The 66,793-nt window shown below is 34.4% G+C and overlaps 1 protein-coding gene and 1 non-coding gene across 3 annotated transcripts; one reads left to right on the top strand and one right to left on the bottom strand.

The window, feature by feature from the left end:
• Positions 1 to 2,328: 2,328 nt before the first annotated feature.
• Positions 2,329 to 58,966, bottom strand: LOC119639752 (protein goliath). 2 transcript variants are annotated; one of them, XM_038037387.1, is made up of 9 exons: positions 58,171 to 58,966; positions 34,542 to 34,597; positions 11,376 to 12,076; positions 10,155 to 10,287; positions 7,832 to 7,961; positions 6,640 to 6,791; positions 6,465 to 6,561; positions 2,919 to 3,278; positions 2,329 to 2,851 (listed from the first exon to the last, which is right to left on the bottom strand). In XM_038037387.1, exons 3-9 carry the CDS (start codon positions 11,917 to 11,919, stop codon positions 2,462 to 2,464), a joined length of 1,806 nt encoding a protein of 601 aa, XP_037893315.1. In that variant the 5' UTR covers positions 11,920 to 12,076; positions 34,542 to 34,597; positions 58,171 to 58,966; the 3' UTR covers positions 2,329 to 2,461. The 2 variants fall into 2 exon arrangements, with proteins under 2 accessions (XP_037893315.1, XP_037893316.1); XM_038037388.1 differs by lacking the exons at positions 34,542 to 34,597; positions 58,171 to 58,966 and having other exon boundaries at positions 7,832 to 7,949.
• Positions 8,516 to 8,587, top strand: Trnaa-cgc. Its single transcript has one exon. It is a non-coding gene; the product is annotated as a tRNA-Ala (tRNA).
• Positions 58,967 to 66,793: the final 7,827 nt, after the last annotated feature.

The raw sequence follows: 66,793 nt of genomic DNA on the forward strand, positions 1-66,793 counted from the left end.
AATCGTAATATACTGACGGTTTTCTTATTTCAACACCAGCACCTGACGGATATACAGAGTGTCGATTCAAGGCGAACATACTTCTTTTTTCTCTCTTTCTTTACCGTTTGCTATGCATCTGTTGTTTTTTTTAAATCGAAGTTGGGCTACGTACTGCAGGACTACATTTAACTGGTACGTGATTTTAAGACACCACGTACTTAACTACGGAGAGGGAGAAAGAGATTGTAATATGCATTTAAACACTTGTATCATGTATTATGTATATTATGGTTTAAAGTTGTAAATATATTTTTATTTTTTTTTTATTTTTTTTTTTTTGTGTAAAAAGTAAATAAATAATTTTCTCTTTTTCTTTTCTTAAAATTCATTTCTTTAACCTAACGCATTCACTTTCTGCTTACGAATGAAAGCATTTTTTCCCCGATTTCGTGGCCATTCTGCACTTGGTAAAGGAAAAATGTCCCATGTTTTGTTGTCTCGAGTAGTAATAAAAATTCAATTTTTTTTTTCGACTTGGAGAGGTCACCTAGACGTAATATGTATTACGAGTTCTTTCAATCCGAAAAAATATTGACTAGAAAATAACGGCAATAGGTAATAAGGTATTTTAGCCGATCATTAAAAAAAAAACATGCGGTTGAAAGAATATTCAATGGGAACGTACTGCAGTCCACGATTTGTACGCCACACATTGCTAGTTTTGTTTAATGATTTTTTCAAACTGCTGACCAAGGGATGCTTTTGTGTGGCGGAATTCATATTCTACCGGAAAGATGGGCAAAATAGTGGTTAACAAGGGTTAGCCATGCCTTAGAAACATTCATTCAAAACATTTTACTTTTTTTGTCTTGTTTTCTTACCTATCCATTACTGGATATAGGTGGTGTACATAGTTTTATATTATTAATTAAAGCTTAAATGTCTTCTCGACTCCTTGCTATGTGTAAAATTTCGCCGATTGTTCTTAGCCCTGTCGCAGCCATTTGTTTTCTGCTCTCAGGCCTCTACACTTTTCCATATGTCTCTCAACTATTAAGTGTAGCAGTTCACATTTTTCCCTACGTACCATGTGCCCGAAACATGCAGTTTTTCGTTTCTTAAAAGACTTTCATAGCTAACGTTCAGAGTTTATTGTTCTCAAGTATTGTTCCACGATATTTTTAGAATTCTACGGCAACACCACACTTTAAAGGCTCTCAGTCTGTTCGCTGCACAGAGTTTTAATGTCCATGATTCTAGACTATACGACGAAGCATTCCACGAAACGAAGGCGAAGGAATATGTTCATTTCTCGGCTTGCTATTCTTCTAATATGGATCCAAGGCATACAAACTTGTCAACCCCTTCCGTATTCTGATTATCAATTGATAGAGTGGCATTTGCGTATAAAGTTTAAGCTCGTCTTACGATCATGTATCTGGTCTTGTGAACATTTAGCTTCAACACAAAGCTGTCACTTTGACCATTGAACCATTGTCTACATATTACTTGTTAAGATATATGCATCGTCCGCAAATCGGATGTTATTGATGAGTGATGAAACAGTTTTACAAACGTTTATATATACGAAAATAGGTAAAAACGCTATAGTGACACAAAGGCCTTCGTTAAATATTCTACACTACTGTGTTTAATAGAGTTATGCATATAACGCCTTTTCAAAAGTAGGTTTGTGGAGAGTAATTGGGTTCGAAGCAAACTCAATAAAGTTCGTCCTTGATCGTCCCAAAATATCTCAAAAATTGGGCCCTATAGGATGAAAGCAAGCAACAAGAGGGACAGACGAAAATATAAGCTTAGACCGATTAGGATTCATTTTCTGGTCGATTTACGCTTGTCTGCCGTCTTGTTTTTTATACATTCATGTTTGTACGGTTGTTGATTCAGAATCATTTTCTGATCGATATAAGTCTGTTTGTCTATTTGTGCGTCCCACTCTTTTCACGATTTTCTGAATCGATCGGTATAACAAAGGATGAGTCTATTGGAATTACTTCTGGCTTTCGCATACATGCGTTTAAACTTAATATACCCTTGTGGCACTAGTGGTGTAGCGTATGAAACGTGTTTTTAAAACACATCCATATGCCTGATACGTATTATAGTTCTCTCAAAGCATCTATTCCGCAAACATATCTACGATCACTTGAAATATTAGGAAAAATATTAAAATATTTCCTCAATAATTATTTGAAAAATTTCAATGGAATTGTGGGAATTTTTTCTTTATTTTCGATAGAAATTTTATTTTGAATATCTGTTTAGTTCGGACGCCAACCCTCCACACTTGGAATGATCATTCGCAATAGAAGCAAAGACAACGAGTAGATTATAATTTGTCTTTACTAATTTATATTCTTCAGCAATATTTTATATATATTAAGTGTTAAATAAAGTGACATTAAATAAATATTCATTTAAATTAAATAAAATTAAAGGAACAAACAATAGTAACAAATTAATCCAAGTCTTCGCCATTAATTTGTATAGTAACGTAGGAAGCATCTCTTGAGTTGCCACATGCTCCTTCATTGTCTGCGATGTCTTCAGCAACCAAGGTCGCCTCAGAATCGACCGAATTTCTACGTTTATTGATAGCATGTTCGTTTGAGAGACTCAAGCTAATTCCCGATGGACATCTTTTTACGTGTTCGTATGTTGTCGAGTTGTTTAAGGAAGCTATCTCACATTCGTTTGTTGCGATTTTTTCTTTTTCGTTTTCCATACTCGGATTATCTTTTGAAATTGGATTCGATTTTCTAACATTGTAAGTAACGCTGGCATATCGCCCATCAGCTGAGCGAGTGCGTCGTCTTCGCACTGACTCAGGCTTAATCGTAAGAAAATTCTACAAATTATTAAAAATTTTTTTTTGCAATTATATCAAGTTTTCTTATTTGATATGTTCTTAGTACCTCTTGCAGTTCCATTTTATTATCGGTTTTGTATACTTTTGTCAAACCGTGCTGTTCTTCTAATTTATTCGTTACCACCGGCATCAAATCTCGCCCATTAGAAAACGACATCGATGATTGCGATCTTTCGGGTAAATCGCCGGGAAATCGATTATCGCGGTGCCTGCGATTAATAGCTGAGCTAGTATTATAAACGAAAACTCGCGGGAAATCCATAACAAATTCGCGGCTGCGTATTAAATCGGCCAAAACGGATGATTGTCTTTGTGTTGCGGCTTGCTGATTGGCCACGTTCGTAACAGAATTGTTACGTGGTCTATCGGGCTCATATTCCAAAATACTTTCTTCGCTACCTAAAAACTGTAAATGTTCGATATATTGTTGAAATTTTCGCCAATGAAATTCTCATCTGGTTGAAGCAAGCAAGACGATATCGTAAATTACAAAGCGATTCTTGCCAAGCTGAACTACTTTACATTATTTACTTGCCGTATTGGTAAGCTTGATGCGAAAGCTTTTAAAACAACAAAAATTGATCCGCATTTCTATACAAGTTCAATTATATGTTCTATAAGATATTAGTTAGTTATTGATCATAAGATTTGCATAAAATTCATCTCAAGTTCAGTTTTAGCGATTTGGTTGAGATTTGATAAAAACTTCTTATGATAGAGAAAGCGGATTCCGTCAGTTGAACTCGGCTTACAAATACTCTCTTGCCAAAATCATCCCAAGGCGAATGTGTAGTTTTGCCACTGAAATTTGTGGCGAACATAAAATAGAGATATTAAAAACAAACCCTAATGCCTAACCAACGTCGATGTAATCATATCTCTCTGTCCGACCATCTCCGACCGTTAGCCGTCTATTGTTGGAATGCCCACAATACCAAGAAAGAAGACAAGACTTTGAAGCTTGACATATATCCTTTAATTGGACGTTCAGATTTAAAAATGTATCTGACTTGTTGCATAAGCGTCCATCAAAGACATTAAAATTAAGCTAGAAACCAGAAATGCGACGATATAAGTCTACTTGATTTTCTAGGAAACGAAATTCTTGAAATGATAAAACCATAATGCTTCACCTGCCGATGTCATAAAGTAGAATATGCTCAAGCAGTGGGCGCTTAGCGAAGAAAATGTAATTAAGTATTGGCAACTTACTTGCGAAGCGGGTATCTAGGGAGACTAGGCAAGGTTAGTCAAATCAAGAGTATTGAATCGTAATGTTCGAATGGAGAAGAGACGAGCATTAAAACATTGAAGCGCCTAAATAATTTGTAAATAGATCTCCTAAGAATTGTAAATAAGCTTTAACCTAAAAATCACAGTTCAATGCTAAGAACTTAGTCTTAAAACGAGTCGCATAAAAGCGTAAAATAAGAAAGGACTTTAGGTTACAGTATCTCAATCTCTATCTCGGCGCAAGTATTGCCTAAAGATCAGTGCAAAAAGCATTCCAATTAACCAACTGACACACCCACATGTAATAGAATGTGTGCGTGTTTATGACTCGAAATCAATCAATTTCCCTGCGGGCGCTACGTCGTGTGAGTTTTTTTCATTGATTCGCTGCTCTGCTTATTTAGCATTGACATATTTAAGTTAAAAAAGATGTGAATTCCCACACAACGCTTATTAGCTGTTGGTTTAAGTTAGGTATCACAACTTCGCCGTAAAGTGACCGCAGGTTAGTATAGTTTTCTTATTTGTTTTTCTTTTCACTTTCTCTACCCATCTAAGCCTAAATGGACGAAAATATGAGAACATGCGATAGACTTTCTTAGCCATGTAAAAAGGAGAACAACAAAATTATTCATCTGTTCCCAGCTCCGTTTCCGTTAAAAGCCTAGAGTTTCCCGTCAAAATGCAGAGATTTGCAGGGTTCTCCGTTAATAATACTGGGTTCTCAGTTAAAACGCAAAAAAATACTATGTGTTGATAATAGAATCGAATATCATATTACTGTGTTAGTATGTATTTTATGTGTGTTTTTTGTATGCTAACTGTAATATACTGTGGCCTACGTATTGTTGGTGTATTTACTTTTAAGCAGTGCAACTGCGTAATATATTGTTAAGCTGTCGAAATGCAATGCAAGCGATGGGAATCAAAAGATTACTTAGACTTAGACGCATATCTGTACACTTTTGTTAATGATATGTTTTTCGATACTTTTGTATGAGAAATTCCTAGCAGTGGGGCTTTTAAGCGGTTTGCGTACATTCTACAAGCATGGGATTAAGAAGATTAAAGCGCAACGCAACGATATGTTTTGCAAACATTTACGTATATTTTTTCTTTTTTCACAATGAAATTTAAATTTTCCAGATATATTAGCATTCGGCTTTGATTGATATAATTTATACAATTACATAATACTTGTTTATTTGTGTGGGTGTATTTATGTTTGAATGAATTTATCTTAAATATACGCTTAACACTCATAATTAAATATTTATTTTATATAATAAAAAATTGTTTTTACTTTCATACAAAGGGTTGTCGGATGCGTCCATATGTATGGATGATGACTAGGCTTTCTCTTAGTCACTGACTTATTTTTTTAATCAGTTATTACTTTTTGCCTTTCTTTCTCAATTAATGTTTTTTTATTTTTCATTTTTTTTTTTTTTAATATTTTATAATTGCATAGAAAATTGTCATTAAAAACTAAAAATAATTAAAGTGTTTTTACGGTCAGGTTATGTTTTTCTTTCAAGTCTTAGAACTCTTAAGTGTAAATCTCATGGGTCTTAACAGGGAGCTTGAAAAGGGATAAAAATATAAAATTACTGAATAGCTCTGCGCGTATATACATTTAAACTAAACATATTAAAACAAATTACATCACTAAGCAGTCGTGGCATCCTTTATTCATGAATGTCACGACTTTCTGTTTAAAGCCAAAATAAGTGCGCTTACGGGGAAGGAAATGGTGGGGGGAGAGAAGGGCGGGGAAAGAGGAAACTTTAAGATTGTGTCGATTGTGTGTTTATACATCGGTCACTTGACGACTACTAGTACAATGTTGTGTTCTACTGTCATTGGTAATGGAATTGCTAGTGTTAGTGCTAGTGCTGCTATTATCATTTGTCGTTGATTCGACCATAAAGGGCCGATTGCTATTTATCGTCCGATTCAGGCCAGGCACTGATATATGCCAGGAGCACAAATCATTAGCAGTATTAGTGGTAGCGGAAATGCCGTGCATGGGACACCCATCCGCTGATAATGAGGGACTATTGCAACTCGACACAGATATTGTTTCTACTGGTACATTAAATACTGAATTGGATTCTGTGATTCCAAGGGAATTCGTATTACTCTGAACTACTTGGTCGCTACTATCATTGCTACTAATTTGATTATTGTGATTGATTTGTGTTTGATGATGATATTGTTGATGATATTGTTGTTGTTGTTGTTGTTGTTGTTGTTGCATAACACCAACTACTACAACTGGCACATCTGTATCATTTAATGACGGTACTGTTGCAATATACTGAGGCGGTGCAGGAATTGTGTTCACTTCATCACCCACCACATAACCATAAAATTTCAATACATCCAGTTTGCACATAGGGCATGTTCTGTGTTCTAGAAGCCACGGATCTATGCAGCTCTTATGAAATTCATGCCTAAAATAAGTAAACGCAAACAAAAACATATCATAGCATCTGTAAATATTAATTAATTAATAGTATGCCAGCACTCACTTGCAGGGTAAAACACGTATTAAATCTGATATCTTATATGCTTCTATGCAGATGGCACAACAATCAGAATCAGCATCTTTTTCATCAGTACTTTTACCCGTTTTGGTGGGAATCTTCATTATGGCTTTTTTCGTTACTGAACATAGGTGGCGCTGCAATATAATATCAAGAAAAGCATTTAATATCAGAGGCTTTTTTTTGCATAAAAAGAAGCTTAACAACAAACATAACCCAACAAACAATTGAATACTGAATTACTAAGAAAATTCTATTCGACCGCTGCCGAATTTAATTTTTTACACCCATCATCGCTATAACAAAAAAATGAAAAGAGGGAAAACATTAAATTTTCATATTTAATATAATGTGACAGGCGTGGGTGGAGTGTTTATGTTTTTGTAGAATAAAAGTGGAAGTTAATATCGTGTATCTGTTGTAGCCAATAAGTCATGAGCAAAACCTACAAAAAAGACAGACTTTTGTTTTACTGTTGGCGTGTCGTTTGACCGGTTTGGGTCATTTTCAAATTCCTTTGCATGTTTACAAGCGATATCTGCATTGTTGCCCAAGGGAGAATATACACTACAAACATAACATAATTGGGCAGACGGACAGACGAGCAAACTTGGATGCATTCCGAATTTGACGCTGATTAAAAATGTATATACTTTGCGGTTCTTTCCTTTTGACATCTCCTTCTAACTAATATAACATATATTACTTTCATCGTGCAAGATCCCTATCTTGAAGGTGATCAGCTCACAATCAAAAACTAAAATTAACGAAAATAGATGAAATGGTCTTGAAAAAGTAGGGTTTGCAGATTATTCCTTGAAATAGAGCAGCCAATGACATTTCCGAGGTCTTGCTGAAATATTCAACAGATGATAGAGGTTTGCGGTTCTACGCTTTTACTTAAGAATAACATCGAAAGTTTCAAAATAAAATTAAAGATGGAAATTTAGATATATATATGTATATATATTTTTTTTAAATTATATTTTTGTTTTGTCGGCTGCATTTCAGTATATCATTTTATGCTTAAATGTTTTATTTTTGCTCTTTAAAGACATAGTTCTTTTTTTCACATTTCAACTGCCTTAAGCAGTAACACGTTAGAGTTCTAGAGTTTTTCATTTACTTTTTTATTCATTTTGCTAACTTGGATATTTAATAATTTAATTTTACTCACCGATTGTTGATCCTTAGTTTGCATATAGCGGAATTTTTGTATATAATAGAAAATCAGCCATACCAGGGAAATAACCATTAATATAATGAAGGAAATGGCCACGAATAGAATTGACGTTCTAGAAGAGAAACTTCTTATTTAAATTAATTTGAATATGTATATAAATATATATAAATTCTTATGAAAAACTTTTAAAAACACCAACACTTAACAAACGAGATTTAAAAATACTATCAGAAGTTTCGTTTACCCAAAATTATTATTTTGCAAAATGAAAATTTCTATAACATAATATATTCATCGAGAAAAGAACTCATATATAATCTCTAAAGAAGTTTTTTAAAAAAAAAAATGAAAGTGCAAAAAAGGAAAATGATTTAAAAGAAATTATCTAACACTTACTTTTTAAAAACCTCTAAAACATGTAAATTTCATCCAAAACGGAAACGTGATGTTGTAAAAATTTTTGTATATAATCTAGAATTGGTTTTTTTAGTTAGCTTTTAGTATCAATTTTGGATGATTATGTAGAAGAGTAGGAAATTTTGTAATAATTTATTGCAATATGTAACACATTTTAATTGTAAAATTTAAAAAACAAACACAAGTCTAAGAAACGTTTGGTTTGTTGGGTGTAAATTCAAGGGTAATATCTATACATTAATTGTTGAGCAGTTCGATCGTGGGGATGTAGCTCAGTGGTAGAGCGCTCGCTTCGCATGTGAGAAGTCCCGGGTTCAAACCCCGGCATCTCCATTAGGCAGCGTTCTTATAATCTTTTTTTTTTCACTATTTACTTTTAGACGTTTCCCAAAAATAAAAAACCACTTGTTCTTTCTGCCTTTCAAACGTGTGGCATATTTTACCCACAGATCTGAAAACATGATTTATTATTATTTTTCTCTGCAGATAATTCTAATCTAAATGATCATTAAACCACCTATCACTGAAGGGTAGGAGGTATATTGTTTTTATTAAAAAGTTTGCATCTCCCAGAAGGATGCTTCAGAGATCCCACAAAGTGTATATGTATTTGACAAGCATTAAATTTTTGTCCGTCAGTCCGGTTGTCTACCTGTCCGTCTGTATAGTGTCTGTATAGATATTGAAAATGGACCAAATCAGTCGAAGGACACTCAATGCTATAGCACAAAGGGTACAAAAGGGAGAAATTTGATCACACCGTCCCAATGTTATAGTGCACTAATATATATATATTTTTTTTCAATACCTTAATAGCGCGCGCCGTCAAATTTCAAAAAACCCATAAGGCCTTTACACTTTGGGCGAATTTCATATTCGCAATGCACCTAAGCAACTGCGTCTATCAATTTGTCTGTCTAACCTACTGTGCATTATCTGCGGTCCAAAGCCCGCATGTTTATACAACGAAAGCTGTGAATACCCTTCATTTCCGTGTTGTTTGGTTCCTACTCATAAAATACAACACGTACTCTATTTAAATTATCACTTTTATCCTGAAAATAGAAAATTTCGGCCGCAGCTACTCCCTATATAAATTAGAGAAAAGTTAGTTCGTCGTCTTTTTTTAAGTCTTATTTACGATAATGTGGTGAGTGGAAAAGAGTCGGTCACGGTTGAGCACAGTTTTTTTATTTGTTTGTTCGTCCATTGGTTTATCCATCCTCTCTATTTAAATTTCTATCTAAGCGAATTGGGATTTTACCATTATTTTGAAAATAACAAAACTAGTGACATTAAAGTTATTGTAATTCATGAAACAATAGGGACATTTTATTAGAGGACCCTTGTCTCCGTAGTGAAAATTATTAATCGAAGTACGTCTTCTGTTTCCGTTATGCAGACGAAGAGATCTTACGTCTCCTATTCATCAACGAAAAGATATAAGTAATTTGATCATTTCGTCATCATAAAATGAACGGCAAAGATCTCGTCTCTCTCTCTCTCTCTCTCTTTCCCTCTGATGTAGCTCAGCTTTTCAAGTAATAACTTTACTCAATACAAAAGCGAGATTCGCTCGCTTAAAAAAAAAATAAAATTTTAAATATTTTTGTTAACATAAGAAATTTTATTGCAAAATCGACGTGAACTTTTCACAAAGCATTTACCCTTAACTGGCATTTTTAATAAACTCGATGTGAAAAAGGCTCCAATAAATCGACTATTACATCAACAACGCACAAGAAGGGTACACGGATTTCGCCTTAAATCATAAGTAATTTCCTTACAATGTAATGTTGATAGGGTCTCTTGTTTGCGGAAGGTTCCTAAGCTAACTTTTAATTTTTTTTTTATTTTCTTTCAGCTCTTTCTCATACATGCACTTCATTTCTGCACTTACCGAGTAAAAGTGTTAATGGGCCGCATGCCACTGCGACCCTCTATTATATCGGCAATCACTTCAATATCACGATCTAGGAGCATAGCCATTTCCGAACCAATTTCCAGGTATGTTATCACAGCTGTTATGTTACCTGTTGTGGACGAAAGAAGGATCAATAGAAAGATTTACTTCTGTTTATTACTATCAAAAGCGCATTAGGAAAAACGGTGACGGCTTGAATGCCTTAAATGGAATACCGCAGTAGAAAGTTGAAGGAGGTTTTCATTTCAACATTAAAAGAAAAACATGCACTTGTCATGTAAACGCTTATGAACTTAAAGTAACGAACGGAGTAACTAATACGATCAGAAATGATGCTGAAGAAGTATTTTAAATGCACGCACTTGTGCCCCGAACAAATGAAGAATCGGCAGAGAACGTTAACAGCCTCTCTTTAAAGACGATAAAAACTGTAAGTAACGAATAGTTTAGTTGAAAAAGTATTTTGTTTAAGAAATATAAGCAGTGAGTTTTTCACTTATGAAATGACTTAACATCTTCATAACAGTATTTCAGCAGTAATCCCTAACCTAAGCTTAAAAGAAGGACTTTATTTATTCCATTCGTTTGTGTAGGGCGAGCATAAGGAGAGTTTACCATTAAGCTTCAACGAATAGGTATCTTTGAAGTTGATGTTTGGAGAGCTTGCATATGGTACACATTTAACACAGACGAAAACATTTTGTCAAAATCAATTATCAATTATTTTGATACTTGGAAAATGATATGAAACTTTGGAGGGAAGAGGAAGAGAAACAATTATTGCCAAATGGAAAAAGCTTACGGAAGAAGATTTATTGGAGAAAAGTGAAGGCCTTAAATATCCATTTGACTCTGCCATGCATGCATCAAAGCATCAAATTAATCTTACAAAATTACTCGATTACTGAGCATGAGTTAATTAAAAAAACGAGGCATTAATATCCATGATTTGTTAAAAAGCTTGCACCCTTTTAAAATTGAGTGAAACTGGAATGTAGACAATTGGCAACATTATGCATCTAAGAATCAATGGGAAGAGATGTTTGCATGTAGATTGAAAAAAGCAACTGCAATGCGTATGATTGTTTTTCTTGGAACTTTTGCTTAACAAATTTTCAATTCTACAAATTTTTGCCAATAATTTCCGATACCTTCAAATTGTAATTATTTTTATGTAATATATTTTCCTCGACTTACGTGATTTGCCTTTTATTTGCATTTTCTCCAAATTTACTACTGGCTTATCATTATAGATGATTACGCCTGCTGCTCCCTTGGCGTAGACATTTTTCACTTTCTCCTCGAAAGTGCAATGACCGCGTCGCACTAATGCTATCCATGCACCATAAGGTATTGGCTGTCCTTTGGTTCCTAGTATACTACTTGTGCAGGCTGTATCATCGTTAACATCGTTACTGGCACTAACATGTATCAATCGGCCCTGTACAGTAAGTATTTTCCCTTCGCCATAACGTGCCTTCTCCTCGTTGAAGTTCACCTGTTGTATGATGTTATTTTCTTTATAAGAATAATTTAGAAATGCATAGGTGTACACATCCATCGTAATGCGTTCTTCATTTGGAAATGTTTGGCTGGTATTGGCATTGGCAGCAGCTGAACGAAAATAACGTTCTATATCCTGATTGGCTATTGACATGGCAGCCTCAACGTCATCGGGGAAATAACCCAATGAAATGAAATATATTATTGCTACGTTTACGAGGAAATGGTGTAAATCCATAGTTCCGTTCGCGACACTTATAGGAGAAAATTGGCACTTTTTACTGTTAAAGCTTAAAAGAATCGTATTTGTGTTGATCTGTTTTGGTCGCTATGCAGTTAGATTTCATTTGGAATAATTTGCTTAAAAAATTCCAAGACTTCCTTTATGCGTTATGCTATAAAGAAAGAAATAGAATTTCAAAAAGATCAGAAGAATTCATTTGATTTTTATAACATTTATCCCATACTCGATTCATTAAGCTCTCCATTTGCTTTGCAAGTAAAGTGAAATATTTGAGTTTTTCCCTTCATGTTTAATAACAATGACATGACAAGATTATGACGTTTCTTTTATTTTTGTATATGAAATTTTAATGAATATTGCATCATATCATTTTCGGAGATAATTCTTACGCACATCATCCGAAACATATGTGTGGGTACATGACGACGCTAACGCAGCTACTTGTTTGGAAGTTCTTGATATTCTGAAAAAACCCATATTTGTTTCGGACCCTTTCATTTCGTTTCGTGTAATAATTAAACATGAGAAAGTCGCCAAAGCTACTTTGCAGTCTCCTCAGTGTCTGCGTTATAAACTTATTAAAATAATATAAAATGAAATCGCTTACAAGAGATCTTTTCAAGTATTGATTGAATGAAAGCCAGAGTTTTGCAATACTTTCCCTTCTATAAATTTCTTCTTCTTAATCATCCATCCCTTCTTCAAATTTGACTTATGAACCGCATCTCCACAAGTCAGTTTGAAAAACCTCCTACCACAACTTTTAATATGCTATCGGAGGATAGTTTCATTCATTTTTCTTTCTTTTTTGAAATTTAGAAAAATTTTCGAAGATCCCAACAAAGGAAGACCGAGCAATATAATATAACAATATAATCTGTACGCTTATCTAACTGATGACCTGATGACCAAACTACTTCAAAAGTGATCTTTAGAAAAGAAATTTCTGATAATAGACCCATAATTAGGTTTTATTAAGCAGATGATGCAAGTTACTTTATTTAAAGTACTCTTCATAGTTTGCCATCACATTTTTCCCTTCTGTTTCGTAGAATATGAATTCCGTACTAAAGATCAGCTTGTTTTTTGAGGCTTCCTTAACAACAACATTCCATTTTTTTAGTATTCTTGTAAGAAAGGAAAGTATATTTCTTCGTAATTAGCAATCAGAATAGCGTTTCAGGGCAGTCTTTCCTAATGGATATTGCAATAAACGACCAAGGGCTATTATGCTGAAGCATCAATCGATATATCGCAACTACCTTCGTTACAAATAAATTGCCCACAAATCCAGGAGTATTGCAAACCTCTGCTCCTTCTCTTACTCTCGTTCTTTCTTCCTAGGGTCTATTAATGCCTTTTTTTGTATGGAACAAAAGCCTCTTTATTCAATTGCAGACGGGAGAATCTTTATGCTTAATAATATGCTGGCTCTTATCGACCAACGCCGCCTTTCCTTTGGATTTATCAATGTAGAACTAGAATACTGCAAAATAAAGTTCTTTACAAAGAAGATGTGTTCGAAGTGTGAACGGAAGTAATGAGCAGAAGACCCTCGATTTTTTAAAACGGTACCAAAAATACTTCACTCCAAAAAGCGATACAAAAATGATTGAACTTATCCCCCCCCCCCCTATAATATGCAAGTAGGAACAAGTGCTTCCAGATCTTGACTGGGTATGCTTGACCGATGGAACTGCCCCTATGCGTGTGCGAGCCAATATTCACCACGCTTTAATATGCTTATGCACGTAGTGAGTGCATGGCAAGTGTTCTACGGGGAGTTCCCCCCACGCTCGTCTAGAAGTTGCCTAGTAAAGCGGCACGTAATTTTTTAACCGCGTTGCAACAATCCACCAAGAGTGATTTTTCTTGCGGTACTTGAAAACCTTACACAAGAACTGTTCCAATCGATCAGCTATAACACGCCCTCATTTAACAAAGTGTGTTCTAGCCTTAGACTATTGAGCGTTTTTTGTAATGCTACCTCCCGTTTTAGCCCCACCGAATACAGAGCACAGACTCCGAGCCTTATCTTTGGTGCTTGCGTGGATTTTGTTCATTTTTTCTATTGAAAAAGGCATGTATTGAGAAAATTGATACAATATATATTAATCAAAATATTTTCCACCATTTTCTACAACCTTTTCTCATCTTTCTGGGAACACGGCGATGTCGTGGCAAAAGAACGAGATTGGTTTTGCAGCGATCGGACCATTTTCGCACTTCTTCCGCATTTCCAAACCACGTGCCAGCCAAGCTTTGCTGTATCGATCTGAACAAGTGATAATCAGAAGGCTCTTTGTGTCGTGAGTACGGTGCGTGCGGCAGGGCTACCCATTCGAATTGCAATAGTATGTCCTTGACATCTCTTTCAACGTTGTCATGCAGAGGATGATTTTGTCTCTCTTAGCTACTATTGCTGATCTCGTTTGCAACAACACAAATCTTCAATTTCTTCAATTGACGTCAGCAGACATCTATAGTAACAGTTTCAATCTGTTTTAGCAGCTTGAAATACACTACAGCTTACTGATGTCCACCATATGCACAGCAAAATCCCATGGTAATGAATATTCCGCGTCAACGGGATGGGTCTCTTGGATTTGGATTGTTGTAAAAGATCCACTTTTCATCGCCAGTCGCAACCCTTTTTTGCCAGACAAGCTATGAAACCGCAATGTTCAAACCGTTCGAAATGGCTTTTTTTAGTCGATTCGTAAGATAATTTTTAATACATGTCGCTGACCAATATACATGCAAGCACCTTTCATACTTGACCGTCAATACTAAGATAAGAGTTGGCCGCGTTACATAAACACAATTTTTTGATTGTTTCTTTCATTACAACCCATCCAATGGTCATCGACAAGAGAATGACCGATGACTTTCTTTAGAATAAATCGCGTAAGGAATGCTTGAAAAAATATTTTGTTTACACTTTGACGAGATCACGCATACCGTGGCATTAAGTCTAAAGATAGCATTTTGACATGAAGCAGTCGAAAATACGTATTGAATAAGTACCGAATGCACAACGGCATGTTTTAGGAATGAATTCAAGTTTAAGTTCAAACAAAATACATTACATGTGTTCTTTGTTACTTTAAAAAGTAAATAACGTTAGGTATCTGTTTACTACAATCATGAAAAGTTATTAAAAGAATTTTTATTTTTATTATCGCACGTAAGTTGTCTTTCGAGCGGTATCGATTAGAAGGAGGTGCAAACTTTACGACACAATTGCCGATAATTGGTTTTAATGTGTGTTGTTTTATCAAACCTTGAATATATGGAAAAATACATTTATATTTAACCTGAACTCGTATATCTCTCTGAAACTTTCTTTAGCTAACTTTGGTAAAAAACATAAAATATGGATTATTTGTGAATAAACAAACATTGACTGTAATGTAATCAATGAAAGTAAAAAATAATAACAAAACAAAAAAAAAGCGAAAACGAAAACACATAAACTGGTTTGTAGCAAAAGTTACAATTTTTTTTTTTTTTTTTGTTTCGCGTAAACCGTTCTCCGCGTACGCATTCAGACCTCCGCACTTATGTAAATGCTCATAAGAACGCATAAAATAAATTGTGACGCATCTCACTTGCATATTATATGCACACATACGTATACATAATGCACTTCTGCAGTTTGCTGGATTCGTTTAGGGATACGTATTGTGTGTAAGGCCGTAAGACTGTTTGCCGTCTTCTCAACCAACACCAGCGTCGAAGGATGAGTACATAAAAATTATTTCATATCATTGGTAACATGCGGCTACGGACGAATCGTTGATCTTATAATATGAATGCAATCATGGATTACAGTGAGATTCATGTGCGTCTGTCCACTAACTCGTTCGTTTACTTTCAACGTCTCAGAAATTGAAAGAGAAAGCCAAAGGTAATTAAGTTTCCAAATATTTTTGATTCAAACGACTAACAGATAGGTTGACCCCAATAACTAATGTAACTTAGAAATATATCTTAACAACACCTTCACAAGCATAGTAGTTTACAAGCACTAGCTTAGGTATTTAACTTAGCCATTATAAGAATTATGTTCTGCTTCATACAAATGCAGACAACCAAGAACATCATATGTGTTTTAAGGCGAACCATTGACACTCATGGGTTTCGCAGGCGTGTCAATTGATCGAAAGTAACGGGGTAAGAACTTTTTGCAAAAAAAAAAAAACAGAGGCAATGAAAGTAGGATCCCTTTTTCGGAGTCAGGCACCTGCCCGAAATAATAGAACAAGTCTTTTTTTTAAAACCAATCATCTCCGCTTTCTTCTATTCATGACAAAGGAGTATAAAACAGCAAAAAACCGTTACACTTTTAAAAAGAAGTGCAAAGGCCTCTAAAGAGAGCTAAACCTTGGCATCTTATCCAGGTCGAACCCTTTTTTTGGCTCCATCAAAATTTACTATGCTTTTTACTTTAGCTTATTAATTATTACTAACGATATTCATGAATTTTCGTTCGTGTTAGTTAAGTCTTTTACATACCAAAGACGGATTGATGGTGGATCATGTCCCATCATAAATGACTATCAGTTCGATAGTCGCCGATCAAGAGCCTATTTTCTGTCTTCTATCGCTAAAAGCTTCATATTTCGTTATGGCGACGTGAGAGAAAGTTTTCTAAGCACTACTACTAGAGAAATTCGTTCCACCATCCACCGTATATCGTATCCCTCTCTTAGGTGATGGTATTTAAGATTCGTTGCAAGGCGTATATGGTTTTCTTAGTTGGCTTTTTGTCATTGCTTTATTTTCTTATTTTTATTTTAATTTGTTGCGTTTAAAATCCCGTATTACATTCGTTCATTTATTAAATGTGTAGGTTTTACATTTCGCATATTTAGCACAATGACCACTGAAAACAATATTTTATACATACTTACAAGAAGCACATGTAAGCAAGCGTTCATGTTCATAAGTACATTATAAGGTCTTTTCTTTCTTTTAGGCATTGATATGTCAAAGAAGTTTTTTATTCTGCCATTGTTTTTTTTTTTTTTTGTTTTTTTTTATTATTATTATTATATTTATTTTAACCTCCACACATATCGCATCGTCGAAGTACTTATAATAAATTTACTGCAAGGCTGACTTTAAAGGAGAAATAAAACTCTTTTGCTTGCTATCAAGAATGAAAAAATAAACCTTAAAAAATCCTTGAATTTAAGTTGAAAGCTTCATGCCGGTGATATATAACGCTGCAACTGTAACTACATTTGAATCTCGAAAGCTATCGAACGTTGCATGAACGATAGATAATTAAAAGAGTGGATGAGCACAAAGCGCGGCGCCACAGAATGCAGTGATGGAAGGCACTCTTCTGTGTTTAATGATTACATTCGTTTACGTCTTTCATCGACTGATGAAACTGTACTAGGTAAGTAAGACCCAGAAATTTATTTTTGATTAACTTGTTATTACATTAATTCTAAATCAATCGACCAAGTTAAGGTTTTAGTCGTTGGGCCAAGTTCTGTGAAACGCTCTTACTAAAGTTGGTAAAAATAACTGTAAGACAATTTTGTTAGCAAAGGCCTGAGAACGGCTCGTCATATTCATTTCTTACCAGTAGTAGGGGTTCAAGCAGATGCATAAGCACATTAGCTCAGAGAAGAGCATTAACTTTTACGCTACCCCTAAAGGTAAAAAGTATATACATACGAATCGTTTCTCTGTATCGTGAATAGTGAGCATATTACCATCACAAAAGAGTTTCCATTCCATTTTCAGATGAACTCCTTCTTTGCTTTTGTAGTTTTCATTAGAAAACCAATTACCGAAATTACTTATCTTATCTCATCTTAATCACTTTAAATAGTCATAAATATTTGGTCGATGTTAGTGTTCGTATTAGACGAAATAAATGGATGCTGTGTTGATTTCTTGCGGTCTCTGAAAATAATCTATAAATGTTTTGTGTTTTTTTTTTTTTTTTGTTCAAGTTTAGTTATTCGTCTCTTTATCATCATTTGATCTTCTTTGGCTTTTACATCAGTATCACTGGCAACCATCATCGTCGTTAATATCGCACAGGGGAGAACTTTCTAATGTATTATTTAACAATAATTAATTGGAGAAGAGATTTCAAAGGCAATTAAATAAGTTTTTATTGACTTTGCTTAAAATAGATTGGTTTTTATTCGACTTACTTGCCTTCGCTTGAATAAATTTAAATAAAGTCTTCTTCGCAAACAATTAGTTCTTGTTGTTTAGCTTGAGGATTATAAATAATTAAATGGAATATTTTGTCATTTTCTGTTTTTCTTTTAATGAACAAAATTAAGATCAACGACTTGAATATAAATGTTTTCATAAGCACTACAATGTTGTGCAAAACATTTACAAAGCAATCGTTAAACGAAATTAAATCAAATGCTGCTCAAATGAAAGCAAATAAACAAAACTTTTTATTTATACACATCTTGAAAGGTAGGTAAGCATTCGTGTGTCGCTCTTGCTGTGCTTAATGCATTTCATTCATTTGGCAAAAATATCATTTGTTTACATATATTTTCCTTTTCTTTTTCTTTTCTTTTTTGGCAAAGCATATTATTTAACTAAATAAGAAAAAGAGTGTGCAAAAAGTTAATTTCGTTTAGGAATTTTTTTTTCTAAAAACTTGAAAAAGATTTTATTTTTTCTTGGCATAGCATACGCTCACACCCCAAAGAAAAGCAGGTGGTTTCATTTATTTATCTATTTATTTTTTTTTTTTGGGTATCACCTAATAAAAAAAAGCTATTTTCGTTTATAAGAAAATATTTACTTAAAAATTCGTTGCATTAAACGTGTAAAAGAGGTTCGGCGAGCTCAAAGTGTGTATGAACATCTTCTTCTGAACGGCATGACCTGCACTTATTTCCCCATCTCGGATATTTCATAAATTTTATTTTTACACATACACAGGCACAGCATTGTTCAGCAACGCAGGTTACTTATTAGGTTTATCCTTGTTCATCCGATCTTCTGTTTGTTGAAGAAATTCTCAAAGACAATGCAATAATAAGAAGGCAGTAAAGTAAGACTTTTGTGTTTAGAGCGCGCAGACCTATCCAAGTGCGCTATTTTCTTTTGTTTCAGGGTCAGGGTCCCATTTGATGTATCCGTCGAATTTGTCGCCAATGTCCTCAGTACGTAGTGGGTTTCTGATTTTTCCTTTCAAGGAACAGAGAGTCACCCGCTTGACAGTTTAATTAGATAAAGCCCGTAAGCTTATGGGGTAATTTATGAGCGAACCTTCTCCTCCCGTTAAAGCGAGGCCCTGTCATATACCTTGAATTATTTAATGCCCCTGCAATCGGGGATAACTACAGCCACAGTAAGCAACTTGAGCCCCGTTGGGCCCATAGCTTTATTCTGCAATCCTTTTAGACGATCGGCACGTGTCATGGTTGCGTACATACTCCGGCTTTTGAATTATCGATACTTCCTGGTCGCCATCCCGCTAATACCCCCTTAAATATTTAATACAACACAGACTTGTTTGTTAAATCGTGAACCTTGATTGTAGCTGAATTCAAAGTAGAGAAGTCCGCAAACAGGCAACTCATGACACTCTCGATGATTTTTCCGAGGTGTGGTCCCCGTCGCTGGGAACCTTCAAGCAATAAAATACGTTATTCATAATACACTTTAATGGCTTCAATTGGGGTCAAAAAGATGCCTCCAAAAAGGTTTTTTGAATTTCAAGAATAGAGTCACATGCTGCACGGAGACGAGTAGGTCGGTTATGGAATGGTATCAGGTGCACTTCTGGCGAAAAGGTCTTGAAGAATGAAAGTGTTTTGAGAAAGTACAAAAACGGAGAGTTGTCTGACCATAATTCTGGCGAACGATGCATATCGCTCGAAGGGGTGCTATAAAAATCGAAGAAAGCTGAGTCTTACTACTTTTTAATCGCAGTTTTACATCGTCCGCTGCGTTCTCCAGATAATTGTCGCGACCTGTCGATAAACCGCTCCGTAGTATATAAGCAATTTGCAACATATTCAAAAAAATATTCAAAATTTCATTCCTTTAATAACTTAAAAGCTGCAAAAGTTATTGATCTGAAACTGTTCTTAAATATTTAGAGAGAGAGAGAGAGAGCGTGAGAAAGACAAGTTAAATTTGTAAATTAATTTTAACGCACATAAGTACTTCTCAGTGACTGTGTGAGCCTATTGTCCACAGACGTTCTTCAACTATTTTCGAATCTAAAGTGTATTAAGCGTCTTTGTGTGTCCGTATACATTGTACACCAATTTTTAGCTCATTTGTAGCCGTATTCCTGGCTCATGCTGGGTGTTCAAAGTAGATGGTGTCGGTTAATTCACATAATACTGAGTGACAAGAAGCTGCAAGTAGGTGTGCAAGGTTTGTTTATACGTATGCAACGCCATCAATCATTTTCTAATCTGTCCGCCTATTTGTCCGCCTTTCAGTTCAAACTTGCAGTTTCCAAGATATTTTGGAAAGTTTTTTTTCATACTTGGGAACACTCTGCCTTTAAAGCAATGTTCTCAAGAAATTGTCACTAGGTGACGGGAGGGATTTAATAATCAGCTGCGTATTCTTAAACATCACAATGCGGGCAAAATTAAAAAAAAAAGAAATTGCTATCAAAGACTATTCCCCATAAGCGGGGACATTGCATAAGCATGACTAACAAGCGCTATCTTCGTTTGTTAGCCTGTCTGCCCGCTTGTTTACCGGTCCGTTAGTTTGTCAAGCTATTTTCTTGTCGAGCACAAAATCTCGCAATTATATAAAGTTAAAGGCTAAAAATCTTTAAAAACAAATTGCTTCAATTATCTTCTCATATATTTAGTTGTATGTTTTTGCGCTTTCAGATATTTTGTGACAAGTATTTTACTGTTACGTTATATGAAGTATGCGTGCTTACGTTACACTTTGGTTGTATTACCTCTCATGGCATATGTCTGCATATTATCCGTTATGTTGTAGTTACGTAATAAGGAGATGAAATGGCAGATTCGCAAAAGTGCCATATATTGAAGGCTTGGTTCTTTGATATACGCATTAATTAAAAAAGTAAAAAACAAAGATTGAATTTAAGTCTTGCTTTTTCCCATTTTTCATTTGTTGCTAAGCGAAATTATTTTGTATATAAAAAGTGTTTGATATTCTTCTATGGCTTATGGAATATTTCCTGCTGCAGGTTTTCATCCTTAGTTCAAAAGATTTGTTAATTGAAATCAAAATCTACATCACTCATAGTCGTATTGTGCGAAAATTTGCTAACTTAAGTCCTTAAGTGTGTGAACGTGAATAAATTTCTGTCTATTTCTTAGTAAGAAGTAAATGGCAAGAAGTACTTCATTTAAAGTGTTGCCCCTCGCCAGCCATCATTCGTTGCATTTCTACGTAGAATATGAATTCCGTGCAGAAGAAGTTCTTTCAAGGCTATCGGCGAAGGGAGTCATTTCTTGAATACTATCAAAAGAAAAGAGATCCTTTTTTTCGAAAAAACAATAAGTCCCGCGATTAGTAGTGGCAGTAATGTGTAGCATATTCCAGTTGAATATTGTTCACGTTTCCTCCGGGAATTTTTTTAAATCAATCTCAAGTACCATGTCGGTGTTCGCGGGTTCAAATCTCAAGTGGGGTACAATTTACAGCTTACTTTTTTGGTCGTGGCTATATGTGAGTGCTCAGCCGGCAAAGATTTAACGCTTATCGATTGGACACACGTCGCAACAGGCTGCGGCTACCTCCCTCTTTATTTCTCTATTACTCCACTTCTTTCTGACCGTCACTGTGTGACACGAATAGAGAACATTCCTTGAACTGTCGACTCATGTTATCCACCAAATAGTGTTCTTTTCTTTTCTTTTTGTTTAGAACTTATTAAAAGTTCCATCAAATTTTGCCGAATATACTTCAGAAGGATAACAAAACCTTAAAGCTGGGTATGTCGCAGTCCAATAGTACGCTTTTCCAGCCAAAACTTGTGAAACGTCGCAATAGTATGTGTAAGAAGCTGAGTCAGGACTACCGCTGAGATATACTTACGATAAACAGTTGTTCGACAGCAGATAAAATTATTTTCAAAAGAATATCTCGTTTCCTACACCAATCTGTTACCTATTGCTGTTTGTGAGCAGAACTTACTTACTTCCTAATCCAATCGATAAATATTAACCAGAATGTATTATATGCCAATTTCGATGGGATATTTCAATATCCACAACTTACAATTGTGAAGGGTGCTTGAGTTTTCTTTGGTCGTAGCTGTAGTGAGTGCTCAGTCGGGGAACGTATGCACTTATCCATTGGACACACCTATTTCCTTCTCTGTCCTCTCTTCTTCCTGACAGAAAAAACAAAAAAATCTCCACAACGTGAATAATTATTAATGCGGATTAAGGGGCAATAGAATAAATTCGAATTTCCGAGAAGAGAGTAACTCTTAGGGATACTTTGCACACTGTTAACACAAATTTAATCAGCAAAAAAAGCTGGCATAGCTGTCCACCTTTGTAGATAGTGAGTATTAAAAAAAGGTTTAGGTATATAGCAAAGTATAAATTATAAAAATGATATAAGAAACATAATTGAATTGAATATCTTTCCGTTTTGGTTAGCGGTTGGATTTTCATTATTATTCGAATTAATTTATTATCGATTTTTCACTATTTTGAATTAATGAGTTTTTTTTCTTATCTATCCGTTTATTAATTTTGTTTACAAATGCGAAAGCATTGATATTGGTTTCTATGTACATAAATGCAAACATTCCTACAACGGTGGGATGGTGTCTGTTTGCGGTTAAATAAAACATAAGCACGCGTTTGTCTACAGCAACAGCAATAACTAGTCATAAAGCAATTATCGTCGTCTTAAGGCGAACTTTCATTACCTTACACATTACCTAAGCTTAACATCGCAACTCTTGCACATTAACCGAGACAATTGCGATGACAGCAATCGAAGGATATTTCTTTATAAAATTTTAACATTTTATTTCCGACTGATATTGATAGTGAATGATATCTTCTCTAATATAGTAGTGTACATAGTTGTCTTTCAAATTTGTTCATTATTTAAAGCCGTTCCTTTTGTCGGAAGTTATTCCGTTTTCGTTTCCGTTTCCATCAAGTTATAGGTTTTTGGGGAGAAACAATTGTACAAACGCCAAGTCTCGAGTAGGTTGTCAGAGGTTTATAACTAAATTAATATAACATCACAATATAGTGATGGAAAGGGGCGGCAAAAACTTGGCATGCGGTAGATGTAGCGATTAAGTAAACATTAGCTATGTACAGCACCATATAACAGGCAATCGATTGAAAAGCGAATTAAACTTGTAGGTGTTTTTTTTTATATATATTTCCTTATTTACCTTTTATTATAATATGTGCAACACTTTATTTAGTTAATTCATTATTTGCTTTTAGCGTTATTTACATTTGCAGTTGACTTAGATTTACTTAAAGTAAATTCTCATTTACCTACTTCGGCTTGGTGTCGTAACTCGTAACGTCGTACTTATAACGGCGGTTACCTCCATATAATGTCCGATCTTTTTTATGCATTTTTTTCTCGCTAGTGTTTTTTATTACTAAAGATATATATATAATCCAAAGAAAAGAATAAAAACAAAAAAATGATTGCCTTTTAAAAATCTTAAACACGTTTTCAAAATCACGTTTTCTTTGATTTTTTCTTTTTTTTTTTTTAATTTATTATAACAACGAGCAGACTTTTACAAGCAACACATAACCATTTGATAATTACGTCTGTAATGATTTAAACTTTAAAGATCGCATAAAATTTAGCGAGACGTAAGTGGTGAAGATTAACAGAACCACTTTTCTGAAGTGAAATACATTCGCGTATCATAAATATATTCTTAATCTGTATGTTTATCTTAAGGACTTCCTTCAAATATGGAAATGAAATCAATTGTTTCTCAAGCCTTTCTGAGGCTCAAAGAGAACATGTTTACCTTAGAATTCCCTCACCAAAAGTTAACGAAGGGCATCTCTTTGAAGAGAAATGTGGAAGTTTGAGTAAACTCTTTTCAATGCAAACAAGCAAAGCTGCAACAACTACTCGTCATAGTGTTCATCGATCAACTGCGGTGCGTCTGATCAAGAAAGGTGACTAAGCCGTTTTCATATTTACGTCACTTGCCTAAAAACTCGTGGATTGCAGTTTGCTTTTTTTTGTCAACGTTTCCTATATGTATATGGAAAGTGAAAGAGATAGGAAGTGGTCGCTGCGTAGTGGGTGCGACCGAGCATTCACTGTAGCTATGACAAAACAGTGTCTACTGCTTTGAGATTTAAACCAGCGAACACCGATTTGATAGCCACGATCGCTATCTACTCGGCTTGCCGTCGTAAGCTGGTCTAAGCCTTCTGCGAAACTTAGCATTGTACACCTGACGCTATCATAATATAACCCCACTAGGGCAGAGTCTTTGTTCCATTACGCATCATTTACGATAGTCCGCAATTTGCAACAAAGATCCTACAACATCACCCCAGCACTCGTTCAACTTACGAATGGGAGCTGAACTATGCTCCCTTCTTGCCCTTCTTGTTTAATTTGATCAGTACTTCGTCATAGAGACGATTGGCCTTCACACCCAGTTGGTCTATAAGCAATCCTTATACACCGCACTTTGATTTGCAACCATTACTACGCTATATAAAAGTACATAATAGATTTCAGCAGGAGATAAAAAGCGTTGTCTCCTACATGATATGTGTGCAAGATTCGCTTTAGAGCAGCTATAACTTGCTTATAAAATTATATTTATTTGCGTGTTGTTTAATATTCTTGCCATAGTTGTGGCAATTTTTTTTTTAAATACTAGTAATTTATGCTATTCTTCTTAATGTCTTTTGTTCTAAAAATATTTTATCGATGACAGACAAATAAATATGAAAGAAAAAAGGAAGAGGAATGTACTCAAGCTAGTACCTGCGTAGATTTTTAAAAGCACACTCTCATAACATGACATAAACGATTGATTCCACATGGAATGAACAGTATAGATAAACCTCATGAATTCTTATATAACATTCAAAAATATTCATAAATTTGATATTCTTGAAAAACTTTAATTTCTAACTGCATATAACTGAGATTAAAAATTAGCTAAACTGGGTTTGTACTCTATTTGACGTTGTATAGTGTATTAGGAGGTATTTTTCGCCAGAGTAAATCATTTGCAACGGAAATTATTTCAGCGCGGCAAGTCGTTTGCACGAGACTATTTACCATAATTCCGGACAGACAAGCAATCGTATCTTTTTTTGCATCACGCATTACATTGTTAGTTTTATTAAAAATTCAACTCACATCGTTTCACACGCGCACTTCTCTCCTGATTTAACTTTGACTAGTTTCTGGTTACTGCTGAAAGAAGACCACTTCGGGAATATGATCTGCGTCGATTAAAAAGATCAAGCTGTGTGTGTGAAAAAATGCAATTTTTTGAAGATTTTGACGTAATGTTTTGCACGCACGTCAGTTTGAGTGTAGCCAGTTTATGCAAAAAAAAGAAAAACTACTTGCTCGAATAAGAACTCGGTATTTCAATAAAAATGTTTTGTTCGCACTAATAACACTATACATAGCAGGTTTCTACATAGATATGAATCGCCAGACGGCTGACTTGCAATAAGCCAAAAAATGTTTCATATATTTATGATATCATCACCTTTGATAAAGTATAACACGACATACTTTACACAAACGATTGCCTTTCGCTAGGCACTACTTATCCCATCGCTTAGCTTATGTTTTGAAGAGAATGCAATTAATCTTTTGAAGGCCTCAACCTCTACACAAACAATCCACTTTTCGATAATCACCAACGAAATGGAAAGTGCCCTCGAGCAGGCAATAAGCGACAGACTAATGATAATATTGACCTGTAGAAGTATTGTCTGCTGAATATAGCGAAAATCGTAGCACATTCAAATTCAATGTTGCTAACGTTTCCTGAGCCTATATTGACGTATAAAACCGAACAAGTCATCTTGACGAAAAATCATAGTATCGTGACTCTTGTGAATTCGCAAAAAAATTTGCATAAATTGTAATAATGCGGTACAGTGTGGGTAAGCGGAAAGATGGTTAGGTTTCCAAAAAATCCCTTTTTTGAAACCGCGAATGCTTTTTTAACAAAATAAAAATCGGTTAATTTTTTCCTTTAAATCCGCCAGAAGTAAAAATATTTGGAAATAATTCTCCGCCTAAGGAAGAGACCAAAGCAATAATTATATTCGCTATCAATCAAGGACATCTTGACTTAACCAACTTGCCAAACCATCCTTTGAGTTTTTTTTTTTGCGAGATTCAAAGAGTCTTAGCCATTCTTTGCAATCTTCAATGCTTTTAAAAGCATTAATACTTAGTAATATCTTGTCAACCCGAATAACCTTAGGCTATATTCGCATTAAGAAGAGATCCTCCATCGTTTGTCTACATTTTGTGTCTTTGCAAAGCGGATATATTACAAGCGGAAATTAATAAATTGACCTGAACTTTGTTCAGAAAAAAGAAGAAAGCCATCGCTTGCGATTTATATTTCTGAAAACTATAAAAACTCTACCCGATGATGGTGAGTAGCGTTAGTTAAACGTGATATCCGTTTATAGTCTTAAGTCATCCTCTCTTTTAATATATATATACATGTGTACGTATAGCTGTGGTGGGTCATTGGATACCTGGCCATTAATTGCATTGCATTTGTGAAGAGTGCGGGAGTAGAAGAAGACAACAAAAAAGAAAAAAAAAAAAAAGATGACTATAATTTTTTTCCCCCCTAAATGTTGACATTGTGGTTACGTTGTTTGGCGAGGTAGAGATTTACAAATATTGATGGCCTTTGTAAAGATATTTATAGTTTAACAGCAACTACTGATAGTGCTGCGATTGTTGTTAATATTTTTCAAGGTATTTTTACGTACGGATGTATAGTTGAATGCGGGTATAAAATTATGTGCATTATTGATTTTTTCATATATGCACCGCACAAGCGAGAAGATGTAGTCATTTTGTCGAACCATTTGCAAGGCCTAGCAGAAAGCTATCAAGCTACAAAGTCCATATCAGCTATAGGTTGCTATCATATTCCAAATTAATCGAAGAAGTTTTGACCGTCCGGCTGCGTGTGGTCAACGTTCTCCCGATCGCAAACAAGTTGACACTGAACAGGAGCAAAATCTTTCAGAGGCACGCCTACTGTGCAACACAAACTAATAAGAGCTCTGCGTTCGAGGGAAAAAAATTAATTTTTTTTTTGTCACCTTTACAAGAGATGCAAGAGATAAAATGATAAAAATTTCCGCGTAGAATACATTCCGTAGTTGATTGTACAGTGCTTGCCAGAATATTAGTAAAAATCAACTACTTTCGCTTATGGGATTTTGATTTTTTCTTTAAAGATAACGATGGTGGATGTAAACGATTCGGCTAAAGCTGAACATCATTTTCTTACTTGTTTATGGTTACTCTGTCTAACAGCAAAGGCTAATCACTTGACGCGTGTCGTGATTTTAACACATGTTCGCAAGAGTGTGTAAACGGCCGCTTCGCATGACATGTATGCATAATAAGTGAATAATAAAAATTTTCGAAACTTGCTTAGCTTTCGGCTCTCGCGGATCATAATTGTTACACCGTTTTTTGCTTAATGTTTGAAATATTTGTCCTAAGTAGAAATTTTTGTTAGTTTTCCATTTTTAATTTACGTACATAGGCGTGCGATGATATCCCGTATTTGAAATGTATGTAATTAAGCTGCATGCAAACAGAACGGTGAACACTGTGTATACAAAATACTGGACAGGAAGCAAGAAATGATTTAAATAACCCATATATTCACACTTATTAAGAATGTAGATGTTTTTGTGAAGGCACCTATGCTTTGCAACACATTTGTTTTGATGTCTTAATGGAAAAAAAAACGAGTAAAATAATTATATTCAGTTGCGACCCGTAACTGTCATCCTATAAAAGATTGAGAAAAATAGAAATTTGCGTACTGCATAATATTGGGTGGGTGTGGCTGCGTTTTTCTATTTTTGCACAATAATTGTGGGCAAATTCAGACCGTGTATCTGTTGGTGTTTATGAGCAACGAGCCAAATGCACGGAAAGCAAAGGGATCATCTGTCTTGGTTGTGGGCGCAGTCTTTGGTGTAATTAGACCCTTTCCAAAGCCTTTTGCAAGTCCGTAAATGATATCTTCATTTTTGCGAACTCGAAAAAGTTTACACTCTATATATACATTCTATGGTTGGGCAGCCAGACATACAAACAGACAGACATGCTTAGATGCTCTCCCACCTGGAGGAGAATTTAAAATACTTTATGGAATTTGTAAAGTTTGCCGCTGCGCGTTATAAAGGTATTCAAAAAAATTAAGCTGCGATACATTATAATATTGGAAAGGCGTGGTCAATTTTTATACAGCTACTACAACATCGCCCATAGAATATGTGTTAAAATGTTCGTGCATTCATTTGCTGTTATTTATGAGTAATGATCAACAAAACAAATTTTTTAATCCATTTGGAAAACAGAGATATTTTCGGTTCACCTAGTACCGTAGGCGTGGTCTTCGGTCGATTTGGACCATTTCTGATATCAACTTGTCCTCGCAAGTTGAAGATGGTAGCTTCCGTTTTGCGATCCGAAGAGTGCTTACTACACATAGAGAGACAGACGGACACGCATAAATCAATTTAGAATTTCATGTTGATCAAGAATATATACACTCCGTGGGGCCTCTGAAACTTTCTTCTGGACGTTGCAAACGTTTTGACAAAATGAATACTTCGATGATGTGTATGAAGAGATATTTTAACAAAGTGTTTCAGGAAATTTTATGTAACATATTTTTCTCTTTTAAAAGTTTTTCAATTTTATTCAGTTAAAAACGCATGACCTGATTTTTGTTATTATTCTTTATTTCACTTTTTTGAAAAACATAAAATTGGGTCAAGCCATTTATGAGTGGCAAGAAAAACTTATGATGCTACTGCCGCCACTTCAATGGTCCGTTGTGCGAATGACGGATGCAATGATTTTCTGAAAATTGCTTTATTAAATAGATAAAATAATGTTAATAATTGTTATATTTCTCTTTTGTTTTCTACTTTCCTTGTTAGAAAGGAATTCAAGAGAAATCTAACAGTCTGGTGAGTAATCACGTTTTTGATAACTTCTCGTTACTGATTGAAGTCGTCAGTAGGAAACTCTGTTCAAATGTGTCGCTTCAAACTTGATGCCAGAAACATCTGATTTTGCACAATTTGTGAAGCCTTTGGTCGATTTTGGTCGTGAAGACAAGGAAGAGCTACATACCGGGAACGCCCTTAAAAAGAAGAAGATCAGACTGATACGAATGTTGGCAATAAGCGTCTTGGTTAGATCCAACCAGCCATCAACCGCTTATTGTGCGCTAGAGCGTTGAGAATCTTCAACGAGTTATGCGGTGCTATTCATGCAACTCTTTACACCGTTGCTTCGCGCCATATATACGAAACTCTTCCTTCCATAGAGTATCTTTATTGAGTAGAGAAGCTTGTTGTCGAAATTCGCTCTTGTTGCCAATATATAGTTTCGCGTATCCATGGAGAAGAGGACTGTGCCGCATCTAAACGACGGGGACACTTTTTGGCTCACCTTATATTTTTGCATTTTAACCCATTTTTGTGTTTCGTTGAAATTTTAAAATATTTCTCGAACGCCTTTCATTATATCAGTTCAGTCATTCATTCATTTATTTGCACCGTAACATCGAGATTTTTGTGAAAAATGAACTTTCGCGCTTTTGTGCTAAATATTTCTTTCTTTTTTCTTTTTTTTTTTTTTTGTTTTTTGCAATGTATTTTCTTTGGTTTAGTACAACATCTGTTTGTAATTGCAGTTGAATGGTTTTCACGTTCTAAGCTCTATGAATCAGTATAAATGAAAGGTTGTGCGATTTCTTTTTCTTTTCCTTTTTTTTTTTTCTTTCAATTTTGGCTAACGACTAGTTACAGAATTTTATTCATTTATTTTCGTAAGTTTACTTAAAATTTTCTTACCTTTTAACTTTTAGCTTAATTAGAAAATTCTTATGACTGTATGTTTAACTACATACCTAAGCGTTGTATACTTAGGTTACCTTTCATGTTTATGTGTATGTTGTCCGTTTCATTGTTTTTTTAATAAGGCTGTCCTCATATAAAAGTTGATTTTCTTGTGATCGCGAAATTGAAATTTTCTCCTCTCCCAACAGGAATGCAGGAGCATTTGAAAACTTCATCTGAGAACTTAAACATCACATTTCAAATATCTCGCTTATAATATGCTTACCCGGGGCGGACGAGTAAACGACCACTTAAGGATTACTACACATGTAATTTTTTGGTAATCGTGAATGTAATAAATTTATGGGGTCTTTGACGCGTATTTGAATGAAATGAAACTGCGGGAGATATTTCATGTGCTATGGGAACGTGGGTGGTAGATATATAAATGGTGACATATGCTTGCAACATGGTATTTATTTAAGCGTCATTTTCTTTCAGTTTTATTTCTGGATCATTATCATTATTATCCGAATCATCATCGTAGAAAAGATCATTTAACTTCAACTTGGAAAAGTGCAATCATTTATTGCAGTGTTAATGTGACAAATTCATTAAATTGTTCGTCACTATGTTCCCCCATCAATTATTTTAAAGCAGGGGGCAACATGTGTGAAAACAATAAAATTTTAAAACGTAACAAATAAAAAACATTTGTTGTGAATTTTTAACAAATCATTTAAAAAAACAAATAAAAGAATGTGGCGGAACATAGCAAACCCTTGAACACACTGATCCGCTTCGTTTAATGAAATTCTGAAGTGGCCGAAAAAGTGTTCCGCCCCGAACCATTTCCCTTGGTCCGAAACACTTGAGTGTATCAAATTTTATCAAAGTATCTCAAAAATCTCCGGCTTATAGAGTGAATAAAAAAAAAACGAGGCGGACAGACGGACAAACAAGCTACGATTTATTCAGATTGTAAATGATAAATAATAAAACATAGTTCTATGAATAGTTCTTTTGGGTGTGGCATGCATGCGCACTAACTTCGTACCACAAGTGGTGTAGGGTGTAACTATAAGTGTTCATAGTCGAATCGAATCTTTGATACCTAACGTGTCAAATCGTTAGTTAATTGCGGGCCCATAAGCTGGTCGATCAGTACAATTTTTGCACTGACCTTAACTAATGTTAATAGCAGATCTTAGATCAATGTTGGGCACATGTTTTAGTTAAAGGTGAAGGAGAATCCAAAGCGAGCAAATTGAATTATTTGACGTTTTAAACGTAGCTGGCCGGATCCGGTCCACTGACCTTTCGTTTCCCATCCCAAGCTTGCACGGATATCTTACTGGCCAGCTTACGGTCTATTGCGGGCATAAACGGATTTAAACAATTCTTACACATGAAATGCAGATGGTTCTTGCAAATATTTCTCCAGAAGTTCCATCCCGAGTTGTGCTATCAATTGTAAATTAACTTTTATAAATACTGCTGGCAGGAGCTGTGAACGATTCACGTCTGTTTTTAAACCTGAACTTTAGTCTCCAGCAAAATCTATAAAAGACGAATTCTCGCTTTACGTTTCAATTTTCGTAAATGAGAACGTTCCACTCGCAGCTGATCGACAAATACGCGACCGGACAGGTGTTCAGAATTAAATTGATTCAGAATCATACGCTAATGAAAACTATATACATATCAGCAGATTTACAGCGCATAGGCGAACTGTGTGTATGTACAGAACTTCTGTGACGCTGTGACACATTTCCACTTCATTTATGACTTTTCAAAGAAATGAACTGAAATGATTGAACATTTCAACAAGACTTACAGGGCTTACAGAGCTAGAGAAGGCGAAAGAAACGTAGTCCATATTTTAGACGAACTTCATTGTATTGCTCTAAAACTAATGCCTATGACTGAAAAGCGCGGATGCAATTCTTCCTTCAAAAAAATAATTCTGTTAATCAATGGTTTGCCCGAACGGTTGGTATGGCATCATTTGCGTTTTTGGGTAGGAATCTGATTAGAAAACAGAGAAAAGGGTTGATGATCATCAAACGGGTTTAGACGAGTGTGACATTGGGAGGAAATGATTTAATTACCGACCTGCTGTGAGCGATAGACACTCCGGTCTATCACGTGTCAAAGGAATTTCAGTTTTCACTATAGACAGAGATTTTCGGGCCAACCGTTGTCGAAGCTTGAAGAAGAAATCGTCCGTCGGTTTTAAACAAAAATTTTTGTTTCAAAAAAGTCAATGCTGATGATGCACATGAATTTGTCATTTAATCAGTATTTATGTCCATTCAATTCTCTTTAAAAATGATGTCAAACCATTGCTTATTTGAAAATTATTCTCCTTCTGTGAGCGTATCTGAAGGCGAATAATATACCGTGAAGAGTCAATACTCGAGTGGCTTTTTGAGAAGAAATAGTTGACAATCGAACACATAATGCAATAGGGGACAATGAGTTCAGCTACAATCTAGGTTGAATTGGATTGACCATCACTTAAGATTAAAGGCTTGAACTATGCCATTCTATGTCCGTCCGAGATTAAATGGTGATAAAAATGTTTTACAATTGAAAAATCTGTACACAAATTAGATAAAAGAAAATAAAGGAGTAAGTGAAACCTATACACGTCTACCCTAGAAGTGCATTTACAGCCGACATGCATCAATCTGTATTAAGGAGAATAATTTCAACAATATACAAGAATACAATTTACAAAAAGCCCTGAGGTTATATTGATTAAGTTTCACAAAAAGAAATGTCCTTTAGTCGAGTTGAAGGAAATGCTGGAGATAAAACTCGGTTCCTCTAGTGAAATAAGTGATTATTTTTCTAAGAGATAGGCTAGATGGTTAGTCCAGTTGCTTTAATAACGATGTGAAGGGTAATCTATTTCTACAAAAAAACAAATCAGGTCCGTAGGATTTCATTGATTCTGCATAGAAACGCGACCAGAAACACATTCCAGTGTAGGTCATAGTAAGCTCACATATAATCTTCGCTTAAAACGATCATCGAATTTTCTACACCAACGTTTAACGCCCTCAACCCATTTTTTGAATTTTATTTTTTATTGCTTTCAATTCTTCCTAAAATCATGACAAAAAAAAAAGTGTGCCATTGCTTCTGATATCAGATTTTTATGCTCTATATAATGTTAACAAAGCGAAAGAAATGAAATAAACAGAAAATGTAAATAAATTACATTCAATAACAAACTATGTGTGGAGAATTGAAAATTAGAATACATCCGCTGGTCAGACTAATTGCTGCAATTTAAACTAACAACATATTATGAATGCGTTTCTAGCTTTTTAATAACGCAAAACTTTTCACAAATGATAATAATTACAATAAAAATAAAAATAAACAAATAAGAAAGTTATATATAGTTGTATACATACGCCTTCAAGCGGATCTCAGATAACCCAGACTTCAAGCAAATGTGTAAAAATTGAAAAAATTTTTTTTTTTTTTTTTTTTTTTTGCTAATTGCGCACCTCCCAGCTTTATTTGCACAATGAATGAATGAATGGTTATGACAAATATTTACGCCTAAGCTTATATCAATATTTACTGTGCGATTAAGTTATTGAAAAAATTATTTTGTCAAATATTCACAATTCCGTGCTCTTTTGACATTTACTTTAGCACTTTTACGCAAGTTTTGGATCAGCGCACACCTACTTTACAACTTGATTTTTAGACATGAACTCAACATTTTGTATCAATTTTTGCTACTGTAAGTATTATGACAAGGAAAAGACAGACGTCCGGACATTCTGCTAGACATAAAAAACCGATAAAGAAATTTATCTTCCGTAGGCATAATAGGTTCAAATAACTAGTACTGCAGATGACATTTACCTAACCAAACGCGGCTACGAGTGTGTACGAATTGTTGCTGCATTAATCATGAAATGTAAATGCGGAGAAATCAATGCAGGAAAATGTTTGACAAACCTCTTGCAAGTTCGTTGTAAAAATATTTTCTCAAAATCAATCATCAATCACACAGGTTCACATGCACACGACCAAACACACACACACACACATTGAAAACATATCATTCATCCATTTCTAGTAGTAATCGTGTATTAAACGAGTTTACACAAATACTTTCCATGGAGCGTCGGCATTCAATCTTAGCTTGCAATCAATGAAAAAATTATTATAAACCATCCCACAACCTATTCACGACATGGGACTAACAGAACTCGTTCCCAAGAAAATGAAATATTTAGGTACAAATTTTCACTTGCATGCATTTAAAATGCTTTCGATATAAAAGCTTCTATCCACAAAACTATTTAGGACGATCCCCATAGGGAAGCCAATAAAATGTTACACCATGCTAAGCAAAATTTAATGAATCTTCCCAACAACTCCCCGACACTCTATATATGTATTGTTTTCATTAATTAGCAAACTTCATATACCGCCAACAGCACGGTATGTAAACAATTCTTAACAAATGGAAAAGAAGATAATTAAATAAAGAAAATATAATTAATTTACCTAATTAACCAGCGGGTGCAGCGTGTTTTCTCTGCGCTTTTTGTTGTTTAAAATAACTGCAAATAGAGAAAAAAAAAGTAAAAACAAAAAATAAAAGATAAAATCAATAAACAAAACGTACATTAATGCCAGTGAAACGTGTAAGAAAAAAACGTACGTCAGAAAGTAAGAAATCAGATTTGCCAAAACCGAGCTTACTTGCTCTTAAACAAAACAAGTAAGACCATTAAGTGATCGATCAAGGCCGACCATTAAATACCTCACATAAATTGACTCAGTGCAATTAATCATTCGTTCTGGTAATAATAAATCAAAAATGACACATTATTTTCATGGAAAGATTTACCTTTCATGAAAGCTCGGATATTAGAAAATGCCCAGCACATCATATAACGGGATCCATATTTAGCAGACTTAATTTATTTCCCAAAAACTGTATTATTTTTCAGTTTCCGTCGTAGAAAACTGGAAATTATACTCCCTCCCCCTGTAAGGAGCTTACTTTCCATGATAAACCCCACATATATTGGGGTCTAAAATGTAGGCCTACGTGATCCACATTTTATACTGTTAATTTTGGTGGTTATGGACCAATTTTAATCATTAAATATTAAAATTTAAATCTTTTTCAGATCACGAGAAATTTTACTATTCATGAGAAATCTTATATGTATGAGTGAGGTCCAAGAAATAGATCCATATGGTTTAAATTTAGTTCATTTAATTTTTATGTAATGAATAAATTTTCATCAAAAAACATTAGAAATTAGGCGACTTTGTAAAGATTCAGTTTCCATAGAAACGATTATATGAGAAGAGGGTTCAAAAAATTGCTTCACCCGAACCACATTAGTTCATACCTAATTAAAATGATGAAATACAATTACATAGCGAATATTGTCAAAAAAATTTTGAATATAATTTTTTACAATTGAAAAAGTTCAACCGATCCAAACCATTTTCAATAGAGTTCGTGCTTGGGTCCAAGCACGTCAGGGTACCAAATTCTATCGAAATATCTAAAAAATTGCGTCCTGAAGTTTCAAAGGAAATAGATATACATGAAGAAACTTGAGGCGGACAGATAGGCTGAGATCGGTTCCGAAAATGATTCCGATGGGTCCGCACAACCTTGATACACTCCGTGCCACAAGTGGGGTAGCGCATACATATTAAGTGTTTGCAAAAACTTTGATCGGTGTCTTCTCCAGGTAAAAATGACAAAAAAAATGGGAAATGCCTGCGTACATAACGGTTTAATCCGATGGTTTTGACCTTGCCCTGCGTAAAATAAGTTTTCCATTTAATATCGTTGACTTATTCAGCGTACGCCGACGCTAATCATGGAGCGCTCAAAATTCTTCTTCTTTCAAATTCATTACTTTTGTTGTTGAAGACCGCCAAACACGTCCAGTGGCTTGTGGTGATACTGGTCCATCATATCCCAACTGTCAGCTTTAGGTTCAGCGGTTTAATAGCGATGACTCGAATTGACTGAAAAGGCCATTTGTTGGCCATTTGCTGCAAGCGTTGTTCAAGACACACTGTTGCAGCTCGAATGGGAAGTTCTGCCACATCCAGCGTACTCATCAGACGTGGCGCCTCCTGATTACCATTTGTTCAGATCGGTGTAGCATGGTTTGGCTAACACGCGCATCCGCACAGTTAAAGAAGTAGGTCGCTGGGTGGACCGCTGCCAAACCGCTCTTTAGACATGACATCGCCACGTTGCCAAAAATATGGTAAAATATTGTTGAAAATGATGGAAACTATTTTGATTAATGTATGCTGTACCAATTTTCCACAACAAGTGCCTTTTTCAAGTGAAAAAGTGATCAAAATTCCGAAGATCTCTTTGAGCCTACACTCTTGACTGGCATAGGCTTCGGAGTTCGTTTGTCCACAAAAGTGTCTACATACCCGTTATCTGTAGTTGAAATATCAATTATTGAAAAAGTCGAGTTTCAAACTGAAGCCCGGCCCATACGTATTAATAGATCAAGGTCATAGAAACATTTCGAAATGACCGTGGTTTTGTTAAAACCATTGGAAATAGTTTTCAAAAAAGTGTATTTCCTCGAAGCTGATTATCATCAGAGTCACCTGAATTCGCTAATTAAATAAACTTAGGAATGGATTTTCTAAACCTTCTTAAACGGGGTATATATATTCGAGAATCAGGTCAAACGCCACACCTGCAGCTTATTTTATATAAAAACTGACCAACTTAGATTGTGTATTGCTAAGGAGTCTACATTTTCATATATGTAAAGCCATAATACCGTGAAAACTCACTTACGTCAGTACACTTTAGCGTGAAATGGGCTTGACGCAGGGTAGGTTTGTTTTTTTTTTTTTTTTTTTTTTGGTTAAAATTTAATTTAAACGTTCACTTCACTCAAACCAAATATTGATTGCTTTTTTTTGTTTTTGTTTTTTTGCCATGATATTCTATTTACTTACCACAAATAAATCAAATCTAATAAAGCAAAACGAACGATTCCAGGGAGTGATGTTTGTTGCTACAACCACCAAATGCTAGCACATCATTAACATAATATTAAGTTTCTTTCATTTCTGCTATTCTATAACGCACACATACGTATCCACTATGTTTGATTATGTCCGCCATTCTAGACTGTAAGTGGTATGCTAGACATGTTATACCGTTTGCAGTAGTGAGTACAAGAGACAATAAATAGTATTTATTAGCATGAAAGTCTGTGTCAATTTGAGAATCTGTCCGTCTGTACACGACTTTTTGACGCAACTTTCTTCTTCATATATGGTTTCTTGCCGTTCACAGATCAGTTTTAAAACAAACACATTCGCACTAAGAATTCCAAAATATTGTCATAGCAAATACTTAACACCTTAATACCAACTAACGTTGTATTCAATCAAAACGCGTAATCGAATACTCCGAACGACCAACTAATTGACAGGTCCTCCACTATCAAGAACAATGGCAGTGATTCAAGATTTATCTCGAGGGGTATCTAATATTCTTAACAACATATTTTTCATTAAAAAAAAAAAAAAAAAAAATTAAACAATTTCTACATATTTTGAAATGCGCTTTAGCAGCAAATTTTCACTTCATATTAGAGCATAAATAACAGCTGTACGCATCAGTGATAACGAATGAATGAGTGAATAAATTGTAACTCGACTGGAATATCGATTACAGTCAGCTTCGCTCTGAGTTACTTGATCGTTTATTTATTTTCATACTTTTTTCCTACGCTATTTATTTTTTTAATCTTACGGACAGCTTAGTGTACAAAAATTTATTGACATTAACAATTTTTTTTTTTCTTTTTTTTAAGATATGAGGAAGTATCATCATAATTGGAATAAGTTTGCCAAATGAAGGTCCTGCCATATATGACTCATTATGTGCGCTGCCGAAAGGCAAGCAACAACATTAATTACCTTACCTCGTCTGTAGCAAACAAAAAAAGAGGAAAATGTTTACCGTCACTCTTCAATAATGCTCGCAACTTATATCTAAATGAATCCTAAGTAGAGCTATCAATAATGCTTTAGTATATTACTTCAATATTTACATAACGATAAAAGGTCGCCGATCTTCTTGCCTTTCTCTTGCTCAGAGAAAGATAAAGAGGGGGAGAAAGAGAGTGAGAGAGAGAGAGAGAGAGGAGTAGAGGCAGCACACTTAAACAAATTAAAAAAAAGAATTATTTAATTACTTTAATAAATAAATAAATGATATTTGTTATTGTGTCCTCTTATCTAAAGTGCAATTGTTCAAGAGAGAGAGATAGAGCAAATATACATAAGTAATTAAAATTAAATTCAATTAAATTAACATATTTATTCCATTTTACCCCTTAGTGCTATAATTAGTGACAACGCGGAATTGTTATTAATTTTTCAGCTCTCCGTAGTCATCTGCATGTAAATGAATATCTTTTTTTTTTCTGCTCCATACGCTTACATAGCGTTGAGGAAATGTTTTTGTTAATGTTTTGTTATTAGAATGATTTCAATAAAAGTATTTAATATGTATTTAAATAAAATAATGTATTTATTAATCATAATCGTTAATTAATGATGTTTATTAAGAAACGCTTCCAGACTAATAACTATTCGAGTTCTATTATATTGCGGAATAGATATATAAATAATGAATCGCTTACACAAAACTTATTCTGGCGTTGCGGCAGGCATATCTCAAGAAATAATAAACCAGTCCCCGCGTATGTGCCAAGGAAAAGATATGAAAATTAGAAATCTATGCCATAATATCTCTAGTGCCGTTTCCGTTTTCCATTATTTTTTATTATTATTCCACAAATGCAAGTGCAAATGCATGTTATTCTTTGAGTATGTCAACTATGCCCCCCTTACACATTTTTTTTTTTTTTTTGGTACTATACATACAAAGTAGCACTGGAGATTTCCCTTTCGGGTGCTTCAGTTTGGGCGCAGGTTTACGACAGAAATTCTGTAAACTGCATATAGCCTTTATTAGCATTCCGAAATTCTGATTCGATTTATCTCGGACAGCTTTTTTGCGTCCATGATTCAAGTGCTCCGCTCCACAATTGAATTATTACACACATGCCCAATAAAATCACACGATCACCACTCGTAAGTAAGGCTAGAGTAGCAAAAACACTGTAACCTGTAATGCATAGGAACCTTAGAGCAATTAAATTCACCTCAATAGGTGAAATAATGTAACTTGCTCTTATGTGAATCCAATTAAATGTGAATTCTCTGTATGTGAATTCAATTAAATGTGATACGAGTCTTATAAAGATTTTCTGGGTTTTTTCAATAGGCCAACATGGAAAGAGTTCCTGTGAACAAAGTGATCCGCTTATGTCGTTCAAGGGAATATTTTACAACTTTTAGGTCTTGATTTTAGGTAAAGATCACCGAAGCATGAGGGCTATATTCATTTTGTCAAAATGTTTGCAACGCACAAACAGAAGTATCAGAGATCCCGCAAAGTATATACATTCTTGATCAGCATTAAATTCTGAATAGATTTAAGCACGCCCGTCCGTCCGTCCATCTGTCAGTCTGTGTAAAATCTGCTGTAAACATTCTCCTGGCTGCAGAAATGAAGCTATCGTCTTCCAATTTGGTGGAAACAATAGAAGTCTATTGCATGCAGGTTGGTGTTGCAAATGGGCCAAAACGGTCGAAGGCTTCTATTTTGCAATAGGCATAAAAATTTGTTCTTTGCTCGTTACTCATAAAAGAAAAATGAACAAAAATTTTCAAGCATATTCTATGGGATACTGTACGATTTGTGTAGAAAAATGGAAAGAATTGATTACGCCTATCCAATTTTGCAGTGTATCAAAATTTAATTATTTTCTCAATATCTTTATAATACGTAGAAACAAGTTTCAAAAACCGCATAAACTATACGAATTCTTGACCAGTTTCAAATCTTGAATCCATCTAACCATGTCCGCCTGTTCGTCGGTCCATCCGTCTGCTTGCGCAACTTTGTAGTATATGTGGCGAAAACGAGGATAACGCCTACAAATTTGCAAAAGAGTTTGGAATTGACTTCAATTTTTCCAAGGACACGCCTACAACGCCCACACGGCTATGCGACAAAAACTTGTATTTTGAAAAAAGATACAAAGCCGCCAGTCCTCTCCACATTATATAGCAAAAGAGTTTACTTTTTTTACCTTTTTTGCCTTTTTAATATAACGCTGACGAGTATATGAGATTCGGTCATGACCAAATATGATTTCCTTACTTTTTGTAGTTAAAACGGTTGGAGTTTAATGGTATCAATGCAATAATGTGCTACACCGTTTGTGGTACAAGGGTATATTAAACCTGTGCACAGAACAGGTTACATCTCAACAGTTACATCTCAACAGAACAGGTTACATCTCAACAGCTACATCTCAACAGAAGTTGAGATCTACAGATCCGTTCAGAAAATTGTTCTAAGCATGTCTGTCCCTCTGCCCGCTTGTCCGTCTAGTGTTCTTGTGTTTTATCCACGGGTCGCAAATTTTTCATATATCTAAAGAAGGGCGCTATTGACAATGGTCCGGAATGGAACCATTTTCGACCACTTCCGCTATAACGCTTTATTTTGAAAAATTTTTTTTATGAATAATTGTATGATTATGTAGGGTACTTAATGGTGACCGTGGCTGATCATACTGCTTTCACTTGTATTGATTTTGCCTTGATATCAGGGCTTAATAAACAGCGATTATTGTAATTATTGTTAAAAAAATTTTGCACAAAAAACAAGTTTCAAGTTTGTTTTTACCCAAAAGTGTAACGCTGCGTGTGAACATGACGTAGGTAAAAGCAATACGAAAAGAAAAAAAAGCATTAAAAAATACTGTCTTTATCTTCTAAAAATCTCGAAGAAATTTTAAGTTTCTCCGGCATAAATGTAAACATCAGTTAAGTGAAAGAGTGTTAATTGTTTAAACGAAAGTAATTGAAAGTGTTTCACGCAACATTAATATTGGATATGAATGACGCATAAATAATATGAATCTCAACAGTTAGTGCAGATTTCGCTTATAACGAACGACATATCAAGGTAATGGTATATACGGTACGGTATTCCTTCATTTCAAGTCGAGACAAAGTCTTGACTGCTCCTGAATCTTATTGGAATATTTTATTTATATATTGACGATCAATATATGCTAAAAGTTCAAATATGGATGTATGGACGTATTGCGAAAAAGAGAAAAAACTATAAATAACTTTTACTTAATTAGGATGATCTTCAAGATCAAGAAATTCGATCGGGACAAGGCATTTAAGCTACATAACAAAGAGATTTGCGCATCACCATCTAACGGATGGCAAGAAAAGCTAATTGTCACGAATATAAAAAAAAGAAAAAAATTCGGTTTACATCAAAGTTCTTAACAGCCACCACTAGCTTACATACCATATTTGCTCGATATGAACATCCATTGGCCCGTCATCTTCGCATGGCATATATATTTTAAACTATATTTTTATATAATTTGGCACCTAAAAGTGGATTCTAGTCCGCCTTGTTAATATTATATACAATGTTTACTAGATCGATACCAAGCCTTATTTACTTCGCTTTTCACACCGTACACGCAGTTTTCATTAGGAAAATACTTAAAATTTACATGGCAGGTGAGCCAATGGATCAGAAAATGAAGAGAAAATGTCGGACCTAACAAAACTGCAATAGAAGAACAAAGAGGTCTGCAAAATGCCAAGAAAATCGACGCATCTTCGTTGAGTGTGTTTCAAGGAATGTGCTCGAACTCCAACATGTGGAGGATCCCGTATTACTTTTAGCTAAGGAAAGCGTAAGTAGTTGAACATATTAAAGATTAAAGGCCTGAGTAACAAACGTAGAAAACACTAATCCTGTTGGAATTTCAATAGAGCACAAAATGCTTTTCAATATTTCTCTTAGAGGTTTTCGAGTTTGTTCCGTAAGACCTTCGATGCCTGTTTTTGACTATTTCAATTTAAATAACTAAAAAAAAAACCTTATAACAGCAAAAGTCACAAGCTTACCCCAAGCAAACCTTGAACTGTTCAACATTCATCTGCCTTAGTGTATGGAATGGTAGGGCTAAGGCTTACATAGTAATAATAATAATAATAATAATAATAAAATCAAAATGAAAACTTCTTAAAATATGTTCACCCACACTTGAAAGGCATCAAATTAATACGCTGTAATAGCTATAATTAACAAAAGCGACGTCTTTATGACTGACGTTCATTTGAATGTGTTTTTGTTTCTACATAAAAAAAATAAAAAATAAAATAAAATAAAAGAAAAGAAAAACACGGCTTTATATACAAAAATATGTATTTCGATGCGCAAAACCAATTTTACAAAAAGTCCATTCTCACTCTCATAATTTGTCTGCCTGTCATTTAGTCTTCATGTGTTTTTCATTTTCAGTCGTTTTCGTCGTTTTCGTCGTTTTCGTCGTTTTCTTTCGTATAATGCTTTGTTTTATGAATCAGATATTGGGTTTGTTGCGCTTAATAGCTTCATGCAACGCAATCCAACATCAATTATAACATCTACACATTGTGTAACCCATGCTGCGTTGTGTTGCGTTGAAAGCGATACCAGTGCAAAGTAATTGTCTCCCTCATTTTATTATTATGTATATAGCATATATACGCATACATATATCAGCAATGAATGGCTGCTACATCCCGACAAATGACTCATTTACTATCCGAACACTCGTATATTTTAAGACGTTGATGTTGTTGTTGTTGTTGTTTACTCTCTCAATTCCTCAAAATGTTTACAATGTTTGATTATTATCTTTTTGTGGCGTACATCATTTTTAAGAAGATTTTGTAATTCGTTCACTAGAACCCAAAAAAAATAAAAAATGAAAAAAAACATGTATTTCCATATGCATATACAGCTGCACACTTATAACATGAAATCTCATACGCGGCTCTTGTCTGTCTCATCTGCCTCGATATCAGAGCTTGATAATAAAGTGATATGAGTTTACACCCGCATCATTTGTTTTGATATTCTTTATAAAAACACTATGAGGCTGGCTTTCATTTGATTTAAGTGCTATTTGAAATATTTATGTGTTTTTATGTACAAAGATGAGTCTTTACGTGAGGGTTATTAATGATATAAAAAATTTCAAATGCTAAAGAGACTTTCATAACGCCTCTATATAAACCCAATTAACACTAGTGGAACACCATTTAAAGGGTTAGATTAGCTGCGAAACAAAGCCACTTTTTTCATATCCTACACTAAACTTGCGCGGATGTATGCGGCACCCACAAGCAGCTGAAATAGGTCCACCTTTTGTTATACCGATCGAATCAGACTCATCTTTTCGAATCGATTTGTGTGTATTGATGAAACTTGCTACGCTGTCGTGCTTTGGGTCAATGGAGATGAGCTATAGAAAATAGTTTGGATTGGATCAGCTATTCGACCATTTCCCGTATAATGCCTTATTTTGAAAGGTCGTTACACAAATAAACGCAAGGTGATGTAGGATATTTAATAGGAAGCCATGGCTCACTAAAGTAGTTTTACTTGTCTTATTTTTATTTAATAGCACAGTAGGACAAAGAAATTTAACTTATTTTTGAAATCCTCTGGACAGTTGTGTGCTAAATACTCATATCAAATATGTGGTTTTTTGATTTCAGAAAAATTTGTCGCGAGTTAACCTAATTATGACGATGATACTTTTTTTTTGGAGAAAACAATGCTTCAAACCAAACACTTTCCACATTTTCGAATGAAAATCAGATCAAAAGTTTTGTATAGAATCATTTTTCTACTTTATAAAAGCACAACTAAAGACACTATAGTGGGCCTCGGGCGATTATTAAATACTCTGCACCACCTCGCTTAACACATTTTTCTTATAACGATTTATTTTGGAAAATGGAAGTGGTCCGATCTGAACCATTTTCGATAGCATTGCTTAAGCCAAAGCAGGAGAGCACAAACTCCATGGAAATATCGAAAAAATTGGAGACGTACATGGACAGACAGGCAGAAAGGTGAGGTCAGAATCCCGCTTTGAATCGATCGATATTATAGAAAATGGAATCTATCTCATGTCCATGAATATATCCTTGCACCGCAAATGGTGTAGGTGTAGGGTATAAAAATTATAGAAAAATATGCTTTTTTTATACGCCGAATAGACAAAGGATTGCGGCTAACAACTCAATGATCGAAGATACAAATCTCGAGTGCGGAGTAGAGTTTTCTGTACAGACGAGCATATGGCAGCCTTTAAATCCATACTTTGTAAATTTATTTATAAAATATGTAGACGGCACATAGATAAATAAAGATATGCTTTTTTAACCTTCGAGTCATAATTTCTTAATTTTTATTCGAATTCTATTCGAAGTGTGTAAGACGAAGGAAACAATCGGAAATTCCTTTGCGTAAGTTTAGTGAACTCTAATACTTACTACTTAATGAATTTAAAATAATTGTATTTAATTTTTACCGCACTCTAGAACCAGATTGTTTGAACAGCTTTTAATTGAGTAGACATGAAAAACAAGTGGAATATGACTCTTCCTTCTAAATACTGTTATTTGAAATAATCGGTTAGAAATACGTTAAACACTAATTGAGTACAAAAGTACACCATTTCAAATATTTAAATATTTAATTAAAATTCACTTGAACGTAATCGATTTGTGCTAGATGACAGAGTCAATATTTGCAGTTTTCCTTTTTTCCTTTTTTTTTTTTGTTAAACTCTACAAAAACATTCAGATAATTGTGTGTATATTGCAACCATACTTGATAATAGATGAAGGAAAGAGGTAAGTAAATTACGGTTGGTTTACAGCAAAAGTTGAGACACCTTGGCTTAGGGTAAATACGTCAGATTCGCTAAATTGATTTTCACTCAGACTATTGAGTTGAAATTTTAGATCTTAACTTACACCGTTCAACATTCTGTATGGCAGAAAAATTCCGACTGACGGGGAGATGGCAAAAATCAAAATTCTGACATTGATCAAGCAGAGATATAATTTACTGGGTCCTCAATCCATATTTCGGTTCACTGCAAAACGATGCTCAATGCAAAGAAGCTTAACTTACATTGTTCAAGAAGGGGGGTCGTCAGTCCATATTTCCGCTAATTAAAAATCAATAGGCAAACCGTGTCTGCTCGATGCAAAGAAGCTTAACTTACATTGTTCAAGTAGGAGCATTCTTTACGGGGCATTCATTAATATATATTTCCGCCTAGTACAGACCGATGGGCAAACCGAGTCTACTCAATGCGAAGAGCCTTAATTAATATTGATCAATTAGAGGTATTCTTTATGGGGTCGTTAATCCACATTTCAGGCTATTAAAAATCGATGGGCAAACCGTTTCTGCTCAATGCAACGAATCTTGTTTCACATCTATCCAACAGAGCTATATTTCTTGGAAGCGTTGATCCCTATTTCTTCAGATTACAATATGTGCCCCTCGTAATGAAAAGTATGTAGTAAAGACTTTTTGTATCTCAAAACTTAGCAGTCCAACCGAACAGTGAACTTGCTTACAAACTTTCTCGTTTCATTCGTAAAAGCCATAAATACCTATCAGCGAGTCCAAAGTTATCTCTATTCTGCCTCATTAGCACATTTTGCGATTATCAAATTTCGGTATGTGCGCGCGCATTATTCGATATCCGACAAGTGCCGAAAGGCTAATATAGGCAAAGTTAGCAATGTATCACTGATAGGCGATAGGTGATCGGCGATAGGCGATAATAAGCTCATCGACACGACTGAAATTACTAAAACTGATGCTGACAAATGTTCTGTGGGACTGCATATGACATTTTCGAAGTCATTGCGTGAAAGTAGAAATAACGAAGCAGTTTTTATACATTTTTATCTGACTGCATTTAAACATCGAAAACATTTGAACATGAAAATAAAACACTTTTGTCGTTACACTTCTTGGCGACATGGTACTTTGTACGAAATTATCAGTAAAACTAAGTAATTGTCATAAAACAAACTCTTTCTATGATGAATTTTTCAAAGCTTTTCAAAAAATGTGATTAATTTAATACTTGAAAGAACATTTAGCAGGAATTCTCCATTAACGGCCTCTTAAACGTTCAAAAAAATGTTTTCTAATCATTTAAAATCACTTTAATGTCAAAGTCATTAGGAACTTTTCATTCCAATTATTAGGCATATTAGGTTTGTTACTATCTTTGCAACCTTTCAAAAAATATGAAACTAAAAGAAGAGTTGCTACGATTTAATCTCAACGATAAATGGAAAGGCATGCAGTCTCGATCGATAACAGCTTCGACGAGCTTACAGTATGTAAAAATGAGTAACGGCATCTTCTACTTTATATGCATTTACTTTTAAATTCTTATTTACAAGCACTTTTCCACTACCAACACTACAATGCTAAGCAAAGTATTTTTTGCTTTTTTTTTTGCTTTATTTGTTTTCTTTTTTTCACTTTTTAATCTTTAACCCTTTACAGTAACATTCTTTAATAGCTTTTATTAATTTATTGCTTTAATTAATATTTTAAAAAAAGAAAAAATGAATAAATTAGTTAATAACTAATTGCTTTGGCTTTTAAACAATTTGCTAAGACTACTGATTATCAGTAAAAAAAAAAGGAAAAATTAAATAAATAAAATCGAAAAACTAATCTAAATTATATTTGCAGTCAAAGATAAGTGCGAAGTTTTGTCTTCTTGTCTTGTCACGCAATAGATAAGATTAGGAACAACGATAGTAAAGGACCGAATATCATTAGAACCCTAAATTTATTTATTTATTATCATTTTTGTGGAAACATCATGGCACTTATTGGATATAGAAAGAAAATTTGAACGATTTGCAAAAGCTGCCTCAACTGCCATTAAATCTCCTTGAACCATATACGTTCATATTAAAGTGCCATCAGTGAGCGTCATTTTGGAGGAGAGGAAAAAAACAAAGCACAATTCAGGGGAAGCGCTGTTTGTTTGTGTTAACTTGAAGAAAAGTGCAGCTGCGTCAATTAAAACATGTGAACACTGGTTTCGACGTTTCAAAAGCGGCAATTTTGACATTGGCGACTAAGAACGACGCGAAGGGAGGCCGGTAAACTTTTAAGGCGCTGATTTGAACGCATTATTGGACCAAGATCTACGCCAAACTCAAGAGGGAGTTACTCATCGAGCGATTTCAAACCATCTCAAGGTCATGAGTATGGTGCAAAGACAAGACAATTGAGAGCGGTATGAGTTCAAACCAAGAGAAGGCGAATTGTTTTTTTTTCACGCGCGATTATCTGCTCCAAAGGCATCGAATCGGAAAGAGCTTTGGCATCAAATCGTGATCGGGGGACGAAAAGTGGACCAACACAGCTAACACTGTGTGTAAGTGGTGCGATCAGCTCGGAGTAATCCGCTTTGAGCCACCCCAGCCTACTGAGATCATCACCGAAGAATGTTGCAAACAAGAAAGTGATGCAATTGAGCCGAGAATAGAAGCTCGGTATTCCCAACATGCTACAAGACAGGCATTACTTCTTCCACCTATCCAGTTCCAGTCCATGACGTCTGGCCTGGGCGAGCAGCCCTTCGCTTCTTACGAAGAGGTCAAAAGTTAGGTCGATTAAGTCGAAAGATGGACAAACGTCATAACTAACGATGGACACTACTTTGTATAAAACACGTTGCAATTTCCCTGAATACAGCTTCAAAATTTAAAGAAAAGACCTTCAAAACTTATTTCTACATACATTTGTATTTGCCCTTTTCGTATACAATGTGCGTCAAGGACTTAAGTTCCGAGAGGTGCTTCAACTACTTAAAAAAGTCTCACAAATGATACAAATTAGTTTCAAATAAGGAATCACCTAAGCGAGGAGAGGAATTGAGAAGAAATCTTTAAAAAAAACGGAATTGTATGAAACAAGTCCTTAAACACGAAACTTGTTGTACTCCATTTCACAATCATCCAATATTGATTCTTATAGTACTCAGCATGAGGTTGTTTTGAAACAAACAAAAATCTCCACGGACAAGCATGTAAATGTATACAAATTTGTGTATTTTGTAAGACGGAGCGATGATCGTAAAATGGTTCATCTGCAATACTTCTAACTCTAAAATCTTGTTTATGGACGAAAGATATGTTTATGCTCAAGAGTGCGTAAAAGTTGTGTTTTTCTTACCTGGTTTGTTTACTTCAAATAATTTAAATGATTGCTGTTTGCTTTTTATATAAGAGTGGTTTGACGAGTTTCCATTCCGTCGAACATTACTACTAATTATTATGCACTTTTTATTTGCTTTCGTCTCGCTCCACATTACTACGAAATGATAGAAAATGTTCTATATACGCAAACGTAGGGCAATAAGTTTTTTTTTATATCCGCCACAGAATTATATTAGAACGCTTGTAGGGAAGTGGGCGATGATGACTTAATACGCACAATGTTGTTAACCAACACGAATAATGGATTCGATTTAAAGACATCTGTCTTTCCGTCAGTCCGCTGAAATCATTCTTAGAATACTAAAACATTGTATAGAATCTATGTTGACACTCGACTACTTGGTCTTGAACAATAAGCGAGGACCTTTCTAAAAGGTATTCAAACGAAATTTCCTGTAATTGTACCTCTTATCATTTATATTTTACTAAAAAAATTCGTTCTCAATTCGTTCATAATGTTGCAGTTTAGTTAGGTTCTATATAAACTGAGAGAAAACCGTAAACAAAGAAGCCGGAGTATTAGGACTTGCAACGTTATTCCCAACTAAGCAATATTTGAACAAGTTTGTGTTTTGTGTATAAGTTTTATAGGGAAAGAAATTTAGTTTTTCCACTTAAAAAGAAAACTAGACTGTAGACTGAGAAGAAGTGAAGGAGAAGCTCCTCAAGAAAAATTTGGCTTAAACTTTATGGGTTTCAGCTGTACTTGATCAGGCAGACAAACAAGATAACACCGTGTAAAGTGCAACTGGAGCGAGGAGAAGCAAAGCAAAAGCTTTTTCAGCTTCAAAATGTCATTCGACAAGTCAAAAGAAAAGACGACCTCACAAAGTAATAACCATCGGAACATCCACCAAGAGATAGCTCTAAATGAATATTGTCTTCACCCCTCATTTCCATCTCTCTCATAGAGTTAGTAGAGTACACCTTTCATAATGATCAATAATTCAAAAACAAACTCGTTTTTTTTACTTATATTAAAAAACAATAAAGTCGTATAAAAAGCGTCATTTTCTATATTCGATGCTTTATATACATATATTTTGGTTTTCACATAAAATGTGAGAAGCAAGGACATGAATAATACATGACTAAAGTAGATTTTCCATTTAAATTTATTAAAAAGTTCGTAAAATATAAAAGAACCTATAAAAAAGCAATTTAATGAACAAATAACTGAATCAATGTTACATATGTAGCTGTGTTTTGCATTTACTCGGTTATCTAAAAGTTTATCTGCTGCGTAGTATGTGTATATAAAAATGAAGTCTAATAGGCACATAGAGAAAATTGAAACTCAGACAAGCTCAATACTTCTTACACTGTTAAATCGATACTAAGTCAATCTTTTCTTCCTTTATTAATCCCTACAACCCTATATGTAGGATAATTTATGCAGGGTATTTAAAGTTTGTGCGGATGTATGTAAAGCCTAGGAGGTTTCATTTTCTGAATCGATTTAAGCTGGTTTATTTCATCTGTATCTATCTGTTTGCCTGTCTGTCTGTTTGAGTCTTATTCATGGATCTTTTTACTGAACAAATAGGTCGAGATTTTTTATATATTTTGACAAAGCTTAACTCAACGACCTGTTTTGACTTAAGGAAGGCCGTTATTGAATATATATTGGATTGGGCCACTTCTCTTATAAAACGCTATTTCGAAAAAGCAAATTTTACTTTTCTGAAAGCTTCGCGACAAACTTTGCTTAATCGGATGCACTGATATTGTGACCTGCCTCCCATAGAGCTGCTGCAAAGTCAACTAGGTAATAGTCCCAACTAAAAAGCATCTTTGGTGGCCAAATCTCAACGCGGTGGACCGATAAAGCCATAAGACTTACCAACTTCGCACTCATCCATTCCGTACCTCTCTTTGTTTTGCGCTCTTTTTTCTTTTGTATCACACCATCGTGTGATACGTGTAGGGGTGATAGACTATATTTAGTGGGTCATGTGGTTACACTGGGCAACGATGACCGACCGGCGAAGAAGACTTTAAAACTTAAAGAAGTAAAAGAAAAAAATTTTCACGCTCTATACTATAGAGTGGGCGGAGCTGATTTTTCTATTTTTCAAAATAAAAGCTTTTGTCCATGTAGGCGTGTCCATTGAAAAGTTTAGAGCAATTCCAAATTCTTTTGCAAACTTGTAGGCAATATCTTCAGTTGCGCTGACGGGAGAATGTTTATCACAAATACTACAAGGTTGCGCAAACCGACAGATGGAGAGACGAACAGTCGAACATATGATGGATTTCAAATTTGTATATAAATATTTTGTAGGCGTGGTTAATTCTTTCCATTTTTCTACACAACTGCTACAGCATGGCCAATTTTTCATTCTTTTTGAAAAACGGAGGTGTTCTCAGCTTCCGTGGTGCTGCGGATGAGTCCTTATAGCGATTTGACTTATTTTTCCTACCCGTCTGCGTCCAAGCACTTTAAATATTTCTGCCAAATTTGAACTCGATGATTGCGGCCAGGAAAATGCTTACAACAGACATTTCCCAGAAGGACAGACTCACACGCCTAAATCGATTTGGAATTTGATGCTGATCAAGAATATATATTCTTTGTGAAGTCTCTGATGCTTCCTCCCGGGCGTTTTGACGTTACCCCTCATCCTACGGTGATAGGTATAACAAAAATCTGGTCCCACCAAAAATAAGGCTTTGTACGATAAAAAATTCTAATTTTTCAAATTCTTTGATGAGCATTTATCGAAAATAATAATTTGACATAAAAATCGATTGCACTAAGTATTGACGACAATATAGGTGTATTTTTTAAACACCACTCTCCGGCGAAAAGTGTGCCCTTACATGGAAACAAAGTATAATTTGTCTTACTTTATTATGAAAATGACTGAGTAATTGTATTAGACGGTGTGGCGTATGTGATTTAGTGAACAACCTTGCTCGACTATAATTATTTGTTTTTAGTTTTCTTCAATTCTTGTACTGTTATATTAAAATGGAAACATCTTTATGTTTCTGTATTTTACATAAAATTTAATTACTCTTATCTATTATTTAAAAGTATAGATTCAACCCAATTCACACACAACTCAGTGTGTTCGTTATAAATTGTTTCTACACTTTGTATTCCTCTTATTGTAGCTTATATAGAAATTGCAAAGCAATTATTATGAAATTTTATTCCCACATGTAACTTCCATTGCCTGAGCCTACAATAAATATCATGTGGAGTTTAAATTTTCAAATAATACAACGATCAATAATTTTCGGGACTAAGTAAGAACAACCCATTCTTTTTACAAAACTTTGTTTGTTTGTTACTTTTCATCCTGCCTGGTGTTAATCATGGTTTCAACGTCGTTTATGTCCGTACGACCTCTAAAAATTGTTCAAACTGGCATTTGAACAATATTTTTCCCATTAGAAAGCAATACTTACTTAACGCATAAGGTTCGGATATTTCCATTGTTTTGAAAAAAGGCTCAAATGCCATGTCATTGACGCTTATTCGTAAATGTGGTAAGCAAATATGAATTTTTGCTTAGAAACGATGTCTAAACGCTAGTCCCGCAAATTATTGATCGATATATTAATTTTCCTCATGACTGTAGAATAAAGCACATTTTCAAAAAAAAAAAAAAATTAGTTCAAATACGCAAACATAAGCGCAGCTGGTCTTCAAACACTTGATAAACATGCTTCGTATATGAGGTGGAGAAGTTTACCAGAATGCACAAGTGTAATGCAAAGTTTAAATATGTTAAAGCAATTGTTTGTCATTAGTGTCAGGAGTACGGAGAATGTGCCAGGCAAATAAAAACTAAGCAAAAACCCTAAAGACCTTATTAAAAGTTACATCGATATTTGTTACTTATATACTTGATAGCTGACAGCTGATAACTGACAGCTGATAGTTAACAGTTTTATTCTAAGAAAACTGTAAAGCCATTTGATTGGGTTTTGCAACCTTCACAACAAGGATTTGATTTAAGCCAATTCAAAATTTATTACTTTGTTACCCTTCGAACATGGGGGAATAATTTTTGTGTGCACTTGCACAGAACGAATTTGAACATAGCTCAACATGCTTCACCTTTACAAGTGTCTATAGAAATGCCAATGCCATTATTTTGTCCTTCTGATAATGTGGAAATATTCTTTAAAATATTTGAAATTTTATGATGGGAGACCTTCCAGCTGTGGCAGTCATATCAATACATTGCCTTACTTACTGTCGTTGTAAAACAGCATATTAAGTTTGTGCGAATCTATGCAACATATAGAATCAATGGAGATGCATTCACCTTGTACTATATCGATCTAAGCTTGTGTGTTCGTCCGTTTAACTGGCTTTTTTTTAAGTATATATTTTGACGAAATTTGTTTCACGAACATGTGTTGGCCCAAGAACGATAGCTGCTGAAAATGGTTTAGGTCGGATCACTCTTTCGACCGCTCCCCATAAAAGGCCTTATTTTCAAGAAATCGGCGTATAAATAACCGTATTGAACGATGTGGTGGGCCCTGTTCAACCACGGTGTTTTCATTTTCTTTTTATTCAAATTCGTTCCTCGATTTAAAAGTTCTGCGCACCGTTGAGAAAACTTTTATATGATATGTCAAAATAATTTGTAAATGAGATTCGAAGGTCTCTCAAACTCTTTTCCTTTTTTACCTCAACAGTTAATCATCCGAGACAGGTGTTCCGTGAAAATTCCCAGTGAAGATTTCGACGAATGCTCCAACGCCAAAGATGATTAGAAAAAAAACTTCATTTCTGTTTAGTATAGCCCAACTAAATCTGGCAACGATGTGGCGGAAATACTGATCAAGTCAAATTCGTCTCACACAACCTGATCTTCTAAGCCGATATGAAGGAGACGAAATCATGCAACACATAGCATGTAAATGATGTGTGAATTTATTCAGTATTGCGAAGAAAAATTATAAATTATTTCGCTAAACCTGACAAGAGAGACATTCGATTATTCACAAAACATTAATAAATCAAAGAATAGCGCATTGACTGAAATGTATATAGCTTTACGATAACAATAGCTTTTGAGTGTGAATTGTGTGGATGAATATGAATGCCTATTACCCTTTTAACATTTTTCATGCAATGTTCACCATTTACCTTAAGAGTATCCAAAATTCTTCTCAAAAACAGTTTGTTGTTTGCGGTAGCACGTACCTGATCGCTGAATAGAAACTCATTTCATTTATTGAATTAAATCCCTTTTCTTTCTTTTTTCAAATTATTTCAACATTTTGGATCCCGGAATTTTATTTTATGCTACGCTTGTAAAACTTTGTACTATAACTTCATTTATATAACGGACTATCCCACATTGCAATCTATTAAAAACTTCTATTGCACGTTATACGTACATTAAATTAACTATGATTTCAATTCACTAAAACTTAAACAATTAAAGCGTAATGTGAGCGCACACTCACTCCCAAGCGGCTGTTAGTTAATTGTTAACTAAAAAAAAAAAAAAAAAAAAAGACAAAACACAAAAACAAAAAAGAAAAAAAAAAACTCAAACAAGAACAACAAAACAAAACTAAAGGAAAATACATAAGTTGGAAAACACTTTCAGTGCATATAGTCGCACAAGCAGTTTTAATGTTGTTGGTGGTATAAGTTCAATAAACTTTTCGCTATATTAAGCACATACAAAAGATTGCATATAAATATATATACGTATTGTCCACATGTGTCCAAGCAAAGAAACCATTACGCTTACGTATATACGTATATTGTAAGTACTCCTGCTTTTTTGGATATATAGGGAGAAAGACTTATAAACAGAGATACGATAGGTAGATAGATAAATAGATAGACAGACATGGAGTTCATAACACCAAACAATGACAGTTAACAACAGCAAAACAAACCAGTGGTGGTTACACATTTCATTATATGTACCGGACTATTGCACCGAAAACAATGCAAACGTAGAGACATGCAACAATTTTTTTCTGTATTTTTTTTATTATTTTTTTTTATTTTTTAGGTCGACAATTTTTCTTTCAATAAAATATAGAAAAAGTATATGAAATACAGACGACACTTAAAGGAAAAACCCAAGAAAACGTAAATAAGCGAACGTGTGTGTGTATGTGGGTTGATTTTTTATTTATAGCACATTTAATTATTTATATACACATGCACGGTTGGCTGCATTAATGGCAATGAGAACGAGGTGTACGCAACACAAGAATTGCGTTTTTATTAATTATTTTTCACATATTTATCTTTGCCGCGCGAATTAATCGATTTTGCTTTCTACAACACAATCGACGATAATCCACTTTTCCCTCTAACTTTCTTATATGTTATAATTTACATTAATTCTTATGCATAAAATTTACATTAATTCTTTTGTGTCACAAGGTGCTTGCACTAATTTCTTCCTTAAACGCCCACTTTAATTATTATTATTTATTTATTTATTTATTCACGCTTATTATTATCTATTCACTTTCTCATACCGGAACGAAAAATCTTAAAAATTGATACACACCAACGACACAATTTTTAAGTAACAAATACCACATAAGTAAAATTTTGCTTGAAAAAACGAAAATCGGAAAATTGAACTTTTCTTTGGGCCCTGCCATCGCAACAAAAGGGTATGTTAAGTTCTTTACTTCGTGTGTTACCCTGCATACATGCACGACAAAATTTCTCGGTTGCAAGGGGAACTGTGAGAAAACTTGTGCAATCCTTTTGCCCAACTTTTTAGACATTCTCAAGCGCTATATGCGAAATTATTCCCGGATGTTTTCCATACAAATCTGGTAAAATATTCCCCATAAACGCCTATATAATCATGAGTGCAAAAGCCGAGAGTAAGTGAAAAGTGAACACAGATCGAGAACTTATGCATGTTTCATTTAATGGCAAGACAATTTTCAAACTGTAGTGTAGAAATGATCAGCATGGTCTTCTCACATGACTTAATGATTGATCATTTTTTGGCCGTCAAAGTGATGAGGGTCAGTAAATAAAATTTAACGTTAAAAGTTTTTGAAAAGTGGACTTCGAGCCTCAAATTCAAGGTCGACCCATTTTCGATTTCCAACGACAATAAGACGTTGAGTATCGAAAATTCGTCCTAATCTTTTATTTATCCATTAACTTTGTTTTCTTCACATTTCGTTGTGCTTTGTGTTGAGCTATAGTTTTAAATATTATAAAGCATGCGCTTTAACTATTGTACTCTCTGCCTCTTATTAAGTGCTTCAGTGCTATATACACAGTTTACTTTATAGAAAATTTACACTGAGCATATCGGATTTTGGCGAGGATACCATAGTTTAATATTTTCCTAAGCATCACACTTTCAAGAATTCTCCTAATCTATCTGGAATGTTATTACTCACTTAACGCTCTAATGAGAATAATTTTAAATTGATTCAAACTACATTTAATATAAGTTAATTGTTTATTTGGCTCTTCCTCTTAAACTCCTACGATCTGAAATCTTGTCTCTTAAAGTTTTCGTTACTTCTGCTTGATGTCTTTATCAGCATTTCTTCATTACATAGCATGGCGAGCACTTCACTTTCGTTGAAAAGTAAAGTCACCCAAGGGTTAGGCTATGCTCAACAGCTCTTAACGATTTAATTAATTGCTTAATTAATTGTTTATCACAGAAAATTTACTCCTAAGACGAATTTTACGGGAGAGTAGAGAAAATTGTCAATTGACTTATGCAAGTATACGAAAAAGTACATAATTGTTCTTAATCTACTCGCTTGCTTAACTAACTATGTAAATGAAATAAAAAACGAAAAGAAATATGAACACCTTTTGTTTTTTTTTTTTGCTTGACTTTATTGAGACGTAATTTAAACTTTTACTTCCTACATGCAGAAGCTGGTAGTGGAAGTGGACGAAAAAGAACAGAAAAGTTTATTGATAACCTTGGTCTGACAGATCTTTGGCGGTTGAGAAGCTCTCATTAAAAATGAGTTCATTTTCCTCATCACTTTTATTTTGCCTTCTTTCCCTTACAACTGCGTAACTGGGAACTGCGTGATTTAGATGAGTTTGTCTTCTCCATCCACTTACGCTTTTGATTAACTAAAGTCCATGTTTTAGTTTTCTTAATATTCTTATACAAAAGGCATTACTAGCTTGAATTCGTTGTTGTATGTACGTTGTAAGACCATTGGAAACTCTGGGAAAGTGCTGTTTTTATCTCTTGTTCTTCTTGAGCAATTCTCTTGTTAAACATATGCTGATTACTTATCTCTAACATAGCTATGTATTGTTTAATGAGAATGATGTTTGAAGGCATCGCCTCTAAGACCAAGCGAAGGACGAATTCGAAACTTTACCTTCAAAGAATGGCAGAGCATTTCCGGAAAATATCTCACATCCAAGTAATGCGTAACGGTAATGATGATGAAACCGGAAAGTGCCTCTAAATAAAAAGAAAGAAAGAAATAAGGTTCCCAAAGTGGGGCAGCAGATCAGCCGGATCGGTTAAACGAGTCATGCAACGAAAAAATTGCACATTAAGCGCAGGATAAGGCAATGCTGCTTTTTTTTAATGAAAAAGTCCACTTATTGTGGATAAATTTACAAGGTATGAGTTTAAGGCTGTCGGATAATTCAGATCGCATGGTTGCCAGTGTTGCAAACTCTGCTGCGCTTGAAATTTTAACCCGCGACCATTGAGTTGTTAGTCGTGATCCTTTCCCTCCTCGGCTACGAATTAAAAACCGCTTATTTCAAGGGAATAATAAAAAAATATTTTACAAAACAATTGTCCAGCGATGGGTACATATAATTCTCCTCTTATCAACAGATACGATTTCCCTGTGGAAAGTTATTGGGACTAGCTACAGTAATCTAGCGCAATGTCTCTAATATTTACTAGAATAGTTTTGCAAGGCATTGCTAATCTTTGTTATACTGGTATACTATTGCGGTCACTTTTTTCTAACGCTTCGCTCGACATTATTAGTTCGATTTCAATACTTTTCCACCATGATCAGTTCATTGTGTTAGAGCGGTTGAGAAAAGGTTACACTAAGAAAATCGTTCTAAATTAGAACGAGACGAAGAAATTCGGCTTTACTATCGAAGTGAGTATGCTGTATACACTTCGTCGGAATAACTTACACACTGTTAGATAAAGCGTAAAGATGAAACTACGAAAAGTGAGTGCAGATAAGGCAACACTATGTCTTAGATACAGCGGTAGTAATTTATTTTAAGCCTATGGGGATATTGCGATGAAAACGCATTATAAAATATTTGAATACTCAAAAATTTCTATCTGTTGTCCTTCTTTATCGATTGATACTCTATTTATAAATAGGGATAACGTCCTGATGTGAATGCCAGTTCATTTATAAAAATATTAAATATTAAAGAAGCTTTAGAAATGTTTAGTGCGAAGAAGTGATTCCATCATGTGGCCCGACATTTGTCTCTAACCTGCCTGTTTTGATTTCAATCCAATAACTAAGAAGCTTCCCGTTTCTCTATTAAAAGTACTATTATAGATGATAGGTCTGATATGAATCAATCATCCAACAAATTAACACTACAACCTTACCTAAATACCTTTATGTAAATATTTGAAAATTTACATATATCAGGTCAGTATCAGGCACCTTTCATATATAAGTAAGTAAATATTATTATTATTATTACCGTTAATTAATGAGTCACAGGAATAAATTCCAAGATTAAAGTCTTAAAGCACTAGCTTCTAAGGCATAGCATACTTCAATATTGATTTTTAAATTTTCGATTTAGTTTTATGTTAGCTTAACAGATTAGAGAAAATTGTCGAAAATTTACTGCAATTCTCTCGTTTGATAAGATTTTCATCTCAAGCACTGCGTAACAGTCCGTTACTTCATCATGACTTACCGTTTTCATTTTAGAAATAAGGAGCTTAAGGAGCAGCTAATAAACCACTTTTTTTTTAAATCTGTGTATAGAAGAATTTTCTACGTAAACAACAACAGTACAAACAGCTGTTTTGTGTTATTTGCCAAAAAGTTCTTTTCAAATACTGCTGCTGTTGCTTTTGCTATCTCGATGTTGTTGTTATTATTATTATTATTCTTATTATTATTATTATTATTATCGCTGTTGTTGCTATTGTATTAGTTAGTGACACAATTATAGACAAGCAACTGCCAGAGTTTGTTGTAATTTATTTATGTTGTTGATATTGACTTGATTTCGCTTTGTTTAGTTGTTGTTGCTGTTGTTTTGCTCGGACTTGATTTAAGAAAAAAAAAAGGAAAAAAAACACAAAAAAGCATAGAACCACTCTAGTAGTTAATGTTGTTCCGAAGGTTTACTTGTTATTGATTTTTCAAATAATTGAAAACATAAATAATTTTTTTTATCTTACGACGATTTCGATTTTTTGCGTTCTTTTTTTGTTAAACAAAAAACGCAACCAAACTAATGATCGACCGACCGTTTACTGTCTATAAAACGGTTAACGACATTTAAACAAAAAAAAAAGGAAAAATTGAAGCGCTTTGTGGTAAAAAATAGTATCTTATCTCTCTTCGCGTTGTCTTTGCACAGCACGACAATAATTTATGTTATTTTGCGGCTTGTGTTGCACTGCAAGATAATTTTATTCATTTATTACTCTTTTCCAAATTTTCGTTTTTTTTTTTTTTTTAAATTTTTAAAAATATTTTTTATTTGAAATCTTTTTTAGTAATAATTTTTTTTTTTTGTAAAAAACTTGTTTTTCGTATTTTTTTTTTAATTTAATAAAGCAAATCAAGGCAAAAATAATTTTTTCGAGCTTCTATTGCTTTTTCAATATCGCGAGATAAAATGTTTTATTTTTATGCTTTTTGGGAAGCAAGTATTAATTAATCAAATTTAGGTGTTTTTCTTCTCTTATTACATAAAATGTTTATTATTTCTTATATTACTTATTATTTATAATTATTACTCAATCAGCGATTACACAAATATAAATAAACCGATAGCGCGTTGAGCCCCCAACAGCAACACGTACGAACAGCAACTGATTGGACTGATTGGTAAACAATAACACATTGTACCTCCTAAGTTTCAATCGCAAATATATCCACGATTGTGACGACTGTGTGCATACTATGCTCGTTCCTATCATATCCACTTTGAGAAATGACATTAAACCATGATTTGCAGTTTAACTATAACCGGCTCTACAACAGCAGGCTTTGTGCTTTCGTGTTAAACCAAATAAATCGCTTCCACCGCTTCCATATAATTGAAAAGCGGGTGAGCGCGTTAACACATTAAAACAAATATTACGACAATGACATAAACATACGAAAAATTTCGAGTAATCTTCTCATAAGAGAGAGTCCATAAACAAACAAACTGTGGATTAAGTAAATACACTGGGGAAAAAGAATTGACTTAAAAAATGTTTTTGTACAAGGTGTTACTTATACTATTGTTTTGTGTATGGAAATAATTGTTCTATCTGGAGATCCACAGGATAGCCAGCTCGGCTCTCTTCGCTTCATTCCATTCGTAAATGACCGTCTGCATTGATTTCGAAGACCCGTACATAACTCATTGCTAGGACAAGATAGATTTAATTAAATCTGTCCACAAAAAACTTCTTGTATACGCTTTGGGTACAAATTGCAAATTTTCCTTTGCTTAAAATTAATTAATCTTTATAAGTGGAGGCTTGCAGCTGGTGCCGCCTTTGCGGCTAGATTGGTCAATGTTGTAACCTCGTCATTAGGTTTACATACAGCCATGTCGAGCCACTTTCTCCCAACTAACTTATCATTCTACTGTTCGAACTATGAACTATTTAAGCCCCTTCAACGCGGCTTGTAAAACGCCAACGATTATTATCATTCATTTTCTGATTCGATTAACATAGTCCATTCTCCTTTCTTAAAATAATACAAGAATGAGATAGAAGTGATTCGGCGATTTTTTACCAGCTAATCAAACATTACGGTTGTACCATTTTTTTTTTTTTTTTTTTTTTGGATAGTAAAACCGTCCAGCAATAATCTTCTGAGAGCTTTTAGTATACAAAAGGTTTTGTATGATTTTACCATTTGTGTCTTGATAGAACAACTGATTCGTCAACTGCACAAATTACGCTTAAAAATGTTAAGGCTTTATCTACAAACAAGTCAGCACCTACTACCATATATTTAAGCACTTGGACTGAAAATTCCCTTTCAACGCAGCTATTTCCATTGCAGGCCTCAAGCGAACGCAGTGTACTTATTTTCTTAACAAAAACGAATCTTTTGTAGCCCCAGTCCAAGATGAATATAACAAAATTTCATAGCTTAATTTGCATTGCGGGTGTCCCAAGTGGGCATTTTACTGAAACGATCATCCAGCGAAAAGGTAGGTGTAAAATGCATCTCCTGAGAATCTAAGAAAATGTGCAAAAAAGTTGACTTGAAACTTGGCGGAGATATCAGCATGCTGTTTTCGCGTAAGAGCTCTCAAAACTGTCGCCCTTAATATGTGTCCGAGGGGTGTGCAATTTTCATGTTACGCATCATTCTGATGGAGAACATTTTTTTTTTTAGAATACTCCGGCCGTTTTTCATCTAATAATCGGTGTAGTGGCATCAGTTGTTCCGTACAACGTTTCCCACTGGTAGTTTTATTAAATTGAAGCAATTTATTTTATCCACAAAAAATAACGACGCCCGGAATATAACGAATTGCATTGGATGTTAACATTTCGTTTTTGCAGTTTTCGGACACGCCACTGGTAACGATTCAACAGCATCTTCCTCTAAATTGCCGCAAATAGCTTTTCTTGGCATTCAAATGGAGCTCAAAAAGGCTTTTTTTATGCATATTGTAGCACAGGAAATCCATGATGTACTGTGAAACAAAGCCTAAGCATACTACATTGACATGGAGAAGTCAAAGCATTGTCAACAGATATATATGTATTTACTCCTCATCTTGCAAGTCTGTTAAAATTACACTTTATATACTTGGACTGTAGAGTACTCTCGGTTATATCATTGCTAACGTGACGTATTGTGAAAACTGATCATAGGTCGAACAACAAACTCCGCTTGCAGGAATATACTTCCTGCGGGAATGCGAATTCACTAAATAATCTTCTTGCAGTTACTTACTCGAATTAGACCATGTAAAGAATGTACGACAAAGGACAAAACGATGCTTTAGATTTTGATTTGTCTTTTCATGTTTCTGTTACTTTCGGTTCGATTCAAATGTAATTCAGATTAGTTTTCATTTCACTTCGGTAGCTATGTCAAAATCACAATTTTGATCCTGTTTTTTTTTAGCTACACATGGAATGATGAACAGAAAAAGAACAGAAAAAAGAAACATCGAGGTGATTGTTATAATTAAAGCAACACTATACGAACTAGGGAATGAAAGAAAGGAAAAGTTAAGTTGCCCGTGTGATCCGCACACTGTTATAGCCCGCTGAACGAAAACTCGATCCAAATCGGGCGTCTCGCTTAACAAAAACCAAATTGGTTCCATTTAACGAAAGTCGCCCTTTTGAATTCTAAAAAGGTTTGGCACTGCCAACACTGCGTTCAGCTGAGATACCCGGATAGCGCCATTAGTCTCTGCATGCTTACCGCTATATATAATACTCAAGCATCACTTAATAGAAAGGAATGAACTTGACGAGTTTTGCATACTACCTAGTTTTATAATGGTTACGAATACTTTTTAGACAAAAACTTGAACCGATTAGGGCTCTTAAAGGTAAGCCTAACAATATGATGTTGTTCAGTTGATAGATTACTTGAAACTCAACGATTCCTTTCTGTGGTAAATATATTAAACTGGTCCTTATCTCTTTTATAATCTTGTAGTAAAAGCAAAATATTGACTGATTATTCTAAAAATTAGATTCCGAAATAGTTCATTCATGCATACAAAACTATTTAGGGATCGAATGTCTGGGTTTGTTTTTGGGATTTGCTTATTTTTATTTCAAGCTCGGAAGAGTTTTCAACACCTTCACTAAAATGAAGTTGTACTGGATAAGATAAGATAAGAAATATCTCTCAGTGTACGTATGGTTGTTAATCTCTTATAAGTCCTCTCTCATTATATTCGCTGCTCTTGAGAAAATAAACAAATTCTGAGAGCAGAGAATATTGCAAGCGCACTTACTCGTTCGTACTCACGTAGGAATATACACAAAATATATAAAATACACAATAAAGGTATAGCTTGCTTACACGTTTGATTTTCAAAAAGTCGATAGACAAAATTTTCAATTTGACTATCTAACTTTAAAGTGATTTTCTTAAGAGTTTGGTCCACAAAATGTCGGTTGCATCGCTAATTCATTTAAAGGGCACAGATTTAATCGCATACTCACGTGTTCTCTGCTTATGCACTCAGTAAGTGAAAGGAAATTGAAAATGTCAATAATATATTTTATTTTTGGTTTACTTCTTGTTCCATCTTGTTTTTTTTTTGTTTGTTTGTTTCTTCGACAAGTTGCGCTATTCTTGGCTGCATAGACGCGAGTACATGTTTAATTTAGTTAATGCAACACGATTTCGCGATGGCTTGTTCGCTTGTTGTTGAGCATGTTTACAAGCAGTTCTTTAAGTTGATGATGACTTTTCAGCTTAATGACAATCATGTGTGTGCTTGCCTGCCTGCCTATGCATAAATGTGTCACATTGTCTAATTTTCTTTGCCTTGCCTTGCCTTGCCTTTCAGGCGGCTTCGCTTAAACGCATTTCGAATGTTATTTTCAATGACGTGCGATGTATTTTTATTTAGGCCTTTTGTTTTTCTTGTGTTATTCGATTTCCTTTTGTTTATTTCCATTAAAATTTGAAATCAATTCTCTGCTCTTATATTATATTAATAAAACATTTTAACCCAATATATATAGAAATGGAAACAAGCGATCCCGCTTAGGGCTGCAAACCCGACATGACGATACAACGAAAGCCTTTAATGAATTTATAACTTAAAGAAGTTATTGTTCGAGCAAAAGTTTGGAAGAGGACGGGAGGAAGTAGTATGTGTAGAATTTTGGATTCTTAGGTTTCACATTGCGGTATATTTAGTTTTAGCGAACAACGCAACACACGGTGCATGCTTAATAACATGGAGCCTGTTTACAGTTCTTACTATCGAGCTATCGTACGACAAAAAAGACAAAAATGATGCGATCGCATTTTGGGTTGATAGTGCTCGATTGCGTTTGGCAATTCGTTCGCTGTATTTATTGTGACATCAGCGGTTGCGGTATGCACAGAAAAAAAAGGCCAAAAGGGAGAAAAAAAGTAAATAAACAAACAAAGCAAATATAAAATTTAGAAAAGAAATCTGGTGAAAAAATCAAAAATTCAATAAAGCAAAGCTTATTGAAGTGATTATATCAATATTTATTCCAATTGTCAAATTCTTTTTTTCTTAATCTTAATAACTTTTGTATCTATGGTGTGCTGTGCTTTGTTCATTCTAGTGTATCATCATCAATGTTATTATTATTCTTATTATAAATATTTAATTAATACTTATTATGACTATTGTCGTTGTTGTTATTATCATTGCTATTCTGCACAAAAAATTTATTTTGTAAATGGAATACAAATTTTGTATCCGAGTGAGTTCAAAATTGAAACTCGAGAAATCAACTCGGAACTTATTATAAAAATAGAAATCTTTTCCTTTATTTCCATTTTATATTTTTCCTCCTGCTTGCGATTTGTCACTGTAGAACTCGTCTGTTTTCTGAATTGATTTGCCCACTCCACTACCTCCCAGTTCACATATCGATCAAACAAATGTTGAAGGTCACATTTTCAAATTACTTATTTAATTTTTAGTAATCCTATATTTCCACTTTGTCTCTTTCCCAGAAATGTTGTCGTTACGTCCATATCCATTGATCGCTTTTCATAAAAACCATGGAAAATAATTATTTAACTTCAACGTTATGGAATTTCCATAATTAAGTCCATTTTGTCAAATGGGCGATTTCATAACGATATTCCATTTTATTTTCCTTTTAAACATAAAGTTTTTTTTTTGCTTTCTAAATATGATATTTTACATCCGATGTCGGGGAAACGCTCACACGCTATCGTGGCAAAAGGCAAATTCGATATTGAGTTTAGTCGATAGCGAGCACCGTAAACTGATCCACAGTTCCTCGAAAGCTTTGCTGAAATTCCTTACGGAAACTCATTGATAGTTTGCGTCAGTTGATTGAAGCATGTGAGCGCTGATTCCAAGATTTTAGGTGTAGTGACTTTACCGCAGGAAACAAGGAACGTGGAGTGAGAAAAATTTCCAAAACCATTACAATTTCAGTAATAATTTGCAAAAATTTAAGAGAAATGCATGTAAGTCATTGCTTCTGAAAAAGCATTGCTTCCATTATTAAGGCAACAGTAAAAAAAAAAATTGTGGATTCTTCGCTAGTGTCACAAAACGCGTGTTTGCGCGTCATTGTTGGACTATAGAACCGTATTCTTATTAAAAAGTCCAAAACGTCGTAAGGCTATTCCAGCTCTCAAAAAGCTTACTTATGGAAAGATGGCGCAACATGTCGCCCGAGTTTTTATTCTAAGTATGTTTAGTTTAATGCAGGCGCTCATCGACACGCATGAGGTTTGAACGAAGATGTTTGTTTTTAGGAAACAAGTAAGAACATTCTGGTCGGGCAAGGCCGTCTATTAAATATCCTACACCACTTTGCCCAATAAAGCTATCCACTCCTTTTGGTAATAACACATCAAAAGTTACACACAATTTTCATGAAAACCCTAGGAATCCTTATATGTGGCCTTATATATGTATCTAAAAAATGGACCAACGTGGCCTCAATTTGATAAGGTTGATTTCTATATCAATTTACTCTTATTGTGTGATCTTTATCATGAAGGTTTGAAAATTAGACTTTCTTGTCGTATGAATAGTGGTTCAAAAATCTGACCCAGCCAACACACAGAGTTTTCACACTAATTTCGAATTCAGAAATACTTGGCCAGTCTTGTGGAGGAATTTCGAAAACTGTAAATTTTTTCCATATAACGCGCTTTTCTTAACTGGGCGTTATATAGGTAGCGGGCGAAGAAGTGAACCGACCCAAACTGTTTTCAACAGCGTTCGCCTTCGGGTCAAAGCAAGTCAGTATATCAAATTTCATCAAGATATCTCAAAAGCTGCAACTTGTAGCATGAAGAAGTCGCAGACGGACAGACGGCCTCATACCGATTTAAAAAATGATTCTGAATCGATCTGAAAGGTGGGTCTGTCTTAAGCCTTTCTGCGTGTCACGTAGATTAGTACACCCTCTACCATAAGTGGTGTAGGATATACCTAATTGTATGAATTATATAATAAAATCTTAAATAGACTCCAAACTTTCACATTGAGCAGAAAATATTTCTCTGTCCTGCGCTACATTGTTCATATCACGTAACAATTGCTAAAAGTTTGAATATTAGACGAACAATATATTTTTCAAATCTCCTAAGAAACTTTTCAAATTTAACAATTATAAACCATTATCGCAGCCAGAACCGAACCTGAAGAACTTCTGTGCTCATGTTGACCCTGCTTTACTGATCTCGGCAAATCACCTATTTTTGATTTGCTTACTACCCGAAGAGGAGAAAGAAGTTTACAAATTTCTTTTGCAAGCACTTCAAAATAGACTTCGGGGTAGTATATACTTTGCTAAAAACGAGACGTTGGCATGTTCTCTATACAATAAATCAAATAAAATAAAGGGAAGATAAATCTATCTGCAAATATCTCTATAAGATAGAGAGACTCCTCATCAAAAATATATACAAATAAGACGAAGCATTTTTCAGTTACATTTCAAGCCCGCCAAGTTTGTGAACAAACGGTATGAGAGTAAATGAGTAAAATCGTTCAAATATTATAAACTCTCTGAACGCATTCGCTCTGCTTACATTTTACAATTGTGATACTTTTATTATTACTTTTGATTTTATTAATTAATTTGATGTTATTGTTGATGTTTAAAAAAAAAAAAGAAGAAAAAACAATAATACGTTGCCCTATTTAACATAATTGGTGCGGGGCTTTTCCAGCATTTATTCAGCATGCAATTTATTCTCAGCTTTAAATGTTCCACAAAAGCTGTAGTTAGTTAATTTGAGGCCTCTATGGCTTCTTTACGTTTGCTTTCTGCAGATAGAATGTTTTCCAAAATTAATTTTCAGTTTTTTAGTTCACCTTGTTCTCGTTTCCGTTTAGTTTGTTTGCTTTGATGTTCTTTAATCATAAAACTAAACATTTTTAACCAATTATTGCGCTTTCCCGAACACACGCTCTCTTCCATTAGAGCCGTTTTAAACTTTAAATTTTATAAACTTTTGGCATTTTTAGCCCATTCACTGAGGCTACCTCCGTTATTAGACCTTTGGTTGTGCCTACGAATAAGTAATATGTAGAATTTGAATTTGATATTTGGCTGATAATAATAATAAAATCTAATGGAAAATTTATTTAATTATAAACTAAAGAAATTATT

Source organism: Glossina fuscipes, unplaced genomic scaffold, assembly GCF_014805625.2.
Source record: "Glossina fuscipes isolate IAEA_lab_2018 unplaced genomic scaffold, Yale_Gfus_2 113, whole genome shotgun sequence".
Lineage (NCBI taxonomy): Eukaryota > Metazoa > Arthropoda > Insecta > Diptera > Glossinidae > Glossina > Glossina fuscipes.

Excerpts from the sequence above, each read along its gene's own strand:
- LOC119639752 (XM_038037387.1), bottom strand. The coding sequence starts at position 11,919 with ATGGATTTACACCATTTCCTCGTAAACGTAGCAATAATATATTTCATT. Across the intron at positions 6,792-7,831 it reads AAACTAAGGATCAACAATCG|CGCCACCTATGTTCAGTAAC; the intron begins GTGAGTAAAATT and ends ATTATATTGCAG. Across the intron at positions 3,279-6,464 it reads TGAAATTTTATGGTTATGTG|TTTTTAGGTAGCGAAGAAAG; the intron begins GTGGGTGATGAA and ends GAACATTTACAG.